At 48.5% G+C, this 71656-nt stretch overlaps 1 protein-coding gene across 2 annotated transcripts; it reads right to left on the reverse strand.

Annotated features, from left to right (window-relative positions):
• Positions 1-11710: 11710 nt before the first annotated feature.
• On the reverse strand, positions 11711-39993 carry TMPRSS13 (transmembrane serine protease 13). Of its 2 annotated transcripts, XM_046637678.1 has the most exons (14): positions 39824-39993; positions 28914-29163; positions 27780-27884; positions 25204-25242; positions 24988-25110; positions 23902-24031; positions 21981-22073; positions 20934-20977; positions 19505-19667; positions 18450-18622; positions 15602-15700; positions 14241-14383; positions 13935-14087; positions 11711-13220 (listed from the first exon to the last, which is right to left on the reverse strand). In XM_046637678.1, the coding sequence occupies exons 1-14, from the start codon at positions 39842-39844 to the stop codon at positions 13194-13196; spliced, it is 1563 nt and encodes a 520-aa protein (XP_046493634.1). In that variant the 5' UTR covers positions 39845-39993; the 3' UTR covers positions 11711-13193. The 2 variants fall into 2 exon arrangements, with proteins under 2 accessions (XP_046493634.1, XP_046493635.1); XM_046637679.1 differs by lacking the exon at positions 25204-25242.
• Between the last annotated feature and the right edge of the window lie 31663 nt (positions 39994-71656).

The following is a 71656-nucleotide window of genomic DNA, read 5'->3' on the forward strand; positions in this document are numbered from 1 at the left end:
GCAGAGCCACAGAATATTCAAGCTGGAGGAGATCTCAGAGAACATTTTGCAAATGGGGAACCCAAGACCCAGAGAGAGGAACTGACTGACTCAAAGTCACAGAGCTTGTTAGTGGCCCAGTTGGGACCCGAGTGAGGTCTCTCAAGTACTGGTCTGATCCTCTTTCCCTTGCCCCATCCGTCTCTCAGGATTTCTGTGTCCTCACTGAGGAGTGAGAAAAGACACACTTTCTTAAATGCACGGAAAATACTTTAAAATATCAACTAAGCTATGTACTTGTGAGTGCCGATTATGAATGTCCCAATTAAGGGGAAAATATCAACAGCATCCAAGGTAAGGGAAAGATCAGAAAAAGAGGTGGAACTAATCCGGGATGTCTTCCTGGAAGAGTTGACCTTTGAAGGAGGAGGATGGGGGTTTGTATGGGAGAAGAGCAAGCCGAGGTAGCGAGGGTGGAATGAGATGTGAGGGAGCGGGAGGCTGATCTACATAGCAGGTTCAGAAAGTCCCGCTGGGAAGGAACAGAGGTTTATAAGTTTCCGTCTAGGGTCTATTTTTCTCATCTGATTCCTCCACCAGCGGAAGAGAGACAGGACTGGCCGGGGCCGAAGTGGCAGGGCCTGCAACACAGACTCCCCAGCCCCAACCCCGCCCCGCTGTGCTGATAAGAAAGCTGACCAGGGCCTGGGAGAGGACCGGCCCCGGAAGATAATCAGTGAGGCCGGGGCTTCTGAACCTGGTGTTGGGATTCTGCTCTCTGCCCGCCTTTCCCCTCAAAGTGTAGCCCCGTTCAGCGTCAGAGGAGGCCTCAGAGATACCACCCTACTGAGCGTAGCTTTAGCTTCCCCTTCTTTTCTAGGGACTGCTGTGCGTGGGGCACGCAATTGAAACGTCCCCAGCTGTCCTTTGCTGAGGACTGAACAGAGAGCAGGGAATTTGCTTGTGGTAGGAGAGGTCGGGGCCAGGCAGAGGGAAGAACTTCCCCTGTGGTCAGAATGGGCAAAATGAGCATGGTTGGTAAATTTATTTCCTTGGCAAATAGTTCTTGCTCAGCGGGGAAATCGATCGTGCTGTCTGCAGTTTCCATGCCAAAGAACAGGTTCATGTGGAAAGCAGTGAGAGGGAGCAGCATGAGCACGGATAATCACTAATGAGAATCCAGCACTGTTGGTCTTGAACAAGTTACCTAACTTCTCTGAGCATCAGTTTCCTCATCCATGAAGATGGTATTAAGCACAGTCTCTATTCTACAGCCTTGTTGCAAGGATTAATAGAGAGAACTCATGTAAAAAACTACCATAATGCCTGGCAATGGCAATTGCTCAATAAATATTCGCTTCCTGACTTTCCTGCCCTAACTAAACCCACATTGACCAGTCCCGAGATAAAACTTTATCTTTAACTGACACCTGTTGTGTGCCTACCACGTGCTGGGCGTGGAACTAGGCATATCCCACACCTTCCCACACAACAACCTTGACTGCTAGGTCTTACTTTATCCCCATTTTCCTGTGACCCTCTTTATGTGAACTCCACCCTGGAGCAGACCGTTGTGACAAAAAGTCATAGTGGAGGCAGAGATGCAAGACAGCAGCAACTGTGGGGTCAGAGGAACACACCCCCTGCCTCTGACATAGGTCTTTGCAGATGGCCGGGAAACTTATGCTCCAGGAAGGATGAAAGTACCACTGACCCCGCCCCAAGCGGGGGACCCTGATCAATCCAATTCAACTCATTGAGCTGGCTCGGGTTGTGGAGCAAGAGAACTGCATGCAATTCTCTGGTGGGGAGAGGTTCAGGACGAAATACAAATGCAACAGGCAACTTGACCTGAGCATTTACCATACGCCCGGCACAGTGCGAATGGGTTCACGTGTGTCTCCTCATTTAATCCACACAGCAGCCCTGTGATGCCGATCGGAATTTTATCCTCGTTTCAGAGACGAGGAAACCGAGCCTGAAAGAACTGAAGCAACTTTCCCAAAGTCACCCGGTTGATAAGGCAGAGCCAGGACTTGAATCCGGGTGCAAAGCACGTACCCGTCTGGGGTTTCTTGGGTGGAGATGCAACCTTGGCTCACGGCTTTCAGGTGATCTGCACTCCTGGCCCCTTCTACCCCTGAGGAGATCCTGCTCCATGGGGCTCCCACCACGCATGGTCCTGTGACACAAGAACACCCTCTCACAGCCACCAGCCACCCCTAGCCCTGCCTGTGTGGGGCTGAGGCCCTGGCACCCACTCCCACCCTTTCTGTGTCTCTCTGCACACTCAGAGCCGTTAGCCAGGGAGAGGCAGGAAGTTGTTTTCTTTTTCCCAGCAATCTGTTTAGCAGGTGTTTTTCCACTCTGAACAGGCCATTTCTCTTGCTCTCCCATTGTGAACTTCCGGTTTCTGCACTGTGGAGATTAGATTTCTGTCTGTGATAAAAGAAGGGCGGCTTGTGGCTGCTCTATCCAGGGACTGGTAAGAAACAGGGGCTTAGCTGGAGACATGACTGGCCACCATCATTACATTGTCATTTAATATCTGCTAAGTGCCCCAGAGTGCCCCCCGTAGACTCTGAAGAGCTCTGAGAGGACAAGGTCAAGAAAAATGGACGAGCTCCCTGCCGTGCGGATGCCTAGATGCAAACCTCCACCTGTCAGTCAAACAGCCCAAGGACCAGCACACACAGGTGTGGTCAGACAAACACATCCCCTAGGAGTGATTCTCAAACTTGAGCAAGCCCTGCAACCACCAGGAGGACTTGTTAAAACAGACTGCCAGGTACCACCCCCAGAGGATGTTGATGCTTCTGAAATCCAGCGCACTGATCCACTCACCAACAGCACTTAGATATTCACATGTGTGCTCAAACGCATGCACACGTTCAGACTGCGTGATCAGACATAAAGTCCCGCCACCTCCTCAGCATCCTCTGGCCCCACTCTCTCCCTCACTCTGGGCTCCAGCCTCTCCAGTCTTCTTTGCATTCTTGCAGCCATGCTCCTCTTGCCTCAGGAGGAAAAAGTTGGAGAACAGTAAATGGAGGCAGAAAGGCGGGGATGCTCATGGGTTGGGAATGGCAGTAGATTCTCCTGGCAAGAGGGTTCCAACGGAGGGTGAAACAAAAGAGGAAATCTTTCTCTCTGCCTGGAAGGCGCTTCCTCCCACTCTTTGTCTTGTTTATGCCTCCTCACTTTTCAGATCTTAGTTCTAATACCTCTTTTCAAGAAAGCTTTCCTTGATTCCCCCACTCCTCCCACACACTCCCTCCCTCCACCACCATCTCCAGACCAGGGCAGAGCCTACTTATAGGTGGTCATGTCATCGTGTAATTTTTCTCCACACATTTATGCCAGGGTTTTTTTTTTAAACGTACGTTTGACTCCACAAGAGCTGGGATCCTGTTGACTTTCTTGCAATTGCATCCCAGCTAAACTTCTGCCTCATGATAGCTGCTTAGAGATATTTGTTAAATGAATAAATGAACCCTCACGCATGTGGACAGCTCACACATACGCACAGGTACTCATACAAGGTCACATTCACCTGCCTGCCTTTATCTTCCTTTGAAGCATGGAGTAGCAGACATGGACTCTGTTGGAGGGGCAGAGGTTAATTCAACTCTTCCGAAAAACAGTTTAGCGTTTTGGATAAAAATGTAAACAATTGTACTTATAGGGATTTTCTCTTAGGAGATCATTGCTTCAGAACGAAGCATGTACAAAGAAATTCATTGCAAGCAGGGTTTGTAATATCAAAATCTGGAAACCAACTACCCTATTTAGATGTCCACTGACGGGTAGATAAATGGATTCATCTACACAATGGAATATTCTACAACTGTTAAAAGATGCTGATAATATCCATCCCCTTGGGGAAGGTGTTTATCTCATGTTGTTGAGAGAAAGAAATTGAGATATAAAATAACTTGTATAATATGATCCCATTTAAACGGAATTATAGACCTATTTCTATGGATGCATAGAGAGAATTCTAGAAAGGTTTTACCAAAATGCTAATAATATTTCCCTCTGGGTAGTGAGATTTAAAGTGATTTTTACTTTCTTCTTTTCAATAATACCTACTTCATAAGATTGTTCAGAGATTAAATAGATAAAGTACGTGATGATGCAGAGGGTTTATAGCACAATGCTTGGCACAAATAAATGGTACCCTTTACATTATTTTTATGGTTTTCAGGATTCTTTGGATTTTTTTTAAATGCACCTGTAGTGAGAGCTAAATAACCAAATTACGAAAACAGTGAAGATTTAAAAAAAGACCAGGGTAGAAAGGGCCAAGGAGGGGACACCATGATAAATTATCTATAGATGTGTGTCCTCCACCCCAACCTCAACCTCTGCTCCCAGCGTTGAATCCAGTCCTTGGTACTAGTAAGTGCTTGTGACAATTTGCTGAATTCAACTGAATTTGGGCCAACTGAGGGCATCAGCCATGCTCCCCAATCCCCGGCAGGATGATGGAAGTGTTTCTAACTAGAATGAAAGCACTCACCTGGGATGCATCAAGCCCAGGAAGTTAAGAAAATGCAAGTTCGCAATCACTCTTCACTCTCCCACTCGCTGAGCTCTTCCTTAAACTGCAATTAAATTAACATCCCTCTTCTTCAACAAGACTCAACAGCACTGCATAAAACTGACTAGCCTTAGACTTCAGATGAGAGATTGTTCACTTTTTCCTGAGAGTGGGCAGTGAGGGTAAGATAAAAATATGGTTCCAACAGAATTTCTAAGAAATACCTATCCAAAATCTCTGTGTATTTCCTTTTTTGTCTTGTGGTGTGGTCTAGTGCGGCAGTCCTCGAAGTGTGGTTTGAGGACCCCCGGGGGTGCCTAGGACATTTTCAGCGGATCAGCAGGGTCAAACTATTTTCATAATAATACTATGATGTCATTTGCCTTTTTCACGTGTTGACACTTGCACCAATGGTATAAAAGCAATGGTGGCCAAAACTGCTGGCTCCTTAACACAAATCAAGACAACGACACCAAACTGTCCTTGTAGTCGTTGTGCTTTACCACCACACAGTTGCCAGTTTCACTTAAGAACATCTTTGATGAAGTGGTAGAAAAGACGAATTATTAATGATTATTAATTTTATTAAATCCCAATCCTGAATACATGTCCTTTTAATATTCCACATGAAAAACGGGAAGTGTGGATAAAGCACTTCTGCTGCATACCAAAGTAGTAAGGTTTTCTCAAGGAAAAGCACTTGTATTTCTGAGTTGCAAGCTGAACTAACCACTTTTTTCATGAAACACCATTTTTACTTGGATGAAGAGTGACAAATGATTATCCAGACTTGATAGTTGGCAATCATTTTATCAAAAATGAACAAAATGAGCTTGTCACGGCAAGGAAAACATCTGGTATTTGTTGCTAATGATAGAATTTAAACTTTCAACTGAAAATTAGAGTTTTGGAAAATTTGCATCCTTCACCATGAGCTTGACAGCTTTCCAATCCTTAAAGACTTTTCTGAAGAGATGAGTGGTGATATTAGTACGTATTATTTTTCGTATTGCAAAATGAAATTGTCAACATTTGGAAGATGTTCATAAGTGAGATCTAATATTTTTCAAATGATCAATGCATGATGTCACAAAATTAGACATGAGCAAAAGACCCATTCGGAGCGCAACACAGACCAGGAGATTTTAATGTAAACAAGTTCATTGATAGGTTTCAGATTCCACATTGCAACTAATCTTTACGAGCTACACTTGTCAAGTTTGAGTAGAGTATCAAAGAAAAATATCCACAATTATCTGAAAGGGCTATTAAAATATTCTTCCACTTGCCAGCTCTATATCTGTGGGAGATCAGATTTTCTTGATATATTTCAACCAAAACAACACATCACAACAGATTGAATACTGAAGCAAGTATGAAAATCCAGCTATTTTATTAAGCCAGATGTTAAAGAGATTTGTAAAAATGTAAAACAATGCCACTCTTCTCCTTTGTTTTTGTTTTTAAAAATATCATTATTTGAATAAAAATATTATGTTAATGTGTAATTAAATAGTTAGCTATAAATGTAGTGAAATAGGTTGAAAACTACAAAAACTAGATGAAAGAAATCAAAGATCCGAAAAAAAAGGAGAGGCATACTGTGTTCATGGTTTGAAAGACTCAATAGTTAGGTTAATTTTCTCCAGACTGATCATAGATTTAACACAATCTCAATCAAAATGCCAACAGGGGGGCCAGCCCCATGGCCGAGTGGTTAAGTTCTTGCGCTCCGCTTCAGTGACCCGGGGTTTTGCCAGTTTGGATCCTGGGCGCAGACATGGCACCACTTGTCAGGCCATGCTGAGGCGGTGTCCCACATGCCACAAATAGAAGGACCCACAACTAAAAAAATGTGCAACTATGTACTGGGGGGCTTTGGGGAGAAGGAAAAAAAAAAGATTGGCAACAGTTGTTAGCTCAGGTGCCAATCTTTAAAAAGAAAAATGCCAACAGGATTGTTTGCAAATATAGACAAGCTGATTCTAAAAGTTATATAGAAATGTCAGGAACTGGAATAGCCAAAATAATTTTGAAAAAGGACAAATTTGGAGATTCACCCTACACAACTTTAAGGCATACTATATAGCTACAGTAATTAAGTTAGGGTGGCATTGGTGAAACAATAGACATGGGCCAACGGAACAGCACGAAGACTCTAGAAATACACCCACGTCAATATGCTCAGTTGATTTTTGACAAACTGCAAAGGCAATTGGGTGGGAAAAGCAGAGTCTTTTCAACAAATGGTGCTGGAACAGCTGGGCATCCATTTGCAAACAAACAAAAAATGAACCTCAATATATGCCTCAATAGTATCCAAAAATTAACTCAAAATTGATCGTAGGTCCAAATGTAAAACATAAAACAATAAAATTCTTAAGGGAAAACATCAGAGAAAATCTTCATGAGCTTGGATTTAGCAAAGAGTTCTTAGCACAATCCAAAAGGAAAAAAATTGGTAAATTGGAATTCACCAAATGAAAAACTTTAGCTGTATAAGGGAACAGTTAGGAGAGTGAAAAGACAAGCCACAGGGAAAACCTGAAATTTACAATTTCAGGTAAAACTTACAAATCACATGTCCAACAAAGACTAGTATCTAGAATATATAAAGAACTCTCAAAACTCACTAATAAGAAACAAATAACCCAACAAAGAAATGGGCAAAAGATTCGAACAGATACTTCACCAAAGAGGTATACAGATGGCAAATAAACACATAAAAAGATGCTCCACATCATTAGTCATTAGAGAAATGCAAACTAAAACCACAATGAGACACCACAACACATCTATTGGAATGGCTACAATAAAAAATACTGACAACACCAACGACTGGTGAGGAGGTGGAGCAACTGGAACTCTTACATTGCAGGTGGGAAGGCAAAATGGTACCGCCCCTCTGAAAACAGCTTGGCCATTTCTTATAAAGTTGAACACGTGATCACCATATTACCCAGCAATCCCAACTATAGTAATTTATCCTGGAGGAATGAAAACTTAGGTTACATGAAAATCTAGACACAATTATTGAAGTCTATGCTCATCTTGATTTCTATGTGATCTCATCAGGAAGGAATGGCTTTGACGCAAACGAAAATTTACAGGCCTTTGTGCAACGTTCATAAGAGAGACAGCCCTGAGCTGTCTTCAAGGAGAAGGGCTTTGGGGGTTGAAGAGAAAGGACCGGGGAGAGTGGGATTTCTGAGCGCAGGGGTACTGAGAGCAGCGGTTTGTGAGCTACTGTCTATCTGGAGAGCCCTCAGAGGTTGCCTGTGAAGGCTGCAGTCTGAGCACCCAGCCTGCAGAGCGGTGGGCAGGCTCTCCCGAGGCTGCACTTCCAGGGGGAGAACACGACGAGGGGTGTTTTCCAGCCAGGCTGCAGCAGCTCAAAGTCAGATTCTACTCTGCTTTGAAAAAGAAAGGTGACATTTCTTGTCCCTTAGTGACATGGAGTAAATTCCTGCTGGCTCCACAGACATCAGTTGGAGTTAGTGAGGAGTCGATGGGGGACCAGGATGTGTGCCCCTCACAGGCCTGAACCATCACCTCCATTGGTTAAGCAGTCAGACACAACCAGAGCAGGGCCAGGGCCAGTGCCATCCTGGTCCCACCAGCGACAAGGGAAAGCAGGGTGAGCTCAACTCAGTGAAGCTCCATGACTTAGAGAAACCACCAGCAGGAGACATGGGTTTGCCCCAGGCGGTAGTGTCACTTCCATGGAAGGTCACTCATTGCCAGGAGACTGAGAGGAAAGTTTATGCAGAGAAATGGCAAATTTCCTAAGACCTGGAGATTTATCAAATTCCCCTCCCCTATCTCATTTGTTTGGCGAAGGGATGTAGAGTATAGGATCCGGCCCTTTTGCTGCAAATTCAACATTCATTGAGAGGTCACAATACGCCAATCACTTTGCTCTGAGTGTTTACATGCATCATCCCATCAATTGGGCAACAACATGTGACATAGATATACCCATTTTACATACAAGGAAACAGAGAGCTCAGCTTGCCCAAGACCACATAGCTACGTAAGTGGTGGGGCTGGAATTTGTACCTCCAGGTACTTCGATTCCAACTCTGGTGCTCTCTCCACCACAACACGGTGTACTTAGAAAGAATTATTCAGAGAAGATTCCCAGCTCCCTCCTTGTATGAAAAGTGAAGAAATTCTTCTGGCACTCAGGGCTGGGACAGAAAAGACATCCTGTTATGTCCACATGTCCCGCTGGTAGGAGCTGAGCTGTGGAGGATCAAAGACCAGGCCGTGCGCGCCCCTTCCCACAGGACTCATCCTTCCAAGCCTCCTGCCTGGACAGTCCAGGCTGCTTATCTCCAGAGCGTGGACCTGCATGTTCTCTGGGTGGGCCCATTATAAGACCAGGATGGAGCTTGCCACATAGGCTGGGCGACAGATTTCCAAGGAACAGGAAGCCTGAGCCAGCCTGGGCCAGTGCAGAGGAGGTAGGGAATGAGTGGCATGTACCTCTCAGAGCCACCCACCCACATTGAGGAGACATGGAGGTGTCCTGGGGTGACAGCTTCTCATGGCATGGGAGGACCTCCTGGACCATCCACTTGGGACAGGGGTGGAGGAGGCACCACGGGCCTCCTCCCAATCACGGTGTACTATTCCTGGGTTCTGGAAATTGCAGTCTAAGGCTCTGGTCGTGTGACACTCTGAGGGATGTGCCCAGCTTCTCTGGGGAGTTATCCCACCTGCCCCTCGCACAGCAGAGGCCCCAAGAAGAATGGAAAGATCCACAGAGCCAGGGGCGGACGCTGTGAGGTCACAGCTAGGGGGACTCCACTGATTTTGGAAAGCAGCTTTTTTTTTTTTGAGGAAGATTAGCCCTGAGCTAACATCTGTTGCCAATTCTCCTCTTTTTACTGAGGAAGACTGGCCCTGAGCTAACATCCGTGCCCATCTTACTCTACTTTATGTGTGGGATACCTACCACAGCATGGCGTGCCAAGTGGTGCCATGTCTGCACCCAGGGTCCGAACTGGCAAACCCTGGGCCACCAAAGCAGAACGTGTGCACTTAACCACTGTGCCACCGGGCCGGCCCAGAAAGCAGCTTTTAAAATCCAACATCCTGGATTCGAAATCCAACTCCGCCACTCAGTAGCTCTGTCATTTGGGGAAGCTTATTTCACTTCTCTCGGCCTTTGTTTCCTCATCCATAAAATAGGGACAATAACAATGCCTACTTCATGCTCATAGGAGATAACACCCACCGGGTGTTTAGCACAGCATCTGGCACACAGCAAACCTTGAGCAAATGCTAGCTATTATTACCATTATCCTCATCATTATCATTACAAGGAGCTCTCCACGTGCATCTCCCAATGTCCCAACTGCATCAGGACATCAGTTAAGCAATTACAGGAAACAATAGCCCTTGGGAATCTAACCAAACTCCAGAGGCAGCTGGATGGGCAGCTAGGCTGTAATTGGCTCCTTCTCCAAAGAGCCATCATCTGCCCCACCCCTAACACACTGACTTGGCCCTCCTGTCCTTCCCCAGAGAAACTCAGCAGTCAACAGAGTTAACAAAGCCAGAGAGTATGACTGGTCCCTGGAGATGCCTGGGACCCAGGAACCACAGGACATTGTCTCGGGCAACACCTCCCGCCACCAATGCACACACATCTCCCAGGAGATTCTGGACCTATTTGGGAAGTTCCATCACCCACCTTCCATGATTTTTGTCTCTGTAGACGTCCTGGGCCTAAGGAATGTGTTTTTCTTTTTCTGTCTAGATACTGCTTTTTCTGTACCTTACCTCTCTGCCAACACGCACACCTCTACACCTTTGCAAATCAATTTATGCCTCAGGAAGCCTGGGCAGAGGAGGGAAAGGGTCTGGTTGCTAAGGAGAAAGGGATGGAAATGGCCTTAGCCCTAGCTCTTTGCCCCAGGGTTTGGCTTCTGGGATATGACCAGCTTCCTCTGGTGGGCAGACAGCTGGTTGTCCTCCAAAACAAGTGCTCACGCCTGAATGACAACTGGCCAAGGACTGCATTTCCCAGTCCCACTTCATCTAGGTGGTTCCATGTGACACGTTGACACCCATAAAATGTGACGATGACGTGAATCACTTCTAGGTCACAGCATTTAAGAAGTGGATATGCTTTCTTCATGTCTTTCCTCTTTCCACTGGCTGGAAGCAGATAACAAAGTCACTAGGTGGAAAGAATCTGAATCCCTGAAAAATCATGTGAAAGAAAGCCTCCCACTGATTAGACACCCTTCTTGGACCGTTAGGTGGATGAGAAATAGACTTAGATTGTGGTAAGCCATGGGGGTTGGGGGAATTGTGGGATCTGTTACAGCAGTTGTGTTACTCTTGATGCTAAGACAGTAAGCCTGGCACCTGTGCCCTCCCCATACTTCTTGTACAGATAGAACAAGAAAAGAATTGGAGGAAGGGCTTCCCCTCGCACTGATATGGGAGACTAAAGCCAACAAACTTGAGGGCTCCAAAGGCCAGGCCTGGAGAATTCGGTGCCTGTGGCTAGAGGCATGAGTGTGTGCGATGGGGTGCTGGGTGCTGGGCATCCATCACTAGGAGCATAATGGTAGAGGGCAATATATTAAATGCAAGAAAAGTAAACGCAGAGCCAGAAGGGATAGATCTTTCAGAAGAGGCCAATGGGACCACCCATCCGATTCTTTTGGAAATAGTGGAGTAAGAACTGGGGCTTCTTTGTAAACATGGCTTTTGCTGAGCTGGCAAAGGCAGATGTAGAGAAAGAGGAAGGAAGGAAAAAGGCAGGCACTGGAGAGCCGTTCCCCTGGCCCGCATCTGCTTTGTGAAGGCTCACCTACTCTTTAAGACTCATTTCAAAGCTCAGCTCCTCTGTGAAGGTGACCTCTCTAGGTGTGGCTGGTGGCTTCTTCATCCATGGTCCCAGTACAGGGTCCACATTGAATCACAGCTTCCACTATACTGGGTTACGACCATGAGTTCCTGTGGACACTACCATGGTCTTTGTACCACTGAGCCTGGCAGGAGTACTTGGCAGAGTAGTCCCTGATATGGTGGGGGAATGAATAAATCAAAGAACGGATGATTAAATGAGCAGAACCCAAACTGAGGATGTCTGGGCACCTGGGTGGACAACCTCAATTTCCTACCTAGGGTACCAGTAAAACATTTAATGACAAATTTTTTAGATAACACAACTTTAATTGCTAAAGACCGTTGCTGGGGGCTGCTGTGGACATGCATGTTGCCCTCCCCGACCCCCAGCCTTGATAACATGTAGCCAGACCCCCCAGACTCTGCCCAGCCACGCTAGCCAACTCCAGCCTGCTCCTCCAGGGCAATTCTCCTACTGAGTAGCTGCCTGCCTGGGCTGGGCTGGGCTGATCTGCGTGGACCCTGCCTCTGGGAGTCATGGCATCATCAGACAGGCCCAGGGAAGGTGAGGATGATGGTACTGAGGGAGGAACGGATGCCCCTGGGGGAGGTCCGGGCCTTCAGCTGGCATGGAGGCCAGGCACACAGATGGCTTGCAGGAGCAGGGCAACTCGGATCCTTCAGAAAGCCTGTTTGGAAGGCCTGGGGACAGTGGCAGCTTTCTCTCCATGGCAGTTTTCACGTCAGTGCTATGTTTCTAGAACAACTGAGAAATTGGAAGGTGGAGGAAGCTGAGAAGAAACTCCCAGGTCCCAGGACAGCGCTGGGTATGAGGATGCGTGTCTGCCTGAATTTTCCCAGGCTCCGGGGCCCACAGACTTCTTCATGCTCTGCTCGGAACCCTTGGATGCAGCAACAGCGGTGGTTCTCTTTGAGTTTGCCCACCGGCCCCAGTGAGGATTCACTTCCCTGAGTATCTCAAAGGGGCCCCTTTATCTGGTCCCTTGAGACCAGGACATTCTGCAGGACGCTCGAGCGACGCAACCTCCATAAGTCCCTTGGAGTTCTTGTGGGACTTGATGCTAGTTCTCCTCGCTCCTGGAATTCTGGAGAATCTTTAAAAATACATCTACTTCCATTTCCTCAATATAAAAATAAAATAAAAGGAAATCCGCCCCCACCAGCCTGTGACCAAACAAGAACAGTGAGGCCTGGTCACAGCTGGCAGCACGGACAGCTGCGGCGCGGCCGCTCTCCACATCCACGGCACCCGCGGGAGGCCTGAGAGACAGCGGGATGCTCGCAATGCCCACAGAACATCTTCCCGCTAGAGATAGTCCAGGCACCCCAGTGAAAAGTGCTATCATCCCTGGACAGCAGTGGTGTCACCTGGGCTGCCAGGTGGCTGCCCATTCTGGGCTAGTTTCCAAGTCCAGGTCAGAGGAGCAGGAATTCCCAGGTGAGCTTCAGGCCCTTGCCTGGGCTCTGCCTCCTCCATCCATCACGGACACTCCTGTAGGGACCTCCGTGGTGCCCAGACTGTTATCTCCAGGTGATTTCCAGCCTGGGCTTTGGGAAGAGCTAACAGTTCTCCTGGTTTCTTAAGACCTTGGGAGAACAGCAGCACACACACACACACACACACACACACACACGCATATTCACAGAAGCAGCAGACAGTGGAGGTGGCAGTAACAAAGGTGTCTGGTGGCCTTTAGCCCAGATGATGTTGCCAATGGCCCAGTCACTTTGGCAGAGTCTTTCCAGCAGCCAGAGCTGAGTGGAAGAGTAGGACAGCTGCTTAGGATTTCCGGAAGCGCACCTCATTCTGAGGAAGAGCAGAGGGAGAAGAGGGTGAGGTCAGGCTAGGAACACAGACGCTGAAGGCGGGGGTTCAGAGCCTAAAATTCAGCCCTGCTGTCACCTGGAACTGCCCCTCGGAGAAGAGAGGTAATGAAAGGGAAAAGACAGAGGCAGTTTCTGGGAGAGCCGCCACACAGGATTTCTGGAGCAGCCTCCCCTGTCCCCACCTGAGCTCTCTCCACTCTTCCGCCCTGGCCAGGCAGAGAAGGGAAGGGCAGGCACAGCATTCCTGCTTGACGGTAGGCCCAGGGAAGGCAGGGGCCAAGCTGGGTCAGCAAGAGTGGGGGTGGGTCCTCGTCTCCTGATGCCCAGTTCCCCATGAGACCAGCTTCTGCTAAGGAGGAGAGGCCCCCTAGTCTCAGTGGCCTGTGTGACCCCACAGCTTGGCTATCACTGGGGAGAGGACAGTGATACTGGGGCCGCCACCCAGCCTAGGCCCGCCCTTTTCCGACCCTCCAAGGAAAAGGAGGAAAAGGAGGGGCAGGAACTCAGGCAGCTGGGGTTGGCCCAACATTCGACTTCTGTCCTGTCCTTGGTCTTCCGCACTTTCTGATCACCCCCAAACATGAAGGGGAGAGAGGACCTCTTCTGAGACCCTGGGGAAAGCCTGGGCCCTCTTCCAGGCACCCCACCTTTGGGAGTTCCCAGCCTGCTCGGTGGCCCCAGGCAGGGCTCTCACCTCCATCTTGCTGTATATCCAGGGAAGGACTTCTGTCACTTTGGTGTAAACACCGGGTTTGTTTCTCTGGCCACAGCCCGTGCCCCAGCTGGTGACTCCCGCCAGGTACCAGCGGTTGTTCTGCTCGCAGACCAGGGGCCCCCCGCTGTCTCCCTACAGGGGAAAGCAGGCACATCAGCAGAGGGGAGAGGTGGTTCCTGAGCAGGAAACTGTGGGCACCTGATTCTCACTCCAACCTCAAACCCCCAGCCTTCCTCCACTCGCCTGGCGTCCCAGGACTGGAGCCCCACCCAGAAGCAGCCTCACCTGGCAGGAGTCTCTGCCTCCTCGAAGGTCCCCAGCACACATCATCCTCGGGGTAAGGTAACTGTCATAGATCAAGTAGTCGTTGCACTTCTTGAAGTCGATGAGGCCGACCTGCACCTCACGGAGGAAAGGGGATGTCTTCTCTTCAGTGAAGGGGGTGGGGGAGAGAGGATGAGAGGAAGTGAGACTCTGGACAGCTTCGTGGCCTTCTAGCTGCCCCCCAGCCCCCAGGACGCAGACTCACAGCCTCCTGGGGATGGAGGGCACCCTTCTGTGGTTGGCCTCGGAACACGTGGGCACACACACCCTTGCACCAGACACAACTCACTACACATAACAAAGAAACATACACGGACACGGACGAACTCACAAGCCTGCCAGCTCCCTTATAGGCCACACAACGCTTTTCTGCATTCAGAGCTCCATCCAATGTGTCACTTAATTTGTTTTCAGTAACTGTGTGCTTGAAAGAGGGATCATTAATCCATTCACAGATGGAGAAATTTAGGGCTGAAGAAGTGACCTGCCCACAGTCACACAGCCAGTTGGTTACGGAGCCGGGGTCAGAAAAAGGCTGCTCCCAAGCCAGTCTCCCCTCCATCACGCTGAGCAAGGGGAAGGTGGCCCTGACACCTGCCACTGGCCTGGGTCCAACAGCGAGGCCAGCAGGCCGCAGTGCCCTCCTGTGGAACGTGCACAATCCTACAGAACCAATGTCAGAAAGGCCACTCTGACAGTGACAAAGTGAGGCAAACACGACCACTTCAGAATCTCGTTTAAGCATGAATGAAAACAAGGTAGGTCACTGGGCAAACCAGAAAAAACCAAACAACCCCCTCTCCCAGCCAGTGTGAGCGACTGCTGCTTCTTTACCAATTATAGCTCTAGACTCAGCCTATTCTTAACTCCTAGAGGACATTGTAAAGATACCCAACCATGGAATTATCTCTGCTTCCGGAAAGCATCCAATCCAGAGAAAGGCTGCGCTTCTTTGAACCCCCAAGTCCGGTTCTAAGTCCTTTCCAACACCCTCCTTCTGACACGCTTTGTGGTTCTCCGTGGGGTATGTCCTCCCTCAGCGCAGTGAGCAATGAACCCAACTGGTTCAACCATCTGGGTTTTCCTGGTGGTCTTGGCTGAGGGCATTGTCACATGGACTGCTCTGACACATACGCAGGTGTGTATATACACACGTTCACACCCAGGCCCATGGATCTATATACCCAAACCCTCATCTAGATAGAGCCTGACCTAATGCCCCAACACATCACCCACACACACTCCACACAGACACGCGCACATACAGGCACATGCGCACACACACGCACACGTACACACAGTCTAGCATCTCCGACTCTCACCATCTGTCTCCTTGGTCTTGCCAAAGCCTGTGATCCAGCAGGTCTCGTTGAGGCTGAAGGTCTGTCCATGCATGGGGAGGCAGGCAGGGTGGACATGAGCTGTAACAAGACCTCAAGACATCAGCGAACGGACAACACTGGACATTTCGGTGGGGAGGGGGGTGGAGGGGCAGGAGTACCAATATCCTAGGACCCCCTCCTTGCCCCCAGAGTGTTTCTGAATCTTCCAGGGCCTTGAACTGACCAGGCAAGAAACACAATCACTTTATCTTGACCCTCCAGCTTTCAGGGTGCTGCCAGAGTCCCCAGACATTCTGATTTCCGTGGGTGCCATGTAGGCAGAGGCTTGTGCCTTGGAAGCTCCCCTGTACCAAGTTGATACTGGGTGGCCGCACATCTGTCCCCACCAAGAGTAGCTCTCCCGTTGAGCCTCTTCCCTGCCTGTCGGTCAGAGCAAGGGGCAGCAGGCTAGGCCCCAGCCACGGTCGCTATGGCGTCTCAGTGCTGTGCCAGCCTGGTCTGGGGAGGGTACCCACTGGGTGCCCAGAGCCCGAGGCCCTCCGTCCAGGGGGAGACAGTCTCTCCAAGGGGGAAGAGCACATCCCTAGAGGCACAGACCACAAAAATACTGCTCACTTGCTCCCACACTCAGTAGCATTTAGAAGGTGCTGCTGTGTATCGCTTCATGAACTCCTGCTGAGGACTGGCATCCCCAGGTGGATTAGGACACTGACCACAAACTCCACTTTGCAAGAGGAAAATATTAATTGATACAGAGAATGTTTGCAGCACTCTCAATGGTTTCTCATGCTCACTGCAGCTTCCTGCACCCAGAGCCTGACACATGGGAAGCACTCCACAAACATGGAAGGAGGTAAGGGAGGCAAGAGGAAGGGAGGGAGGGAGAGAAGGAGGAGAGAGAAAGAGGGAAGGAGAGAGAGAAGGAGGGAGAATGGCTGTTAAATTCTTCGTTGGTATCTAATATTTGTCTGCTACTGAGCAAACAAACAAAAAATAAATGAAGGAATGGCATCAGTTATGAACAAAACAATGCAAAACATGATTTCTTAAAATAGTCTTTTTGAGATGGAGTCTTAAAACCATGTAACACTGTTATACATTCCACTTGCTTTTATGGGGGAATTATATTTATCCGTGAGCTTTCACAGGTTTTCCCAGTTAGTACCGTGACCTCAAAGTGCTCAGCCTGTCAAACGAGTTGAAGAAAATCTGCCCTGATTCCAAACCAAAAACCGGGGCGCATGGTCTGACCACAGGTCTACACGTCTCTGAGCTGATTCTCAGACTAGGTCTGCTCCCTGCCTGGGGGCATCAGAGTCAGGAGAGAGACTGCCATCATGGTCTGAAAAGTGTATGCAATGTTATACCAGCTTTCACTCGGTTTTACAAATTATTTACTTTGATTTGGAATTGAAATAATATTAAGGGGGTTGGGTGGTGGGAGATGAGATCCGGATGGTTAACCAAACGGGGTCTGTGTTTTACAAGGTTGGGAAGGCTTGTCCTGGTCCTGCAGACCGCCTGCCCCGCTTTATGTGTGCATGAGGGGCAGGGCAGGGGCAGCGGGGCACCTTCACCTGACAGCCCCAGGCTCCACGGACAAGGCTGGAGGAGGCTGGAGGAGGCTGGAAGAAGGCGTGGCAGAGGGCGGGGAGGTACTTGGGGGCGTGGCTATGGGTGGGCGTGGCTCTGGGCCGGCCCCACCCAACCGAGCTCTGCCGAGGTTTCCTCCTCCTCACGCCACTTGATGAGCTAACTGCTCTGACTCGTGAGGGACACCGCCTCCGTAGTCGATGTGCCAGGAAAGACCAGCTCACAGGCTCAGCGCACGGGAAAGGCTGGACTAACCAGCGAGCCTTCCAAGGCTTCCGGAAATCCCCTTCCGCCTTAGCTAGTCTGCCTCAGGGAAGCCTCCCAGCCTGCCAAGCCTGAGTAGGGGCCCCTATCTGTGCCACCACGGCTCCCCCCGGCGGCCCCCACATCACATCATTGGCATCATTGGCCTCTACTGGCTGTCTGTGTGTGTCACCTGTTTCGTTCTATTTACAATTGCAAAGGCAGAGCCCGCTATAGAGTAGACACACAGTAGGTATTTGTAAGTGAGCAAATGAGTGAATGCATGAATGAATGAAGCCTTCTTTGATCTCCTCCCAAGAACTTCAGTAGCCTTTCCTTCCTGTAGCCTCATTTGGGTCCTTAGCTCCAACCTCGTGCCAATTAGTGGTTTGAATGTGGCCTGCCTGTCGTGTGTTCTCAGCTGCGGTGCTAGCAATTTGCCAGCAGAGGGCCGGGTGGGAAGAGGATCGCTTGGGAGTCAGACAGACCTGGATCGAGTCCTGGAGCTGCCACTTATTACTCCGTGGCCTCGGGTGATTACCTCTCTCTGAAGCTCCGTTTCCTTAAATGTAAAATGAAGCTAATAATAGTACCTGCTCCACAGGATTGGCTGTGAAGAGTCAGTGAAATTGTAGGTGTGAAATTCCTACCACAGTGTCCGGCCCCTGTTCAGTCCTCAATAAACACCAGTGAAACAATTCGATCTATTTGTATTGATTAAGACCAGTAATCCAAGCCCTCGCTCTGTCAGCGTTTTCAATGTAAGATGTGTCATTTGGGGCACACTTATTTCCAACCTCTGGGCCTCCGTCTCCCCAGTTGTGAAATAGAGGTGTTCCATTACATGATCTCTAAGAGTCATTGACTTCCATAGTGCTGAATGAAGCTCTGGGACCCCGAGATGTTGTGGGACACTGCCAAGTGCAAAGGCTGGGCCCGAGGGCTGCTGGGACGAGCCGGGGTGGGGTGTGACAGGCCTTGATTCACTCACCAGACAGGGTCAGGGGCTTGGAGAGCCGCATGAGGGCGATGTCATAGTCGTCCTGCTCGTCTGTGTAGTTGCCATTGATGATGATCTGGGAGATAGAGGCTGCCTCAGGCAGCTGGTGCAGGTTATTGGTGCCCACATACACCTTCCAGCCCTCCAGGATCTTCTCCCGGGTCCTGCAAGAGCCGCAAGAGAGCACTGTCCAGTTACCCACCTGGGGGAGCCCACGGGCAGCATCTGCTATCCACAGGGAGCTGCCGCTGGATCACCAGCTTGGAGGCGGGAGGATGGATGAAATGACCTCTGGAGGGAGCACTCTATCTTAGCCTAGGGGTCTAGAACACTCCCATACCCCCCCAAAAACCATTCTGAACTGGCCGCTCTGCACCTTACAATAACAAAGAGGATGGGTAAGACCTCTGAGCATTCGCCCCACTGTCTTCTCTGCACTCCACCAAGGATCTAAGAAGGTGGACGGGACACATCTCAGTAGTGTTACCCTCAGCAGAAACGGAGCTGCAGACAGGTCAGTGACCCGCTGAAGACCCATTCCTGGGGAGCCAGGGCCCCTGAGGTCTCATCTCCAGAGCCCTTTCCTGCCCCCCAGCTCAAAGGGGCCAGCCTGGCTGGTGACTGTCAGAAGCCGACTGCAGTCCCCATTCTTCTATTCCTGGGACAGTGGTCCTGACTCCTCGGGCTCCTCTCCTGTAAGTTCCAGATACAAGAAGCAGCCACAAACCCAAAGCCTCTTTGTTTCACCCTGTTCTTCAGGGGCGGGCTCCCCAGTCCTTCTTCCTGTCTGCCCCACTCTCCCTAGGGGCCATCAACGGTATTTTCTCATTCTGGGCCTAGCTCGGAACAAGTGCCCCCAGCTCACACTCGGGGACCAAATACCTAAAGCAAATCACGGCCCTCGCTGCACCAGTGCCACCTGGCCAGTGAGGCCGGGCTCACACCAAAGCCCTCCTCCAGGGAGAGAGAGGTCAGTCTGCCATCAGCCATTCCTGGTGATCCCCAACCTCAGTTCCATCACGTTACCCGACCCCTTGGGCACTTACACAAAGAAGCAGTGGGCAGCCGTGAGCACCCACTGGGCGTCGATCAGTGTTCCCCCACAAACGTGGGTGGTGCCATAGTGCAGACTAACTTGCCAGGGCCACTTGCTCTCTGGGGCCAGCGCCCCTCCCACGATCCGCCCGGTCATGGCCCTCAGTCCACAGTCTGGGGAGAAGCAGAAGAGAAGGACTGTGAACTCCGCTTCTCTCAGAGGCACTGCCGTGATCAAGCCGCCCCAGCCTGAGGGCACCCACCCACCCACGCATGGACCCTGCTTTGCTCACTTAATCTGATGCAGCACGGTTTTATCCTGCCCAAGCAGAGCTCCCAGGTGGTGGGTTAGTTTTCTGGGGTCATCCAGTGGGAAGTTGGATCCTAGGCAGGTTCCTCTTTCCTCCCACTCATTCCTTCTTTCATTAGTTGGACAAATGCTTACTAAGTGCCCAATGCTTTGGGCACCAGGCCAGGCATTAGGGTCACAGTGGTGACTCCCAGGGCCACCGTCAGGAGCTCGGGAAAGCTGGCCGAGTCTAACATGACCCTGACCTGATACGCTCTGTGACGGGGATCTCTGTCATTTGCAAACAAAGGAGAAATAAACTTCCCATGATGCACAGGCGGGTTTGTGCTTACATGGTTCCCCTATGGGTCATTTAGTGCTGCTGGGGGCCCTGTACCCCAAGAGAACATTTCCAAACATGTTCTGAAGCAAGTCATCCCCCCAAAACCATGGACAAGGAGGGCAGCCCTTGGGGTTTGTTCAGACTTGTGTTCTTTTTTCTTTGAAGGAGGAGAGAGTGAAGAACCAGCGGTGGTCTGAGGGTATGGGCACTCGGTGCGTAGTGCTGTGGCTGCCTGCTCAGAGCAGCGCCGCCAACTGGTCATTACTGAGAACACAGCACTTGTGGACGGGGTTACAGCTTGGACTTTCTGGTCAAATACCAGCTCCTCACCTCCCAGCAGTCTGCCCTTAAGCAAGGCAGACATTTCAGCCTCTTTTCAGTGAGTGAACAAAATAATTGCACCTGCCACGTGAGAATTAAATGCAATCATGTTTATAGGCACAGTGCCTTGGGCATAGAATGTCCTGGGTAAATTTCGGCTCTGGACCTAGTTCCACATCTATGGGTACATGAGCTTTCAGCTGGCCCAGACTTGCTTTCCCAGTCCTCTGCCCCCTGCCCGGAATCCGGGAGACTTGAATGGTTTCTCCATATGAGCGAGGTTGCTAGGCTGAGCAGAGTCAGGAGAAGGAGAAATTCTACCCTGAGATTGTCCCAGTGCCTTACAGGGACCCTGGCCCTGAAGCAGGCCTGATGCTTAATCCCCTCTTCCTGGATTGAACCCTCAGGGCTAGCCATCTTCCCCAGTGGAGTCCCACCCCTCTGTCCCCACTCCGGCCCCAATCCAGGAGGAAGAGCATCTTCTTACGGGCACACTGGAGAGAGACATACCGCTGGGAAGGGCATTCAGACCTGCAGGAGACACAGAAGATGGGAAAAGGGTGCATTAGCCAGTCTCTCCAGGAAGCCTTCCCTGATTGACTCCTGCTAAGTTCCTATCCCATTCCTTTTGCACAAGAAGTGGGAGATTCTGACCTTCTCCCTCCCAGTGGGACAGATCCTTCCAGGGCTTTCTCCATCAATGGGGATAGCTCAGTGCAAACTGTCCCCACTCCTCTCCCTGCCCCCACAAGTTTTCCTGTGGCAGATTGCACACATTGGCCGGATCTGCATCCTTTGAGCTCATGACTTCATTGTCCTAGCGTCTTTCCAGAGCTAAACAGGTGGCCTAATGCTCCCCGAGAGTTCCTCGATGCTCCGCGAACAATGTAGCATGCAAACTGCCCAGCGCAAAGCAGGCATCCAGGATGCAGCTAATTCACTGCCCTCCCCTCCCCATCCCTTCTTCTCTCGGAGCCTTGTTCCTTCTCTTCTTTCCTCTCCCCAGGGAAAGTGCACTGTTAGCTGGTGGAGCTCCCCCAAACCCCTCCTCAATGGGGTTGGGACAAGGGCGGGGCTGCAGCGTACAGATAGACAGATGGCCAGGCCCAGGAGGAGGCCGATGCTTCCCAGATGGACCTCTTGTCCTTGACCACATGCACCTGGCACTCCCCTGCTGCTTCCCGCCTCCCCATTCCTGACCTCAGTGACGTTTCTCTCTCCCCACACCAAGCTCACTCTCTGCAGCAGCTTTTGGTCCAAACACCTGGCTGACTGGTGGCCCCAAGGTTTATTCATTGTCTCTGGCAACCAGGTAAACTCTTGGGGGCACCCCTGACCTCGAGGTGCTCTCTGCACCAAGAGTCAATAATAACTTTTAATTCAGGAGGCAGAGGATGAATGAGGGCTGCTTCTGAGATGCTCCTGACCTTCATGATAGACTCCTGGAGGCTGAGTGGGTCCCAAAAGACCCTGACTCAAAGCTCCCCCCATCCCCTGCTCACAGACAGGCAGCTCCTGGCCTGCCCCACTGTACCTGTAGAGGCTTTCCTGGATGGTGGAATTGTATTTGGAGACTGAGAAGCTGCTGGCAAAATCCCTGTGGCCCACCTCGGTTGTCCAGTAAGCACTGCGAGAGAGGAGAGGGGAAGAATGAGCTCCTTTGAGACAGAGGCCACCAGGGCCCCCAAGCCAGCATTAGAGTCCTAGCCAGCCCTGCTGACACAGGCCACAGGCAGCTAAGGCCCCATACGCTCAGACCCCTCCCACAGATCCCATCACGGTCCCCTACTCGCCCTACGCATTAGCCCAGGAGTTTTCAAAGCGTGGTCTTACCCCAACAGCAGCATTAGCATCGCCTGGGAATTTGTTAGAAAGGCAAATGCTCGGCCCTCTCTGAGACCTCCTGAATCAGAAACCCTGGTTCTGTATTTTTACAGGCTCTCTGGGTGATTCTGATGCACTCTCAAGTTTGAGAAACATTGGCCTAGCCGCTTTCTACCCAAACTGTGATCCACAGAGCAGCAGAAGCTGGTTAAAGATCCCATGTTACAGGTTTGCATGTGAAACTCTGAGAAGCTTTTACTCAATTTGCTGGACCTCAGACCACAATGTGCCTAAGAATCAGCTCAGGGGGTTCGTGAAGCAGGTTCTAAATCCTAATCCCAGAGATTCTGATTTTTGCGTGCATTTTAACAGGCACCCCAGGTGATTCTGATGTGGGTGATCCGTGGACCACTATCTGCGTGGCACTTTTGTGTATTTCTAGAACATGGCACACCCTTGCATGAGAGCGCTCCTTTACATGTGCTGTTTCTCCACCCAGCGCCTCCTCCATTCTCTGCTCTCCTCCGAGCATGGCCAGGCACCCTCTCCGTTGTGTGCCCACGGTGCTCCACATGCATCCTTATCATGACACATCACATTGTGCTGTCATTGCTGGTTTAAGCCTCTCTTGCCCACACCATACCAGAGGTTCTCCAAGGGCAGGGATCTTGTCTGGGGGCCACATAGTCTCTGGCACATAATAAAAGCTCAATGAAGGTTCTTTGAATAAGTGGCATTCTCTACGGAAGCCCAGGGGAGGTTCAGATTTGCATAAGGCCACACGGACATTGAATAAGGACTCAATGACAAAAGATGTCCATTGTCTTCCAAGGAGATCCCCCAGAACCCGCTTTCACAGCTCTGAACGCTGAGGCTGAGGCGCCGGTGGAAAACTGGTTCTAAGTCCTAGCCCCAAGCCCTGGTTTTCTAGAGGCTTCTTCTACAGAAAATCCACAGAGAGATCCTAAACCCTTCTCCCCACAACCTCACACATGTTGGTAAACCCCAAAACTACTTGGTTTGAAAACTCAGACCAAGAGGGAGGATGGAGATGACTATGTAGCCTGCAAATTGGGGACCCCATCAAGCAGGAAGGTCATTGTAAACCCTACACCGCGCTCCACCCACCAGCATCAGCTTCTTTGTTTAAACTCTTTAGAGCCAACAATTCATATGACTTTGCCTGGCACCCCCTGCCCATCTCATTCCCTGTTTGATGAGTTCTAGCCCAAGCCACAAACACTGCAGCTCAAAGTCCACTGAAGGGTTTGCACAGCCTGAGTTTCTAGTTCCCAGGTGTGAGAAGACGAGACCCGCCCAAATGCCTACCCACCTCACAGGGCCACTGTGACCGTTAAATGTGATAGCGGGCACAAGGGTGCCTTGATGCAAAGAAGTGTGGTTCTATTGCAGATCAAGAAATAAGTACTTTGGCCTCATGGAAACAGTTGCCCCCAGACTTGGGCTCTGAAGGCCACTGTCCCTTTGAATAACTCAAGGGTCTCCTGAACTAGTGACCTCAGCCCTGGTCCCCAAGGGTCTTTTTAATATGAGGTTCCGAGATGAGCCTGAGATGTCCTAGCAAAGAGCCTGAGACATCTCTGAAGCGGGGACCCCAGGGGGCGATTCACCTCTCGAAACCCAGCTGCCGGCAGGTCTTCGTCGAGTAGGAGTCATTCCAGCTATCGCTGCAGACGGGAAGCCACCGATGGGAGGACCCAGAGTAGACTTTCAGCAGAGACTTGTCCCAGTCGAACCTCACTGCAGGGCGAGAAAAGGGCAGCATGGGCCCTCAGCACCCAAGGAGCTCCAAGTTCTCAGAGGATGAACTGAGAAAGGCTCCCGAACACTCCTGTCCTGGGGCTCCTCGCTGAGGCCTGGGGAACATCTGGGAGCTTGGCCCGGGAGGTGACGATCATCAGCCGGTGCACAGAAGCCCAAGACACTCAGTAAGGGCAGAGCTAAGGCCAAGGGCTGGGGCAGGGCGGAGAGCTCCCCGTGCAACAGGACCCAGGGGACCATTGCCGGGAGAAGGAGCGAGCCCTGCCAGGAGCTGTCACCCTGAGAGGGCAGTGACATGCCCAAAAAAGAGAGTGACAAGGGTAATAAGTTCTGACTAAGTGTTCACTGCACTGACTCAGTCACAGATGGATGTGGTCACGGGCAAGGACACATGTAAACGCACAGGTGGAATGGATGGGATTTGGACCCACAGACACCCACATCAGGACTATGCATGGGCCACATGCATAGAATCCACTGAAGACCAGAGCTCAAGGAGATCTTTGTGCTCATCTAGGCCAGCTGTTTACAAACTGACCTTCACAAAACTGTAAGGGTGGCAAATCAGAGGTCACCTGCTAGGCAAAGAGGAGGGGCATGTGGATGGAGTTCCAGATCCCGCATCTCCCTCCAGCCAGAGCAGCTCTGCTTTGCTCAGTCTTATATTTGGGAGTTGTCAGATTTTATTTGAGAACTGCTAATCTATCTGATCCACTCTTTTTACAAACTAGAGAACTAAAGCCCAGAGAACACAGTGATTTCCCCAAGTCACACAGCACTCAAAGCCAGGTTTCAAACCCAAGTCTACTGAGACTAGAACCCAGATCCTCTGATTCTCTGTCCATTGCCTCCCGTTTGAGCTGATACGCAGTTTGCAGTCACCAGAGCGCACACAGGCACACATGCACATGCATACCCATGCCCAGCCTCCTTACCACAGCCCAGCTCGTCGCTCTTCAGCTTGCAGTCCACCACCCCATCACAGCGCACCGAGTGCTTGGGGCAGCTCTCTTCTGGCTCCTTGTACTTGATCCCTGTGTGGCCCCGCCAGAAGTAGACTGCAAAAATGAAGCAGACAGCTGGGTCACTGCCAGCTCCGGAGAGACAAGACACGAAGCAGCCCGAGGCCCTGGGAGTTCTGAGACACCGACCTGCAATCCCTCTTGGACTCTGGGGCTCTCGTCCCCCATCTGTATGGAGAGAGAAGCTGCTCAGGAATGTTCCAGAATGCTCCAGAAAGCTCTCCTTCAAGCAGGGCAGCACCAGGCAGACTCAAGCAGCCACCCAGCGAGAGAGAAAGAGAGAGAGAGGGAGCAGGGGAGGCTGTGAAGGTGGCTACTGCTTTGGGAGCTCCCCTGCCCTACATGCTGGCCAGAGTGGTGGCCAGAGAAACCACCTCCTCCAGTATCCCAGAGGCCCCTTCTCAGAGCCCCTCTGGCATCCCTTCATCTCTGTGCCCTGCAGGTCACAGCAGAGAAATTTCTATCATCATAGTCACACACATGCAACTGTTACCTGTCCTGTCTTCTCAAAGGCTGTGCTGCCATCCTCAGAAGGATTTTCTTTCTCCTCCCTCTCCCCTAAACAAGGGATGTCCCCTATGCTCAGTTCTGGCTCCATTACTTGTCTTTATGCCTTTAAATGTCTTCCTATTCAAAGAGCAACTCTAGGTGGCTGACTCCCAAATGCACAAGTTGGGCTGAAGAGACTACAGTTTTACAAACCACAAGTGAAAGTCAGCTTCATGACCTCTTCTCACATCTGTCTCTTTCCAGACTAGGAACTGCTGTCCTTCCTGCCTGGAGACACCTCCCCATGGATGCCTAAGAAACCCGAGTTCTAACTCCTCACCGCCTCTTGTCTGCAACCAACGACTCAGCCCCAGCCCCCACTTCTCCCACTGGCCCCACCGTGCTCTCGGTCACTCAAGGTGAAGGTCACCCTTGTGTGACTGCTCTTTACAAGCCCAGACACCAACCCCTCCTAATCTCTTGGGGTGGCCCCTCCTCTCCGTGCCCTGGTCTCCCCCCTCCCACGCCCTGGGCACTGAACTCCCGGAACCCTCTGCGGTCCTGCTCGGAATGCTCAGGAAGCCGCGTGTCGAGGCGTGGCCCTGACATGCAGTGGAGAGAGCTCTGGACGGGGAGTCTGGAGGCTGCGGCTCTAGGCCTGGCCCCACCACGTAGCTGCTCAGTGAATGCACAAGTCAAAGCCCCTCCCTGGCCCTGGGAGGTCTAGAGGTCAAGGGACTTCTGCAAATGCTGTGAAACCATGCTGAGAGCTAGCACTCTACTTAGGGAGCCACCCTCGGGTGCCATCTCGCCCTCCACGGGTTATTTCCTACTGCTGTCAGTGCACTACCGGGGGGCTCCCCTGGATCAGTGCCCTGTCTGGGGAAGGGAGGGAGAGCAGGGCAGTGAGTCCCTGCAGGAGGGTCACACGGATGCCAGGTGGCAGGTACGGTAGTGAGGTCTTTACATGCATCATGACAGTGATGCCACCACCTTGTCAGGCAGGTGGGGAAACTGAGGCTCGGGAAGTTAATTAACTTGCTGTGGTCGCACAACTGGTCAGAGGCAGAGCGGGGTGCTCCGGCAGATCTGTGTCTGGTGCTCAAGCCATACTCAACCAGCGCACTCCCTCCTTCCGCCCAATCCTCTTCCTCAAACAGCCCCGCCAGCCGGGTGTTTTCACCTCGCTCCTCACCACACCATGCTGCCTCTTTAACAGAATCCTTAGCCCTCAGCCTGGCATTCAAAGCTCTCTACACTGTGGCCTGGCTGTACTCAACCAAACAGACGGCCCCAGGTCCCCATATGTATATTCTCCTCTCTGGTTAGGTGGTCGCTTCCCTCTCCCCATGCTGACCTTGCCCGTCTGCCCCATCATTTCCCGCAGCTGCTCTCCCATCTTCCAGGTCCTCATCTGGCCCCACGGCCTTCATGAGCTGTTCCCTGCCTCCTGGCCCACACAGCTGTCACCTTTTCCTGATAGTCACACTCAAATGCATTTGGCCTTAATCATTTCCAGCTGTGTGCCCCAGGAGGCTGTACCCTCCCAGAGGATGGGGTGGCGTGAGATGTGTTCCCCTTTTGCTCCCCGCTCAGGTCTCCCACTGTGTGGGCTCATAGTGGACTCCTGGGCAGAGAGCCCTGGGACATGTCCTGAGAATCCTTTGCAAAGAGGGGGAGGAATATGAGGGGACCTGAACCCCTGAACACTCTCCCATTGACTAAAAATGCCTGAGGGACTTGCCGTAATCAGCGTTTTTATGTTTCGCTTTTTTTTTTTTAGTAACCAGCATTGTTAGAGTGGGATTTTGTGCCAGGCATTGTGCCTTTATCTCATTATGCCTCATAACCCAGTGACGTCTTTATGAGATTTTACTGGGCACACAGTAAGTTGAATGAGTATATGAATTTAATCCCATTGGAGGTGCAGAAACTGAGCTCAGAGTGGTTAGCTAACTTGCCTGAGGGATTTGCACAGTAAGTAGCACAGACTGGACTCAAGGCCAGGTTCCTTTGACTTCCTACATTTGTAACCCAGCTACCTCAAAGGGCCTGGGGCGCCACGGTCCAAGGCCACTTGCAGGAGTGTCCCTCTGTGGACGTGGTAGCCGGGGGAATGTATGTTCCCCGCTCCCATCTCTCTGCTGCATGCCACATGCCAGCAACCCCAGACCCCGTGCCACCCAGCCGTGACCAGAGCCTTCCCATAAACTCACATAGAAGGATGAGCGACGCCACGAGGACAATGAGGAGGAGGATACATCCGATGAGCGGCAGCCGTTTCTGGCCCTCCTGCCAGGTGAACTTGTGAAAGCTGATACCTAGAAGCGGGACAGCAGCAGGGGAGGGTCAGGCTGTTGGAGAGGAGTCCACACTGTGGAGGAGGGACAAGGAAGCAAGGCTGGCCTGTGAGGGCTTATTCAAACCCCTCTACCCCAGACGATGGCACCCCACCCCCCGCCTGATGCCAACAGCTCCCTTTTGTGGGGCATCTACCATGGGCCAGCCAGGCACCTGCATGTTATTCCATTCTCCCAGTAACCATGTGAGCTGGGTATTATTACACCCATCTTATAGATGAGGAAACTGAGGTTTGTGGAAGTTAAGTAACTTGCTCAAGGTTACTTGGCCAGTGAGTGGGAGAGCAGGGATTCAAAACAAGTGTGTCTGCTTTCGAAGGCCGCCCCATCCAAGTGCCTCACCAACTCTTGAGAGGGCAAGGTGGAATGGGCCCCAAATCTGGGATGCACCTCCGGGCCTGTTTGTATTATGGTGGTGGGGATAGTCTGAACTCTGGGACAGAAGGAGGGCAGAGTTGGGATGGGTCAAAATCCTCTTTCCTTAAGGGCAGAGCCAGTCCCCGAGGCCCATTTGGCATCTCTGACTTCCTAGTAGCTGAATCATAGAAGCCAGTTGGGAAAGCTGGGGGTGGGGAGCGCCTGCCTGGTCAGAATCTCTTCCTTTCCTCCTCCACCCGCCAGCTTCCCCGGTAGACCCGCAGGGCAGCCCAAGGCAAAGACCCCGGTCTCTAACTGGGAGCCCTTGTTCTCAACATCTGCACGCTGACCCAGACTGCGCAGCTTCCAAAGTCACACCTGCCCTGGTGGTCCAGTTTCTTATCTCCTACCCCATTTGCCCCAATTTTCCACTGTCTTCGGTTTGCATGTAATAGTTCCTCTCTGCTCCCACCTCCCGGGTCCCCCACTGCCTACCCCTGACCATTCCACCTCCTTCGCACACATCATTATCCAAGGGGTAGAGGAGGAGCAGAGAGTCCCAACTCTGAGATTTCCTCCCCACCAGGAACTGCTCCCCTGCTCCTCTTGCCTTCCCAGCAGCATCCCTCTTACCTGGGTTCTCCCCAGTGGCCCTGGCGGCGGGTGCTGACCTGGCAGGAGATGCCCGGACAGGTACAGCCCCCACTGGTGTTGCTTTAAAAAGGCATGCTCTTGTCGGAGAGGATGTTGTGGAGGGCGACCCGGCAGATGATGACCTGCCAGATGATGACCTGGAAGGTGATGCCCGGGCCGGGGACGCATGGGCTGGGGACCCCCAGGCTGGAGACGCCTGGGCTGGAGACGTCCTTGCCGGGGAAGCATTCTGAAAGCAAAGTAAAGGGTGTCCCTCAGGCTGCTCCCCTGCCGGCCCACCCAGCTGTCAGGCCTGCTGGGCTAGGAGGTGAACTCTCTAGGGCAAGTGGCTAGGCGTTAGCAGAGCCCCAGACAAGGGAGCATCTGAGAAGAGAGTTCAAGGATGGAATGAAATTCAGACAGCCTGCTGTTCCCAGCTCCTTACAGTCTGTCCCCATCACAGGGACCTACAGAGGTAGGTAGAGGCCAGTGGGCCATCTGCCCGGGGCTAGGGGGTACCAGCTTCAGCTACATGTGTCTAGGGCCCCTCAAAGAAGAGGCTGCTGGACTGGACCCTTCCTCTGAGGGTCACTCAAGGAGATGTGGTCCCCTGTGGGGGAGGTGACCACCCTTTCTGCCCTCTTCACTCCCACTCCTTCTATATCCCGCCCTTTTCTTTCGTGTGTGTGTGTGTGTGTGTGTTAGATTGTGAAACATCGGTCCTATGATGAGCTGTCATCAGAAGTGTGAAAAGCACTGCTTAAGAAAAGCCCTGACCTGCCTTGTTCCCCAACATTCTCAGTAACGCCAGAATTCTCACACACACACACACGCACGAACACACACATGCACACGCACCAGCACGTCAAGGAAACTGGAGATGCAAGATGCAGGAGGAGGAGAAGGTGTGGGCTGGGGTATGAGTCCACTCTGGGACATTAACCCCGCTCAGCTGCAGGTGGAGCGGTTTATTAATCCAGATTTGGTAGTTTAAGGTGGAGTCACAGAGGACTTCCTGTGCTTTAAGTGCTTTATATATGTTTACTCAACCCTCAGAACAAGCCTGTGAGGTAGGAGCTCTTATTGTCCCCATTTTGCACAGGGGGAAACAGAGGCAGAAAGATTAAGTCACTTGCTCAAGCTCTCATAGCTAGACAGTAGAGAGCCAGGGTGTGTGCCAGAAAGTCGGGCTCCGGAGGCCGCGCTCAACCCCCATGCTTTGCCCCGTCTCAGGGGCGATGGGTAACATGGTGCAGCAGCCGGCCATAGCAGGCGATCAACGAGTGCCAGTGCCACTGCTTCCTGAGGAGCCCCAGCCTTTGGGGACTCTAAATCGGGGAGAGGGAGCCTTGAGCAGCCTCTGCTGGCTGCCAGGCCCTGGTCTGCAGGACCCCAGTCCCTGTCACCAGATTAGGCACCCTTTCACCTCCCTCTGGCCTCTTGCAGAGGACTCCCTGACCGCCCTCATATCATCTCTGCCTCTCAAGCCCCCTCTTGAAGTTCCAGCGCAGCAGGGGAGCTGGGAACTGACCTGGCCCAGGGGCCACATTGACCGACCCTCATTACAACCTCTGCTGAGCACTGACTGGCTGCTCGGGAGGTGGGTCTCCTGGGAGGCAGCAGGAATGGAGGGGGAAGCAGGCCTGTGCTCCAGGAGGCGACAGGCTCTAGACCACTGGCGCCTCTGTTGCCATCTCTCACCTTCCACTGGGCTTAAAAGGGTTTGACATTATCACTAAGCAGACGAGTCAATAAAAGTCCTCCTCATTAGAACAGCCGGTCCAAGCCAGCACCATCATCCCTACCAGGCAGGGCTTTTTGGGTTTTGTTCTGTTTTTATTTATTTTTTAACTCCTTCTTCTAAGAGTCAGAGGTAATTGATTTGGTCCCCTCCTCGTTCTTCTGGGGGCTGTGGGATGAATTCCAGGAGGAATCTCGAGTCCCTGAACGCACTGGGTTGGTGGATGTGGATAAACACACACAAGTCCCAACGCCCCAGCCAGCTGAGCAGGGACACACTTGTGTGTGTTTGGGGACCTGAAGGGCAGCTACTGCCACTGACCCAGCTCGACCAGAGCTCAGATTTCCTTCTCACTCCCATTGTCTAGAGACTAGATTTCCAGAAAATGAAGACAGGCTAGCCCCTAGAAGCTTCAAGGGGACCAGGACCGAGGATGGTGCAAGGAGAGGTGGAGAGGACACATTGAAATATAGAATGCATCAATTGGCCTCGCTGGCTTTGGACTCAGGCAGACATGGGTTCCAATCCTAGGTCTCGCAGTGGGGCCTTAGGCAAGCCGCTTAACTTGCCTTTCTCTTAATCTGTAGTGTAGGACCAATAATCCTGAGGAGTCAGTGAGATATAATAGGAAAGCTCTGGCCCATGCCTGGCACACAGCAGCTGCAGGAAATGGTCATTCATGTCCCCTTGGCATTGGCGCACACAGCGCCAACATACTGAGATTTAACAGCTGGGGGCATGACCAAAGGGCTGAAAGGCGGTGCAAGCTCATCTTAGGGAGAAAAGAAGGTGCTGGACAAAGGCCAGACTGAGGTCCTTCAGTGAGAGGGGCGAGTCCTGGCCGTTGTAGGGCCCTGTGCTTCCCACCAGTGGTGGCTCCAGCCTGGCACCTGCTGGGGACCCTGGCATGTGGCACCTCCACTGGCGTGTCAGGCCTCCCTCTCTTATGCTCACAGCTAAGTCGTCCCCAGCCTCGGGGGGAATTCCCATAACTCAATACAATGAAATGATACTAACACACAATGTATGGTACTTTAGAGTTTCTAATAAACATCCACGTCTATGGCCTCACGAGGTCCTCCTCCATCCCTGAGAGGTTGGCATTTTTGGAAGCCCACTTTACAGGTGAGGCGGTTCGGGCTCAGAGCTCAGACTGCCCAGAATCACATAGTCAGGATTCCACCCCGAGTCTGCGTGCGGCCGAGTCCCCTGCCTTCTGGCGGCAGCAGCAAGAACGTCCCGGCGCGGTCCTCTCCCTGGAAGCTTGCACATGGCGCTCATCGGGCAGTTGTGACAGGGCCTGAGAACTGGGCCCTGGGGCCTTGCAGGGCTGGGAGCTCCAGGGGGAGTGCGGGGGTGGGGGTGGGGGTTCCCGCAGGGATCTCAGTCTTATGGAACTTTCTAGTGGGAACCACGGTCGGGCCTGTGGCCTGCCAGGACCAGGTGGAGCCTGGTGGATGGGAGCAGCCCTGTCACAGTCATCCAGTACTCTCTAAGCCAGCTGGTGACTGGGCCGGTGACTCAAACTCTCCACACCTCAGCTTCCTTATCTGTAAGGTGAGTCCACCCCCCTGGTTCATAGCAATGTAGTGACAGATGACATAGGTAAGGCAAGGACTCGGTGACCTTGGCTGTGATGGTGGGTGTTTGTTTATTTGTTTGTTACAGACGCTGAGCTTGAAATAGAAAACTCCATGTTCCAGTATGACTGCATCCGTTCCTAACTGGGTTACCTTGGGCAAGTGCGTCTCCACACGTGTAAAATGAGACTAATCTTGCCTCCTTCCCCAGACAAACCTGGAATAAATATGGAAGAGCCTGGTCTATAAATGTGCGTCACAAGAATAGAGATAACAGTCCGCTAGGCATTTTACTGATCCCATTTCAATCTCATAATTGCTCTTTGCGGTTGGTGTTGTTAGCCCCATTTTATAGATTTTGAAACTGAGGGCCAGGGTGGTTAAGAACCTGCCCAGATTCGCATCTAAGGTGAGGGACAGGGCTTGGACCCTAACCAGGTCTCCTAAGAGGTCGAGTCTTGACTGCAGTATCTGAATGCCCACTGTCACTTCCTGCATTTCTTTGGGGCTTACGATTTGCAGAGCTTTCACACCCATTATTTCATTTGATTCTCACAAGGCTGCTAGTTAGCAAGCTGGACAGGAATTATGATCCTCAGTTTACACACGAGGAAACCGGGGTTCACAGGCACTAAAGAGCATGCCCGAAGCCCCTAAACTAATTGTTGGTCTTGTAGGGACTTTGTCACAATCTTCTGATTCCCGGCCAAGAGCTCAGGCTGTCTCCACCTGAGCGGGACCCCGTGACCCTGGTCCTGCTACCCCGTCATGATAGGCAGGAACAAAGGGGCTGGGGCTGAAGGACAGAGGGCTGAGAGGCCCACACCAGGCAGAGGCCCAGAGGAAGATGGGTGGGAAGACAAGGGCAAGGCTGGAGCAGCAGGAGGGAGTTAGACCAGAGAGGGAACTGGTGGTGGGCAGGCACAGTGGGAAGCCAGGGACAGTGAGAAAGGTAGAGAGGAGGCCTCCTGAGTCTTGCTCATCCTTTTCCCTGCTGCTTACTCCATCCACAGGTGGGTCCCAAATGCCCACTATGGCCTTGGCCCACAGGAAGCAGGGAGGTCTAGGCCCTGGGGAGGTGAGCCCTGGGGTCCAGGCAGGACACCCACCTGGGTCCCTCTTCTTTGAGTCTGGAGGGAGGTAGGACGTGTAAAATGGGATTGATCTCGGGCTCAGTACCCAAGGAGCCGGAAGGAGGGATGAGTAGTTGCCAGCCAGACTCTTTAGAACTGTTGACTCCGAGCCTCAGTAACCCATATAAAGTCTTCTGGGGTTGGGATCTGTGGGGTGTGGAGATGAAGGAGAAGCTGGGAGTCGGGGTAGAAAGGGCAATATCCAAGAAAGAGCCAGAGGCCCTGGGGGCCCTGGCTTCAGCAGAACAAGCACTTTGGCGTCAGAGCTGGTGGGAGGCAGATGGAGAGTTTCTGGTTCTGCAGACTACAGCAAGAGGAGAGTCCTGGGACCCCAGTCCTGAATGAGAACTGCCCGTGTGGGGAACTGCCAACCCCAGCAGGGACAACAGGATGGAAGGGTAGCCCCAAGACCAGAGGAAAGCAGCCTGCAGAGTGAGCCCACCTGCTCCATCCCCCTGACTCTGAACCTCAACTGAAACCAAGGCCACCGGGTGCTAGGGAGAGTTCTCACTTTCAGGGACCATGGAATAGGAGATTTCACACTATCTTCGTGTACCTCCTTTGCCATTTCACTGCCTGCCACCCTAGCCTGCTGGAAGTTCTTCCTGATGTCTAACCTACTACAGTAGGAACTCATTTCCTTTCCTCAATTCTTGGAGAGCAGCTGCTGAGATTATAGCCTCCCTCCCAGAGGGCCGACCTGACCCTCAGAGCAGATGCCTTGAGCAGGTGAGGAAGAGCGAGGGGAGAAGACTTCGTTCCCAAGGTGCCCAGATACAAGGGGTAGAGCCCAGACCAGAACCAGCCCAGCTCCTAGCCTTCGCCAGTGAGCAGAAGACCCAGGAATGGAACTCAGATGATCCACTCGTGGGCCAGGGCCCCAGGCTCCCCATAGCCTGCCTGCAGACAGAGGTCCCAGCCTTCCCCAGGCAGGCGGACAGGGCAGAGCCAGAGTATGGGTGATTTGGGGCCATTTCCCTGGCCTAGTGTTGCCAGTCATTGTTTCCCGGACCTGCCTCTCCTTCTCCCGACCCTGGGTGGTCTCTGGGGTTTTCCCCGGGATAGTGCAGTGGTGAGCCCTCACTGTGTCAGGGACCAGGCATAGACCCCAAGCTGTTGCTACTGCCACTTGCCTGTGCCTCTGCAGCTCCCAGGGGTCCCTACTCAAACTTATCCAGCCTCCTCAAGATGTCTGGGGGCAGGAGGCAGCATGACTGGCGGGCAGGTGGGGCCGGGGTCCCCAGGAAGGCAGCGAGGGAGGGGCCCGGGAGCAGGCGGAAAAGAGCAGTCCCTGGCTCTGTGGCTTTTTCCAAGCACTTTCCTGGACAGGAGTCGACAAGGATTATTATTCTCCCTTGACAGACAAGGAAGTAGAGGCCCAAAACACATGTGCACTTTGCCCAAAGTTGCTCAGGTATGTCTTATAGCAGAATAGGGATGAAAACCCAAGGCCCCGTGCACCTAGTCTGCTGATCTCTATACGTAGCTTCCAGGGGTAGAGTCCCCATCCCAGGGTGAATGGGACATTTTTATGGTTTCCTGCGGCAGACTCTGCCCCGTGAGCCCTTACCTGGTGGGGGTTGGGAGTAAGTTAATAAGCCCCCAAGGGTGTCCTGTCCTTGGCCTTTCTGGGTGTCCTGCAGGCCCAGCCAGTGATGTCAGGGAAGAGAGGGAGCCACTGCTGTGCTGAGAGATGTCACAGCCTCCTCATGGATTGCTTTACAGCGATGGTTATGTGGCTGCTGCCATGGGATTGAGCCCCGGGCTTTGCAGAAAGACTATTCTCCAACCACAGGTGGCAGCCTGAGCTCTGGGCCAGATGCACTGTGGGTTGCTCAGAGTCCCCAGCAGGCAGAGAGAAGTACCCTAAAAAAGGTCTCGTGCTAGACCTAAAGGATGTCCACTTGCAGCAGCAGCGACTTCAACACATCTTCATGGCCCAAAGGCAGGTCCATCAAGGCCCCTTCAAGTCCAGCCCTAGCTGACTGGGCCTCCCTCCCCAGCCATGGGCTGGCCCTTCATAACGCCCCTAGGCCAGGGCAGGCTGGGCATATCACAGGCTGCCAGAGCCAGAAGGATCTTGAAAACCCTCTAGTCTAAACCTTATCCTCCTGAGGAGGTTATTAAGGCCCAGAAAGGCAATATGACTTGTCTAAGATCACACAGCCACCTGGGCACCCTGACCTTCTGGCTCCTGTCCTTGGGCTGCTGCCCATCACTGTGCTCTTCCACTGCCTGCCCCTTGCCAAGCTTCAATGAGAAAGGACCCTCACCAGATTTAGGCCCCTGGGGCAGCTTCTCTCTCCCAGTGACCCTGAGTATTGAGGATGTTCAAAGGGTGGGCGCAGGCAGGTCCCCAGGCCAGCACTCCAGCACTCTGGGTTAGGTAGGAAGAGGGGACCCCCAAGCCCACTGGAAGCACTGGGGGGTACCAAGAGAGATCAGGAGCTCCCTTTAACAGGACCTAAAAAGCCCCCATCCCTGTGGGGAGCCTGGGGTGCCCCTGGGCCATGGCAGGGGAGGCCTGAACCCCTTCCAGTGTGGATTGGACTGGACTGGACTGAACTGGCCTCCGTGGAACTTGTCTGGACTGGGTTGGAGTGGATCATGGCTTCTTTCCCATCCTCACTGCTCAGCCCAGGCATCATTGTACCTCCAGGTACGCGGGGGTCCCTCCCACCTCTCCTCCCTGAACCCAGAGAAACCCCACAAATACAGGCTCCCCTCAGAACATAGGCAGATCCACAGCAGCATGCAGTGTTAACCTCAGGGGCCCCATCAGCCCAGAATCAGACTGCGCTCCAGAATAAGAAGCCAGAGCCGGGAGGCCTCCCTTGCCCTGGGCATGGGAGGCACGAGGGAGTCTGGCTTCTCCTCCCAGCCAGTTGTGAGACCTTAGGGATAGTCGCATCCTTCTCTGGCCCTCAGCTCCTTAATCTATAAAATGAAAGGGTTGGACAATCAGCTGTTTCCAAAGAGAGTTCCACAGAGCCTTGGAGTTTCCATGGAGACGCCCTGGGGACCAGTTCAGTAGGTAAAGGCTCTGAGTCCTTTATCCCACTCCATACAGAGAAGATTTCACTTTTTGGTTGCATACAGTGGGCTCCACATAAGATTTCATTTGAACAAAAGAGGCTGCTGCTGCGAAGAACTTGACAATTGCTGGCCTGGGTGAGCTCTAAAGTTCCTTCTAGTTTACGATGCCTCCTATACTCATGAAAAAGCCTCAGGCATCCCGTTAGACCACGGTCAAAACACCCCCTGCTTCATTCATTCATTCATTCATTTGTTTATTCATTCATCAAATAGTTCAAAGAACACTGAGTGCCTGCTATTGCCAAGCAAATAACATTTGATTGTCCAGGAACTTTCTGCCTCAGTTTCTCCCTATGTCCTGCCCCTGCCAATACTGGAATGTGACACAGCTCAGGACTGGTACATAGTGAGGGCTCCCTGGACACGTCTGGGTATTGCTTCCCCATCAGAGCAGCCAGACTCCACCTGGTGCTGCTAAGGCCTGCGCTTGGCTGACAAAGCCCTGGGCTCTCTGTGCGGGCTTCCCTCGTGCCCCCCACCCAGCACTGCCTGCCTGGCTGGGCACAGTCCACCCCTGTTGTTGCTGTACCGAGAGGAAGCTGTTTTGCCCAGACAAGACACTTAAGCTAAGTGGCTATTGTCACATCAATGGGCCTTGCCACCCAGCACCCCGGCCTTGAGCCCCGTACACTCACTCCCACACATTCATGCTCATGTTTGCCAAGTCACAGGCCAATGCCGGGGGAGGCAGAGCGGGAAGGGCCAGGTGGAAGGCTGCTCAGCACCAATGACAACATGAAACACAGAGTTCTCAGGTGAGGGCTGTATGCCTGCAGGGGCACAGGGCAGGTGCCAGGGGTCCTGGGGGTACCTGCACTTTGGGGTCTAGGGGATAGCAGAATGACCTGAGCCTACTGGTCTGCCGTCTTGGGAACCTGCCCAGCCCTCTCTGGGGAGGGTGCTCATCCTAACCAGCCCTGGGACCTCTAGCCTTACTCAAGTCCGCAGCATCTGTGATCTCGGGCTGATTGAGAACCTGCTCCACTCTAAGGAGACCCGGTATAAGAAATTTCACTCTATAAAGGATTGTTGCTTTATCAGTGGGTTTACTTCAGACTTGCTTTAATATATGCTGCACTTGTTTAAGCATTAAGAATGTAATACCTTTTGGAAAAACACAAAATACGCACTATTTTTCAAGAACGAATGCGTGTGTCCAGTGTGACGCACCTATAATCCTAGTCTATATAATTCCAGAGACTGTCATAGAACCGGAAAGGGGCCTTAGGGGGCAATTCATCCAACCCTCTTCTCCTGTAGGTGGGGAAACTGAGACACAGAGAGCAGAAGGTATTTGTCCAAATCTTTAGAGGAGCCAGAACTAGACCATAGATGATGATGATGATGATGATGATGCTGACCATAAATCTTAACACTCTATGAATTTATCTCTACCTCTATATCTATATCTACCTATCCGTGCCAGATGTTATTCCAAAAGAGCCTTACTATGTGAGAGATACTATTCTAACACTCCTTTAAGTAGATACTATTTTTATTCCATTTTACAAATAAAGAAACTAAGGCACAAAAAGGTTAAGTGATTTGCCCAGAGTCACAGCTGACCTGGAACTTGGTTAATGTCCTGTCCACCATATAATGCAGCTTCTCTTCTGAACACAGAGCAGCTGAGAGCTTTCCCCACCCCCTTTCCAAGATCTGCCTGAAGACCCAACCAGTCACACAAGAGCTTCCTCAGGCTGAAGCCCATTGGCCTCCCTTTTCTTCACTACTGTGCGGAGCTGAAGGACAAAAACCGCAGTGCATCTCTCTGTAGGAAGCCCTCAGGGAGAAGGCACGCCATAGGGGACCGGTTTTTCGCAGTGGGCTCCTATTCGATTTCATCAATCTTAAGAAATCGGCTACAGATTAAGATGAAGAGCCCCGGGCAGCTCTCCTTGCCCACCCTGGGCTCATGGTCAGAAGGTTCTACCTTAAACAAATTTAAGAATCTTAAATAAAGAAGTAATGGTTCAATTCTTTTATTCCAAGAGAAGTTAGGAGAGTCTCCCAGGCTGAGCATGGCAACTACCACACTGTCTGCCACTTTTTCCATCAATAATGAAAAGCCTGCTCTCACCCTGTGCGCCCTCCTCCGGTGACCTCCCATGTTGGTCCCTGACTCTGAGAGATGAGCTACCTGGGCAGACATCACTTATGTCTCTCTGCCCCAGGGACTGGCCCTACCAGCCTTCGGATAACTCAACCCTTTTCACCCTTTGTGTTTAGGGACCATCAAGTTTAGGCTCAACAAGTTACTGAGGAACATGCCCCATCGTTGTGACTGTGTGTTCACCTTCCCCATGCCCTGGCCAAAACTCCCTTCTGCCCCATACGTCACCCTTACTGCTCACCAGAGGCTCCAATGAGCCCAGAGTCCTAGGGCCAAATGACCTTAGTGAAGTGGAGACATGAGCAGAGAGCAGGGGGAAGCATGGGAAAGAAAAGTCAAGAGGTGGCCAGAAGAATGACGAGAGAGATGATGGTAAAGTTTGCAGAAACATATCTGGGGTTCAGAATGGACCACAAGCTAACTATAAGCCAGAACGTAGGCTGAGCTGATCCTCCAAAACCCAGCACTGCCCCATCCTTCCCAAAGCCCCAGATTCTACCATATCAGTAAAGAACAAAAGAGAGTGGAGAGGAGCAGAAAAGCAGACCTAAGGAGAAGTTAGAGCACAGGAGGAATGTCCCTCAAGAAAAGAAAGCTGAGGCACAGCTGAACAAAATCTTTGGAAGCCTTGACATATATATAATTGGTTTTTTCACAGACAACGTTCTAGCTGCTCTCTACCACCACCAAGAGCAGAAGAAGAGGAAAGGAACCAAGGAATTGTGGTTAGACATAAGGAATCAGTTTCCAAGCATGAAGATTATTCAAGCCTGATGTTAAGAGGCCAAGGGAGGTTGAAAATTCCGCTTGAAGATCTTAAACGCACATGGACAGTCACATTTCCTAGGCTGGTTTACGAGTCTAGTGAGGGGTTAGTTTAGCCGAGACACCTGTGAAGCCCAGTTAGAACGCTAAGTCTCCACATTTCTCAACCCAGCGAAGGTGATGACCTAACAGCCTGCATGTCCCGGCCGGGGTGCTCAGAGCAGGAGCCCAGGACTCAGCTACACAGCCCTGGGGTGCTTCCTGACCAGATCCCCAATCCCATCATCTTCTCCTTCCAGGGGCCGGTCCTCGGAACCGTGATAAAAGGAGGACAAGCAATCTGAACCCCAAGTAGCTTCAAAATAGAAAAGTTACATTCAATTTCCCCTAGAACCTGAGGCGCACAGGTGCCGGGGCCCCACCTATCTTCCCAGCCCTGTCGCTGATTCCTCAGCACCGGCCCAAGGTCCGTGGACACTCACCTGCCGGCTGTCCCTTTCCATGGTCTCCCAAGGGGTGAGGCTTCCAGGCTCAGCTGATGTCGGCAGGAAGATCCATGTTGGCCCCTGTCTTCCGGGACGTGTAGAGAAAAGGGGGCTGGAGGGCTGACTGCCAGCTCCCACCAGTTGGGGCGGGGAAGCCGGTTGGGATGTGTGAGGTCATTGGAAGCACAAACAACACGGCAGAACTAGCCAGACCTGTCTCTCGCTCCTCCTTCGAGGCCACCCCAGTTACTCAGCGAATACCAGATACCGCGAGTGTAAAGCTACCTGTGCTCCTGAAACTGCCCCGACAGAGGCAGCTGTGGGGGTACAGGAATTCCAGACTCCCCATTTCAGAGGGGAACTCTGAGAGAAACGGCCCAGGGCCCATGAGGACAGTCTTAGCCCTGCCAACCTGCACCAGTAAAAGAGGTCCTCCTGAGCCCCCTGAGGTATGGCTCTGTCCCCATGGGGGCCATCAAGGCTGGGGGCCAGAGCCCACCCAGGGCAGGACAGTGTGACCCTTCCTCTCCGAGGACCACGTGTCTAACTCTCAAATCAGGGCACATGGTCTGGCAATTTTTTTTTCCCCTGAACTTTGCTTCTTTCTACAAAAACTCTTAACAAAGAAATTAAAATCAAACGACCTTTAATTATGCACATAATGAATTCCTTCTATTGAAAACAATAAAGTGTTACAAAACAACACATCAAAGCTAATTAAAATAAAACATAACTCACTGAATGGAAACCGTTCCAAGAAATATTAGGCTGACTCATGGTCACAGACCTATGCCCCATTGTGAGCCTCAGCGTCAGGAGAAACGGAGGAAGAGCTGCCAAGAAACGGGTGCTCGGGTGCTCGGCACCTCCACACCCAGCAGAGCTGCTGCCGAGAACTGCAAGAGGTGAGCTTGGGGCAGAACCCGTCTGACTCAGCATTTGGGGGCATGGAGATCATAGAACCGCAGAATTTTTGGAAATTGATGGAAGCTCAGACATCATCTAGTGACTCAATTTCCTCATTTTACAGATGAAGAAACAGAGCCAGAGAGGAATCTGCGCAAGTCACATCGCACAGACAACAGCGGCGGTCACAACAAGATGCTGGGTGTCCCACGGAGTGCTTTACATACAGGGATGCATTTAATCCTTACAACAATCCTATTCCTCCATCCATCACTCATTCATCCAACAAATATTTACTGAGTGCTTCTTATGTGCCTGGCACTGTTCTAGGTGCTGGGGACACAATGAACAAAATAGGCAAAGACCCCTGCTCTGTGGCACTAGCGTTTGGGGTGAGGGTGGGGCAGACAAAAATGAATAAATAAACAGATAGATAGATGATGATAGATAATGAGATAGATGTTATACAGATGATGATGATGATAGATAAATACATCAATGATAGATAATGATGGATAGATAGATGATACATAAATAGATGATAGAGAGAGATAATATAGCATGTCAGAATGTGAGAAGTGTTAGAGAAAAACAAAGCTGGGCAGGGGATCTGGAGGGCTGGGGAGGCAGCATTACCACATGAAACAGGGCGCTCAGGGAGGGCCTCAATCAGGTAACATTTGAGCAAAGACTTAAAGGGAGTGACTACTATTCTCCCCATTTCCATGCAAGAAAATGCAAACTTCTAGGCAGAATGGAAATTGTTGCCTCCAGTTTGGAGTGTCTTGAGAGAAATCTGATCCAGAGGCAGAAGATGGAGGAGGGAACTTCTGGAGGGCCCAGGCAGTGTCCCCGGGCTTCTCCAATCTTGGGTTATTTTCTGGTGTCACATTCCTGGCTCCCCGAGAGAACTCAGTCACAGGCCACAGCCCCTTCCTGCTCCCTCGACCAGCCTGCGCCAGCAGCGGGAGCCTCCCATGTGGTTATTCAGTCTTGAGAAGACGCTGAATTGTGTCCTCTGCTCCTTCTCATCCTCCCCTCCTAGGGCAGCGTCCAGACCCCACTCTGGCCACGGGGGAGCTGCGACGCTATTGCTGAGCCTTGGCATTCATAGCAGACCTGAGGATCCCACTCCATCCTCCAGCAGGCCACCGGCCTCCCAGGATCACCATCCACCTTGTTCCCTGAAGGTGCCACTGACCTCTGGAACGAGCTCAGGCTTGGGTTCTCCACCGGTTGTGGGGGATGAAAACCCTGACTCTAAGATAAAGGCCACTACGTGAACCTGGAGTTCTTCAGAGTCACCATGTGGAAAATGTGATAACACAACAAACCAGAGAATGTGTCTGGCACTGGGTGGGCTCTGAAGAAATGTCAGGTTTATGTCTTGCTCTGTTCCTCAGTTTCCATCAGAGACACAAGTTGGCCTGTCCCAGAGTCCTTGCTGACACGGCTACCTGATCCATGCGGAATCTCTGCCATTGATTGGTTCAGTTCAATAAGCGTTGACTGCTCAGCACCAAGCCCCACAGCAGCTGCTGGGGGTGAAGGTGGCAAAGAACAGAAAGGCAGGGAGCCTGCCCTGGGAGAACACAGCATACCTGTTCAGGCTGCGAGGTGGGGAGACAGTGAGGCATGAAATTCTTTTGCTGGTAGTTTTCTTATCTCCAGAGGGGGAGGTGTCAGGCTGGCTTTGGAGGCCTGCCCCTGCCCTTGACCTTCACAGCTGACCCAGCCTGGCTCTGCCCTTTTCTGTCTTCTTGGAAGGAAGGAAACAGCTGTTTGCACCATGCCCACCTCCCTCTGACTACCCCGTTCCTTTGCCTCATTCCCTGCCCTCCCCACTCCGGCTACCTGGCCCACGACTACTTCCACCCAGAGGCCAGCAGCAGCGGCACCCTCGACCCAGGTGTTCATTTTCCCTTCCTTTTACCTCCCACCACGTGGGAACCCCGGGCCACCAGGCTCATTCGCACCCTGGGCATTTCCCACCTCCCAGTCCCTTCCATCTGGGCTGGAGGGAGTTTTACGTAAAAAATGTGTCAGCCGTGTAAACCAGCACATGCCTCAAGGAGCCAGATGAAGAGAGTGAGGAGTGACAGAAGTCTCACTGCTATTTTGAGACTAAACTCCCAGCTCTCTGCTTTCACGGCTGCTCCAGCTGCCACTTCCCAGTGCCTCAGGAGCTCCTTCACGGGGCTACAGACAGGGAACAGAGCTCTTGGCCATTCCATTCCACCTTGTTATCGGGCTCCTCTTTCCTGAGCCCTCCGCCACCAGCCTACTCCTGAATTCCCTCCTCAGCGCCCTCCGTGGAACTCCTGAGGACCCTTGCTTCCTTGGCTCCCCACTTCTGAGCTTCTCCATCACTCAGAGCACAACAGATGGGCTTCCCTCCAGGCCTGATGGGGCAAGGACACAGACCACATTCTTAGAGGCTAGGCAGGGCAGAGAGGAGGCACCGAGCCCACCCTCAAGGGAGTAGTCACCAGGAAAGACCCCTTGGGCCAAGACACCTTCCCCTCCCCAGAGCCTGTCCACCCTTCCCTTCCCGGCAAGCCCAGTGCTTCTCTCTGAGCCCAGATCAGCAGGGCCCCTGCCCCGGACCCACACCAGGCGCTCTGTCAAGGGTGCTCCTGGATATTGTAAGGGGAGGCTAGGTAGGGGGAGGTATTTTTTTTTTCAAGCCAAGAGAAAACAGCCCATGGTCCTAAATGGAGCCCCTGGTCCCCAGCTGGCTTCTCAGCCAACCCTAAGGAAGACTTACAGGGTACTCTGCTGATGGGGCAACTCTGAGATCACTATTTCCAGCAGATATTGGGCCCCTTGGCTGGATGATGGGGGCAGAGGAGGGAGGAAGAACAGACATGTCCAGGAGGGAAACCAGAAAATGACTGTGGGCAGGAAATCTAAGGTTGGCCAAAGGGCCACCTGATGACCCCGCAGCAGGCCTGCACCTCAGAGAGCCCAGAACCCTAAACCCAGGACCAGGGTTTCCCTTAGTCATGGAGCTTGCTGCCCGTTTGTGTCTCATTCAGGACCAGCAGAGGGCAGAGAGGAACAAAGCCCTGTGCTTCCGCCCATAATCGTCATTGTTCTCACTGCGTCATCAAATCCCTGAGTGGATGGGAGAGACTAGGTTAGAAGCCTCTGGCAGAACCCTGGCGCCCTCAGCACACGCCGGCCCTACTGCCTTGAACAGTGGGCAGTGGGCAGTGAGGAAGGCTGGCCCTGCCCTCCAGGACCTCCCAGGCCAGAGCAGACAAGTCCTCTCGGGTGAACTCTCTGTGACTCCCCTGCCCAGGTGTGCCCAGATGGCTCCAGGGAGTGGAAAATACCACCATCTGGGGACAGTTCTGACTGTTTAGGTGCCACTTGTTTCCAAAGAAGGATTGGACACAGCTGCTCCTCCTCCTGATTCGCCCACACCTGTTGGCCGCAGCTCCTACTTCCCTTGTCGGGGACACAGAGTCGAACCCCACTTCCGCATGACAGCCCTTCTCACGCTCGAGAGAAACAGTTCGGTGACCCTCTGAGTCTGCACTTTTCCACCTGAACAGCCCCAGTTCCTTCACCGGCTCCCAATGTGAAACGATTTCAAGTCCCCTCACCTCCGTGGATTTCTTCCAAAACAAGGCCCACGGGCACTACAGCTCTGCTGAAGTGTGTGGAGACAGGGCCCCCACAGCTATATTTACACAGGCTGCTTCTTCAGATGAAACCAACCAATTGTTCACTGAAACTGCTCATTGGGCTGCTAATTTTTCCACAGAACCGAAGCCGTCGCAGACAGACCAGCGATGCTGACAGACAGGTGGGGCTTATGACCAGCAGAGGCAAACAGGAGAATTCCCACACAGCTGGAGTCAAATATTCACAGAGTAAGTGAGGATGAATGAGAAGCTTACTACTGTGACCACGAGACTCCCACGCTCAGACAGGAACGTCTTTACTCTCCTCTGATCCATCAGAGAAGGCTTTCTGGAGGAGGAGGTGAGATTCCAGAAGGTGCTAGAAAGACAGGCAGTCAGATAGCCTGGCACTCTGAGGCCATCGGGCGGAGATAGATAGGCCTGAGAGGAACATTCAGAGCGCTGAGTGTTGACTGCTTTGTAGAAGTCCTTAGAGATCAGACAGTTACGGCGTCACAGCTCTTCCAGCTACTCCCTCCGTGTCCTTGGGCAAGTTACCATCTCAGACCCTCAGTTTCTTCATCCATAAAATGGCAATAATGGTTCCTCTCAGATAGAGTTTTTAGGTCCATTCAGTGAAACCCTTTGTATAAAACATTTGGCACAGGACCGTGTACGGAGCTCCCACCAGTAAATAGCAGCCATTATGACATGATTATAATTTCTAAGTTTGGTCGAGCAAGTAGTGCTTTGAGCAAGTGTAGAGAGTATTAGGATAAGTGCTTTGAATCCAAAGCCCAAAGAGAAGGGTCCTTAGCTGGCAGCCAGGTGGAGAAAGCCCTGGGCTAAGACTCGGGCCTGAGCTCTTGTTCCAGCTCTGTTACTTCTAAGTAACTTCTTCCCAAGGGCACCGGAGCTCCGGTTTCTCATCTCTAAAAAGTGAGCTCCCTTTCAACTCTGGAGAGCCTGGAGGTCTCTAAGTGGAGAGATGCGGCACAAAAGAAGAGAGTCAACAAAGCGGATCAGGTGGTCTGGAGCCACTTTGCTGAAGAGCTGACAAACGGAGCATCTGACAGAGAGAAGCAGAGCCACGGTTTGAGAAGGAAGAAAATGCCCAAAGGGAAAGACAGGAACAGAGGATGGTCAGAAACCAGAGAGAAAGTAAAAACAGGTGTAATGTGCAATGAATAAAAATTACAAAGAGAAACTTTATATATACATTTTTTCATGGTTAAAAATAAAAAGAACACCAGGCAATAACAACTCAGATTTGTAAAGCACTTGCATATATATGTTATTTCACTTTATCCTCAGAACACAAGTGCACCTAGTTATTATTGCTCTCCCTTTTTGCTACAAGGAAGCAAAGACTCAAAGAAAGAAACTTGCCAGTATCAACAGCCTATAAAGGATGGAGCTAATGCTCAAATCCACATTTTCTGCCTCCACATCTATGTTCTTACCATGACATATCAGTTGTTATAAAGAGGTATACTGGGTCACTATGTTTTTTAGTTTTCTTAAATATCAATGTACTGTTTTGATAATACAGTTTAAAATGTCAAATTTGTACATTCTTGTTAGACCCTTGATCTATATTCTTTACAACTCAGAGGATTTTAAAAGAAATATTTTAATTTGATGCAATTCTTTTCCTAGCTTCATCTTGTTGGCTGTCTCAGATGTGTTCCTATCGGAGCAGATGATAAGTGAGAGGTCACTGAAGGTGAACACCTGCAGGTCCCCAGATTAATCACGTTGTGTTTGCCAAGTGTCACCGAAAGGTAGCCATTTATATTGTTTCCTCAGTGAAAGGGAAATGATAAGCATTTTGCATTTTTGCTTTTTGAATCTGAATCATTACAAAAGATACAAAGTTTTGCAGACTTTAAATCTGGTAAACATGGGAAACTTTAGATACTTGAACGTGCATCTACATTATTCCATTTTTTCTACAGGTTATTCAGAGTTTGGAAAGAAAACATGAGCCTTTCTGCTTTGTCAGCCCTCAAAAGACTTCTCAGTTTAGAACAAACTATTTTAAAGGAATATGATTTTTTGTATGCACATGGATATTAAGACTTTGAATAATCACATTTGCAAAGCACTTTCTCTATGTTTATCTCGTCTAGCCCTTAGGGCAGCCCTCCGAGGTAGACAGGACAGGTAACAGTTTTGGGAAATCTCAGAGAAGCCCCAAGTCCGGGGGCTGGTGGCTTGGCTGAGCCTGGCTGCAGCCAAAGTGGCTCCAGGTTGTGCACTTCCCAACGTTGGGGGTACACCCCAGACAGTCTCAGAGGCCCTTAACTATGATCAATATAAAAGTCATGAAGATGTGAACACTTCCATTGAACTTGCCTCCATTTCCAACCTCTAGCACATCTTAGAGACAACGCATCTTCATCAGGTCCAGCCCTGGCCTGCGACTTCCCAGAATTGGAGCCTTGACCCACAACTTCACTTTACTTCTCTCAAGCGGGATCCAACAGAGAAAAATTCGGCTCTGCCAGCCTCTTGGAGATCAAATGAAATCATGAGATGGATCTTGGGAAATTCTGAAGTACTTTAAGGACATTGGACATTATTACTATAAGCTTAAAACTCCTTGCAAACAAGTCTTCCTACAATTTGTCTTCACTCAATGCTTTTAAGCTCTGCAGTGTGCCCTTTTGAACACATCCAAATTCAGTTCAGCCTTCCAGGTTTTATAGGTTCACATTGTTTTCCTTCTCAGCCTTACTTTTCCCACACTGAGGGCTCTTGATGTTTTTGGTAGTTCCTGATGGAGCCCCCTTAATCACGGAAACACTGAGTGAAGGGCATTCCACAAGGGCAGGACAAGGTTCCTGGTTGATTTCCAAAATCCTCCCTGAAAACATCCAGATTCCATTGGTTTTTTGCGCTATGACCACCCTTTCGACCACCTACTAGTAGGCTGCATCCCACGTTGTCTGTATGAACTCCTAGATCTCTTTCTTGAATCAAAACAGAAGGCTCAGGGCCCACGACCCTAAGGCTAGTGCATGGATCATTGCTGAGATGCGTTCCCTTCCATTTAGCAAATCGAGGCCTACTCACTCAGCCCCTGAAATCTTGCTTAATTTGTACACATCTGTAAACAATTATTTACTATGCATGTATTGTGTTCTAGGGACTGCTCAGGCCACTAAAAGAGAGCAGGGACAGCCCAACATTGTCTGTCCTTATGGAGCTTACCCTTCTTTGAGGAGCCTCATTCCCCTCTATCCTCACCCACCTCATCTTAGGACTTCGCTACCAGAAAAAGAATAGCTAACGTGTATTGAACCCTCTTTACGTGCAGTGTCTTAGTTAATTGCCACACCAACCTTATGAATAGTTGGTATTTTTGTATGTGTGTGAGGAAGATTGGCCCTGGGGTAATATCTGTTGCCATTCTTCCTCTTTTTGCTTGAGGAAGATTGTTGCTGAGCTAACAGCTGTGACAATCTTCCTCTATTTTGTACGTGGGACACCACCACAGCATGGCTTGATGAGCGGTGTGTAGGTCCACGCCCGGGATCCAAACCAGTGAACCCCCAGCCGCCAAAGTGGAGCATGTGAAATTAACTGCTACATCACTGGGCCGGCCCTAATAGTTATTATTTTTATTCCCATTTTACAGATGAAGACGCAATTGAGGCTCAAAAAGGATAAAAAAATTCCCCAAGACCACACAATAACTAAGTGCTGGAAATGGAGTTTGAATCCAAATCCATTTGATTTCTGAAACTGTTTTTAATGCTACTCCATGCCCCTCTATATGGCCTCGCAATTCAATGCCAACTTCAGACATGGAAATATTAGCGTGCATTCTATCTTTCAGATAACTCGTGAGGCTCTAAATAAGGTCTGTCCATTCAGGGATTCTGCAGAGTATTACCTGACAATTTTTTGCATAGAGAAGTTTCCCATTTTCTCTATGGTTGGGTTTCTGTTCTAAGCTAGCTCCTTATCTATAAGACAATACAACATAATGGTTAAGAATTTAGACTACGTTATGGTAAAAAATAAATAAATAAAACAACACCCTAGGTTGGAATTCTGGTTATGTCACTTACAAGTTTACTATCTGAATCTCAGCTTCTTCATGTGTAAAAGAGGGAGAGTAATGACACCCATCTTGCGGTGTCCCGTGAAGTATAGGATTAAATGAGAGAACACTCAATAAAATGGTAGTATATGCTGTCATATAACTTTTCTCTTAATGACAAGTTTTTCAATAGCCTTGGATAGTGGATCTTTTCAATGCATGCAGAAGGTCTAAAACAAACGCTGCAGACTGGCTGCTCTCCAGCTGGACGTGTGTGTTGGAAAAAGTCAGTGTGCCTTCCTTACTCCCACACTACTGTCACACTCACAACACTTCCGACACTAGACGTGTGGGGTCTTCCCCCCACACCAAGCAATTCTGTGACACCAGCCGGGTGTCCTACAACTTAACTCCACTCTGACGCTATCTACCTGGAGATGGCATCAGATCCCACGGGTTAAGGGCTCGGTCCCACGAGACTGCCCCCAACCTCACATGCCAGTCACAGGCAGTAGGTCCCCAGGTGAGCCACAACTGCTGTCTGATCTGGCTACAGATTGGAGCTTTCCACGACCCCCTTCTCCTTGGGTTTGATTATTTGCTAGAACAGCTCACAGAACTCAGGGAAATACTTAGTTATGTTTACCATTTTATTAAAAGATGTGATAAAGGATACGAGTGAACAGCCAGGGGAAGAGATACATGCGGTGAGGTCTGGGAGGGTCCTGAGCACAGGCACCTCTGTCCCTGTGGAGTTGGGGTGCTTCACCCTCCCAGTATATGTGCGTGTTTACCAACCGAGAAGCTCCCTGAACCCCATACTATTGAGATTTTTATGGAGGCTTCCTCACATAGGCATGATCAGTTCTCAAGTCCATTTGCAGCCCCTCATCCCTCTCTGGAGGATGGGGGAGGGCTGAAAGTTCCAAGCTTCCAATCATGTCTTGGTCTTTCTGGTGACCAGCTCCATCCATGAGGTATCCAAGATGCCACCCAGGGCTGCCTCTTTAGAACAAAAGATGTTCCTATCGCCCAGGAAATTGCAAGCGTTTTAGGATCCCTGTGTCAGGAACCAGCGTCAAAGACTAAAAATGAGAACGAAAGATTCTCCTAGCACCCCGATTTACAAGGGTTTCAGGAGCCCTATGTTAGGGACTGGAGGCAGAGACTGATATCTATATTTCTTATTATTTCACAATGTATTTCATTCAATATGGGTAGTATTACATTTTCCTGGATAAATTACCAACATTTAAAAATCGAAGGGAGTCTGGTCTTCCTTCCGAGATTGGCCAATACTTTGCCCATAATATGCGCTCAATAAGCACTCACGAATTGATTGATGTAATTCTCTTGCATCCCTTCACAATGTGTAGCACAAATCTAAGCAATCAGTTAGTCAGTGAACTAGTCTTCATTGAATCTCTACTACGTGCCAATCACTTAACTCAATTAATAACTCAATTGCTTCCACTGATCTCCCCATCACAAAGAAAAATTAACTGTGATAGGATCCACCTCACAGGATTCCGTGAGTACGAATTCAGATGATGTGTGTAGAGCCCTCACACAGACTGAGGGCTCAGTGGATGTTCACAGTCAGATTCACAGAATCTCAGAACTGGAAGCAACCTCAGAAACCCTCTTTTCTGAATCATTCACTTAAACTTCTGATTCCAGGCTAACCCTCTGATGTCTTGTGGCAGAGAGTTTGAGAAACCAGGATTCTAAAGACCTGCTTCCGGCACTTGACCTTTGCTCTCAGGCCTCAGCCCATACCTCAGAGTCTGAAGGCAGCCCACGGCTTCCTTTGTTCAACATCAAACCGCAGGCCTTGGCACACCAAGTTCAAAGCTTCAAGGCTAACCGTAGGGTTAACCAGCCAGCCAACCTCAGCCCCAGCTAGATCCACCATGGCCCCACCTGCTCTGGGCTCCAGGGTTGGGGTAAGGAGTGAGGAAGATCAGAGAGCCCTCCTGTGCCACCACCACTCCCCTCCTCTCAGTGCTGGGTGCCCTGGCTTTCCACTCGTCTGGAAGAGCCAGTTTTCCCAGTCTGCACTGGGGCCAAGGCTGGTGTGATGCAATGCAGCCCAAGTCATCAGCCCCAAGTTCAGTTTAATTATCCACATGGGCAGATGACTCATACAGAGGGGCTAACAAGGGGTAATTACCCCGGGTGGGGTGACAGAGCCCAGCTGACTAAGAGAATACTTTGCTCTAGCTGTGGATGGCTGGAGAAAAAGTTGCCAGGAGCCCCTCCTGGGCCTGGACTCTGTCTGGCCCTCCAGGATATCCTTCCCATGAGGTGCCATGGGTGCCAGGAGATGGAATCCCAGAGGAGGACGGGGCATATGTATAAATGGTATAAGTTGCCTGCATCAATTGTGCATTTCCAGAAGAGAGTAGTGTCCAGTCCAGACGCACAGGCCCAGTGATCAGCTCATGGAGCTTGTCCTACCTGATTTGTCTCCCCTAAGAGCCAGGAGGTGATCAGAAGGAGCAGATTCATTCATTCATTCATTCATTCATTCCACCAAAAGAATTTTAACAGTTTTATCAAGATAGAATTCACATCCCATACAATTTACCCACTTAAAGTGTACTATTAAATGGCTTTCAGTATATTCACAGAGTTATGCAACCATTGCCACAATCAATTTTAGAACATTTTCATCACCCCCAAAAGAAACACCCTATTCATCAGTACTCGCTCTCTATTTCCCCCCAACTTCTCTCCCCAGCCACAGGCAACCACTAATCTACTGTCTGTCTCATTAGATCTGTCTATTCTGGACATTTCATATGGAATCATACAGCATGTGGTCTTTGACTGGATTCTTTCACTTATCATAATATTTGCAAGGCTCATTCATGCCGTAGGTCGTATCAGGGCTTCATTCATTTTTGCTGTCGGGTAATATTCCATTGTGTGGTTATACCACGTTTGATTTATCCTTTCATTGGTTGACTGGCATTTGGGTTGTTCCTACTTTTTGGCTGTTATGAATAATGCTGCTATGAACATTTATACACAAGTTTTTGTGTGGACATACATCTTCAGTTCTCTTACTTATGTGCCCCAGAATGGAATTGCTGGGTCACATGATAACTCCATGTTTAACCCTTTAAGAAACTTTTCCACAAATTTGGAGGGCCTCCTATGTGCCAGGCCTGGGTTGGGTGCTGGGAATTCTGAACAAAGCTGGTGAAAAAAATCTGAACAAATTCCAGTGAACAAGACAGATGAGTTCCTGTCCTCAGGGAGCTCCAATTCTAATAAGGAAGATAGGCAGTAAGAAAGTAAAAGTACGTAAGTGAAATCATTTCACACATGAATGAAGAGAAAACTGACGAAACAGAGCAGAATGAGGGGGTTGCTTTGATGGGGCAGTCAGGGAAGGGCCTGGAGAATGAGAAAGAGCCAGTCAGGCAGAGAACGGGAGGCAGTACTCTAGGTAGAAGGAAGAGCTCAGCAAGTTTGAAGAACAGAAAAGAGAGCCGCAGCATAGGAGCGGGACAAGCAAGGAAAAGAGCGGTCCTAGAGCCCTGCAGACACAGTTAGGTGTCTGAGTTGTATTCTAAGTGCGATGAAAAGCCGTCGTGTCCTTTTAAGTACGTGGTGGGGGGTAGTGGCATGATCTGATTCTTTTTTAAAAAGTCAGATTTAGTGAAGTATAATTTATATACAATAAACTTCACCTTTTTGAAGTATGAAGTTTGATGAGCTTTGACAAATATTACAGTTGCAGAGCCACTACTGCCATCAAAACATTAATACTTCCATCTCCCCAAAAGTCTCTCTCACCCCTTTTCTCAGTCAAACCCTCTGTTCAAACCCCCAACCCCTGACAACCACAGATTCATTTTTTGTGACTTTTCAGGATGTAATATAAATGTAATCATAAACACGCACTCCTTGGTTCATGGCTTCTCTCACTCAGTATAATGTTTTTGAGATTAACTCACGTTGGCATATAGCAATAGCTCGTTCCTTTATTATTGCTAGTGGTATTCTATTATATGGATATGGCACAATTTATTTGTCCCTTTACCTGTTGATTGACATTTGGGTTGTTTCCAGTTTGGGCCTATTGCAAATAAAGTTTCCATGAATATTCACCTACATCTTGTATGGACGTGTTTCCATTTCTCTTGAGTAAATCTCTAGGAGTGGAATTGCTGGGTCCTATGGTAAGTTTATATGTAACTTTATAAGAACTAAACTGTTTTCCAAAGTGGTTGTACCATTTTGCATCCCCCCCCCCCCACCCCCCGCCCTGCCAGCAATGTCAGAGAGCTCCAGCTGCTCCACACCCTCACCAACACTGGGTATTGGCAGTCTTGTTCAATTTCAGATTTTCTAGTGGATGGTCAGTGGTATTACAATCTGGTTTCAATTTGCATTTCTCTGATATCTAATGATGTTGGGCATCTTTTCATGTGCTTATTGGCCATTTCCATACCCTCTTTGGTGAAGAGTTTGTTCAAATCTTTTTGTTCCTCCCCTCATTCTCATCAAGTTTTTTGTCTCTATTATTGAGCTGTAAGAGTTCTCTATATACTCTGAATATGGTTTGCACTCTCTGGATATATGTTTTCAAATATTGTCTCCAATCTGTGGCTTCTTTTTCCGTTTTCTTAACAGTGTGTTAAAGAGCAGAAGTTTTTATTTTTTTATGAAATCCGATATACCTTTTTTTCCTTTATTGTTTGTGATTCTCATGACATCTAAAAATCTTTGCCTAACCCAAGGGATTTTTCTCCCATTTTCCTCTAGAATTTTTATAGTTTAGCTTTTACCTTTAGATCTATAATCCATTTCAAGTTAATGTTTTTGTGTGGGGTGAGGTAAAGGTCAAGGTCCATTTTTTCCCATTGTGAATATCCAATTGTTCCAGTACCATTTGTTGAAAAGACCATTATTTCCCCATTGAATTACCTTAGCACCTTTGTAATAACTCAATTGGCCATATATATGTGGGTCTGTTTCTATATCCACAGAGCACATTATTGTCTGAAGCAGGGAGCTACGTACCAGCCTCCGACCTGGAAACAGGAATGAAATTAGGACTTCCAGGCAGCCACATGGCCACTGGTTTGGGTGATGCCTAAGACTCACCTGGGAGGAGGCACACACTGGAAATGGTCTCCCCTGAGAAGAGGGAGAGGGAGAGACTCCTGGGGCACAGCACCCGGCTCTGGTTCCGGCAGTGGGGACATCTGAACCTGGAGATGTCTTTCAGCCTCTCTAGTAAGGAGTGAGAGAGGCTGGGGAAGGGAAGGGCCAAGACAGAGGCAGGACAGAGGAAGGGATATCATTGACCCATCCACACCTAGTGGACACAGCTGGATGGAATCAGTGTTAGAAGCCCAGGCAGGCAGAGATAGAAACACCAAAGGGCGGCAAAGGAGAGAAAGAGGGAGAGAAGAGAAAGGTACCCTGCTGTCATCAAGAGGGACAACAATGGCAACACAGGCCAGCACTTGGAGCTTGGGGATAAATTAACTAATGCATCCAGGTATAATTAACTTACCATAGATGAGAATCAGAGCACCTGAAGGGACTTTAGATCATCTAGAGCAGTGGTTCTCAATCCTGGCCTCGTGCCAGCATCACTGATCCCTGGGGCTCACCCCAACCAAACCCCTGGTAGTGAGGCCCAGTCACTGGTATTTTTAAAGAGCTTCCTTGGTAATTCTAAATAGCAGCCAGTCCTGAGAACCCCTATGCTAGTCCGACTTCTTCATCTCACAGAGGAGGAAGCTGAGAAGCAGAGTTGGGCAGAGGCTAGAAGTGGGGTGAATGACTGTCCTGGCTTGCCGGGGACCCGGGGGCTTCCCAGGATGTGGGACTTCCAGTTCTAAAACCAGGACAGTCCCAGAACATGGGACTTTCAGTGCCAAAACTGGGAAAGTCCTGGGTAAACCAGGACGAGTTGGTCATCTTAACTAAAACATTCATCTCCCTATTTTCAGTCGCTCTTTCCACCTTGATAGAATGGGTGATCAGTGAATCCTGGACACCAACTGGGTATCTTGTTATTTGATCAAACCCATCATGTGGCAGAGCTTTTGTTTCTAGCTGCCCCTCCAAACAGGACATCCCCCAGATTCAAATACAAAGCAGTCAGTCAGTGATCCTCTGAGAGGACAGAAGGCAGTGTGCAAGCACGTGGTCTCCTCTAGGTTTGCTCAGACATGTTTCCATGCTGACTTCCTGCCTCTGTAGGGTGAAGGAGGGGCTTCTTTCCTGGCTAAATTCTCCCAGGATAATCTTTCACGTTACTAGTACCTCTCCTCTGTAGCACTTATCAGAGCAGTAATTTTATGTTTGTGTGATAATTTGATTGATAGATGTCAAGATTTTAAACTCAGTGAGGTCAGGGGTCGTGTCTGTTTTGGCTCATTGTTGCATCTCAGTATCTAGCACGATATCTGGCATGTAGTAAGTACTTAACAAATGAATGCATGCATGCCTGCATGAATGAATGGATAATGAATATCATTATCTATTCCCAGGGAATGACACTGACTTGTATCCATATATCACCAGGAGATCTCAAAACCAGTAGGAGCCGTGTTAAGTCCTTGCCAAGTGGGGCCTATACTGTTATGACAAATGTAATCCGTATTGATCTGAAATACAGAGGCGCAGGAATGACCACGGGAGTGGTGACAGCCTCGCCGAGAGGCCTCTCTTTGCTATCTGCTTGCTGAGACACTGCTGCTGCTGATTACCCTCATGTCCAGTCCGTGCGCCTCCCTGACTCGGTGACCTCTGACATCTTTATTAATATCTGTGACATTCGGGACTTGCCAGGCAGGGCCTCTGTCACATTCCTAATGCCTCATTGATGATGGCCTGTGGATTGATCATCATCACCAGATCTTTACTGAACATCCTTGTGTTCCAGTCACTGCTGAGTGCTGGGGAAGCAGTGGTGGGGTTGGGCGTTGGTAAGATAACAGCGATGAATAAGACGGAATTCCTGACCTAGCAGTTTTTACCATTTAGCTGGTTGGAGAGATAAGGTATGTACTTAGAAAAAACTTATCACACCATATGGCAGTTTGTAATAAATGCACAGATGTGGTACAGTTGACAAGTGGTGCCCAATTTCAGAGGGAGAGTACAAGATAGAACTGTGAGTGGGGCTAGGCTGGAATGTCCTCCATTGTGTCATCCACATCCACCATTTTCCATACTCAGACACCAGTCTTTGGTCCTCACTCCATACTCCAATCTACTGCCCAAACTCAAAAGGGAATAGAACAGGGGTGTCTTTGAGGAAATGCTTGCAACATCCCCCTGGACCAGGTGCAATGCCTTGTGCTTTGTAGGCACTCATTAGAATGTTGATGAATGTAGAATGAATGAGTGAGTCAAGAAGACCACCCCCAACAGCACCCATCCCTTCAGATAGAATGAGGTGATACCATCTTCCTGAGTCTCATTCCACTAAACCTAGTGAAGAACACCCAACTGATGGAGTCATCCTGGTGAGTCATTTCCTGGGAAGTGGCCTGGAGAACAACCTCCCACTCGGCTCGCTTAGCCTTCCAGTACTTGGCTTAGGGCGCCACCTGGTGACATTCCCAAGAAAGGCTTTCCGGCTCACTCGGCTTCCTTTGCCGTGCTGGCCAGCCTCTGAACCTTCTAAGCAGGGAACCACGGGAAACCAGGACCCCAAGGTCCCAGTTCCTCAAAATAGCAGAATCAACCTTCTTCCAAGCCCCCTTTCTGTATTCCTCCTGTGTGGCCTTGGCCCTGAGCATCCTCTTAAGAGAAGATGTCACCCATGTGTCAGCTTCTTAGATGTCCCTAAAGCCCCCAGCTGTCTGGGGTTACCTTGTGCTTCTCAGCCCACGTACGGTGGGGACCAGGGCCACTCCTAGCACCTCCAAGGATTATGGAAGGAGACTTATGTTTCCCAGTGTCACCTCTAGATCTTCTTTCTTCTGCTGGTGTTGGAATTCTGGCTTGTTGCTCTGGGTTACGTCCTGTTCATGCTGCTCCTTTTCTGTACCGTGTACACTACCAGACATCACCTCAGTCTCTTTGCTCCCCAAAGCGCCACCCACCAAAGACTGTGCATGTCGCACACTTTACGGAAGGTGTAGAGTCAGAAGGGAGGAATCAAGTGGGGAGTCATTGGCAAATAACTCAACACTGGGCAAAAGACTGTGGGAGGGAGTGGGGGGACACTAAGGTCAACACACTGCCATTGACAGACCTAATCTTACTGTGATAAGACGGCTCCAAGACAGCTAAGCCCAGTTCTAGACCAGACTACTGCATGGAAACATAGACAAGGGCCCTGCCTCCAAGAAGCTTACATTCTATGGAGGGAAACGGGCGATAAACAACTGAACTAGTAAGTAAGTAGACGACTTCTGTAGTGATAAGCGTTATAAAGAAAATACAGTGATAGGGAGTGGCTGGTGGGAAAGAAGGAAGGCGCCTGTATAGAATGATGGCAGGGATGACTTCTCCCAGAAGGTGTCGTGCGAGCCAACACTGAACGGTGAGGAGGACACAGAGAGAGGGAGAAAAGTGAACAGTGAGGAGGAAAGGGGGAAAGGAGTCAGAGAAATGGGCCTTCACATTTGGGGTGAGGTGCCCAAAAGTGACCCCAAAACCAAGGAAACCGATGTGACTTTAAAGGACAGGAATACCAGTGTACAATGCATGTGCAAAGAGGGGTACAGTGTGGCCCTTCATTTTCAGTAAAGTGATCATACTCATGAATGTTTTTTGCAAGGGGGTTTTTACTTTCTGCTTTTGTTTCTGTTTTGGTTTTGGTGGAAATCAAGGGAAAAACTGAGATTGCCACCCATGGAGCAGAACAGAAAATACACGTCTGAAAACAGAAGCCCAGAGGTGAAGGCGAGCATGAGGTCACAGGGCCCCGGAAATTCCTCCTGAGCAGGGCTTCCGACCTCACCAGGCCCGGTACTTGGTGCTCAGGTGCATCGTAGCTGATTTTTAGGACATAATTCCCACTGTTTATTGCATAATTACAGCACTTTACTCTCGATATCTCGTCTCATCCTTGCACGGAGGCACCACGGTCATTTCCACATTATAGAGGAAGCTAGGGCCCAGAGAGTTTACGTAACTTGCTGAAGATTACGTAACAGATTCGTGGAAGAGGCAGGATCCAAATTCTGGCCTGACTCTAACCCTGGGCCCTGAACCACACTCTAGATATGACGTACATGAGTGAATTTAAAAACAAGCGTTCTCCTGCCCGCTCGCCCGACATTCAGACACATGCAGACACAAGCGATTCCTCATGCCTTTGAATCCCCCAGAGCAGTTGGTGTGTTGAAATTTGAAAGAAATCTCGACTCCATGGAGCAGTAGTTCTCACCCAGAGCACATCGGCTGTGTCTGGAGACAATTTTGGTTGTCACAACTGGTGGTGGTGGAGGGGGTGCTACTGACATCTGGGGGGTAGAGGCCAGGATGTTGCTAAACATCCTGCAATGCACGAGATGGGCCCCACAACAAAGAATTAACCAGAACAAGGTGTCACTAGTGCTGAGGTTGAGGAACTCTGATGTAGACGATGTCACCAAGGAAAGCAGCTAGCTGGCCAGCATGACATTATCTTGATGATTTAACCTCAGTCAGGGGTCAACTTCTCAACTCGTAGAACCCAGAACCTAGATTTTGTAAATTCGCTGAGATGATAAGGTCCTGAAGAAATGATTCACATCGAGCGAAAAAAGCCTAAGAACTAGATTTTTGAAGCAGGTGGACCCCCAAACAAAACAAGCAAGAACTCTCCCCCTTATTCATGGATGCTATTGCTCTGTACCCTAGAAAAGCCAAAGGAAGAAAGTGAAAAGAAACCACGACTCCATTCAAAGCCCTGGAGTATCTGACCTCCTGCCCAGGCAGGTGGGGCAGGAAGAGCACCGGGCGGGAACCCACAGCTTGGCACCACTTGTCCAGGGCTGCTGCAGTGGCCCCTGGGATCAGATACCAGATGCAGCCCTTCTAGAAAGATCCAGACCTGAAGATAGTCTGAGATCCACAGGGACGAAACCAAAGGGAAAGAGCCCGGGAACGAGGCCAAACACCAGCCAGGTGAGACCAGTAAATCCTCCAAAGCTGTGCTCACTAATTTACCACAAAGAAACCCAAGAGTCGCCCAGCCTAGAATTTTCTCACGAGCTTAGAAATGAATTCCTCCCCAGAAGCAAACCTTCAGAAAGACAACTGTCCATTTAATTTGGAGGGACTCCGGACAGGGGAATGAACTTAATAGGCTCTTTAGCCTTGGAAGGTGCCTTCCTCACCCCAGGACTGACCAAGCCAGACCCTTCTAGAAAGATTCCAGTACAGAATACACACAACTTTCAAGCTCTGCTTCTCAGTCTCGGGGAGACCTGGATTCCACACTGCCAACCTCCCTCCTCAAGTGACACATGATTCCTCCTGTTGACACATTGACCAGGTTGTGGTTGAGTCTTTCTGTAGACTGAAGACAGCAAGTCTCTTGATTTGACCTTGGATGTGTTGATTTTCCAGTTCAGCTCTCAAAAGTCTCTCTTGTGTCCTTCATTTACCAGTGCTGTTTCATGGGGGCTGCTGTCGCCTTCACTCTGGCTCTGTGCTGGACCACCTGCCACTTGCTACACCGTCAGAGCTCCCTGAGTGTGGACGTTGCCTTCCCACTAAGTCTAGGGTTCGCAAGGCAAGTTTAACAGCACAAAGTCTCGATGGGGGCCCAGTCAAGACTGAGTCCCAGCTGTACCACACACTGGCTGCGTGACCCTGGGCAACAGAATTAACTTCTCCATTTCTCAGTTCCCTCATCTATAAATCAGGTCTACGAGTGACAATCTCATGGGGCTGACAATGAGGATTAAATGAGGTAATGCTAGCATGGTGCCTGGCACATGGCGAGCTCTCAGTAAATGTTAGCTGTCCTCGCTGTTGTCACTTCGCACAGGGCCTGGCAAGGGTAGCCGGGGCCTTACCCCATGCTTCCTGCAAAATATGTGCCCCGCACACATTTGTGACTCACGGAATTGGTGCAGCACTCCTCGTTCACTACTTGTTTCATGCACACGTGCTTGTCTGACGAGTGCAGATTAGAGACGCTAGGAGGACAGAGAAGAGAGCCGAGAGGCCAGGCAGAGCCCGAGGCCCAGATGTCAATCCTGCCTCTGCCACTTCCTAGCTCTGTGACCCTGGCAGTTTCCTTAACCTCTCAGTTTCTTTATCTGAAAAGTGGGGCAATGGCAAATCCTACCTTGTTGACCAGCACCATCCAACAGATCCGTAACACAAGCCACAAATGCAAGCGACACACATATAGTTCTCAAAAATTTAGTACCCACATTATAAAGAGTAAAAAGAAACAGATGAAATTGATCTTCATATCTTTTATTTAACCCAAGATCTCCAAAAGATTATCTTTTCAACATGTAATCAATTAAAAAAATTAAGGAGAGTGGGGCCAGCCCATGGCTGAGTGGTTCTGTTCACATGCTCTGCTCCAGCAGCCCAGGGTTTCGCTGGTTCGAATCCTAGGCGTGGACATGGCACCGTTCATCAAGCCATGTTGAGGCAGCATCCCACATGCTGCAACTAGAAGGACCCACAACTAAAATATGCAACTATGTACTCAGGGACTTTGGGGAGAAGAAGGAGAAAGAAAAAAAAAAGAAGATTGGCAACAGATGTTAGCTCGGGCGCCAAGCTTTAAGAAAAAAAAAATTGAGATATTTTATGTTCTTTTTTTAACACCTAGTCTTTGAAATCCAGTATGTGCTTTATATATATATAGCATATCTCAAGTGAGACTAGCCTGATTTCAAGTGCTCAGTAGCTGCGTGAGGGGAATAGCTGCCACGTTGGCTAGCACAGCTCCAGGATGTTATAAAAATTCAATGAGTTACATGTGTGGAAGACAAACAACAACAAACACACAGATACAGAGAACAGATCGGCGGTCCCCAGAGGGGAAGAGGGTAGGCAGAGGGCGAAAGCGGTAAAGGGGCACATTCGTACAATGACGGATGGAAACCAGACTTTCGGTGATGAACATGAGGTAGCCTAGGCAGAGGTTGAAATAGAGTGACGCACACCTGAAATTTACATAATGTTATAAACCAATGTTACCTCTATAAAAATAAATAAAAAATGATAATTTTAAAAAGTTAAATGAGTTAATGGAGGCAAATTAATTGGTCCCAAGTAAGTGCATGATAAACAGTATTACTTTACCACGTGAAACGGACAGCACACAGGTGGCACTCATAATAAGTATGTGTCAAAGTATTTTTTAATGCTCATCTTTTTACATTATGAGCATAACATGCAGTATAGTGTAGAAGCTAAGCATGTAGCCTCTGAAGTCAAACTGCCTGGGTTGGATCCTACCTCTGCCACTTACAAGCTGTGTCGCCTTGGGCAGATTACTTAACATCTCTGTGCCTCAGTTTACTCATCTGTAAAAGGGAGGTAAAAACAGTAGCTCCATCACAGGGTGGTTGTGAGGATGACAAGAGTTAATTCACGTAAGCGACTAGAACAGCGTCTGGAACGTGGTAAACACACAATAAATGTTAGGTAATATCATTCCGTGTTTGTTAAAGAAAATCTGAAAATACAGAAAAGTTGGAGGGAAAATTAATCAATTAACGCCCAGAGTCTTTTCCACCCCAAACAACCGCAGCTGATACTTTTCTTCAGTGGTTTCCTGATGAAACATGGGGCCCCACCCAGTTCCTCTCTTGGTAAGTTATAGAATGCCTCTCCCTTACTCCCCACTCCACCTCCTGGTTCTGCTTTTGAAATCTCTGGCCCCAGAAGCCAAGCAAAGTCAAAGAACATTCCCGTGAACGTGAAGAAGAAGGAAACAAACAGACTTAGGCTTCGAAGCAGAGCTCCTCAGTTCTGTCACCAGCTGGCAGTCTCACAAGGAATTGGCATGGCGGCTCGCTGCCACCAAATGTCGGTTGAGATGGGACTGTTGATCTGATCGTATCACAACACAGAGCAGCTTCGTGTGTCAGAGATGTGACATCACTGCATGTGACAGGCCCAGGGCCCTCCTTCAATCATGCTGGACAGTCCTGGTGCACTTGGTGACCCAAATACAGGCAGAGAGCATCCGTCTCTGATTGCAGCCCCCCCCCACATAAGTATGCTTATGAGAATCACCTGGTGAAATTGTTAAACTACAGGTTCGACTAGCTTCGACGGTCAGAAAGTCTGATTTAATAGCTCTGGGGATCCCCAGGAATCCGCATGTTTATATAGGCTGCAGGGAATTCTAACGCTGATGCTCTGGAACCTTCTCTGAGAAATTCTGTAATGTAAGGGCGATAATTCTCTTTGCAGCTCACTGGCGTCAGACACAAAGACTGAGCTAGAGATGGTGATAGAGCAGAAGCGAGAGCGAGCGAGAGAGAAAGGAGAAGAGAGCCCTGTGCCCCTCCCTGTGTGTCTGACCCACGGTCCCCTGGTTCGAAGTTCAGTATCTGCCTTCTGCCCTAGCTCAGGCAGCACCATTCACTGTTTTTAAAACTGGTGTGCCTGAAATATCACATCCCAGTGATAATGGAGAGAAATGTTATGTCTGGAGTCAAATCTTGACTGCAAATTATTAACTGTGTGACTTCAGACAAGTTTCTTCCTTCTTTGAATCTCAGTTTATTCCTCTTTACAAACAGAGATAACGAAACCAACTCCTCAGGATTGCTCTGGCTGTTAAATTAGACGATGTGTGTGAGCAGACTTAGGGCAGCCCCTCCTGCACAGTAGATGCTCATTTTCTTTATCCAACTGCTATTTATTGGGTACCACTATAAGGGTGAATAGGAGGGGCTGCCCTTCTGCAGGGTGCCCTCCGAGTACTGGAGGAGGTAAGCATCGGCCCCCCTGTGAGACAGAAGGAAAACCAAAGAGGCAGGGCCGGCTTCCCAGAAATATGAGTCTCCTTTACCCCAGATGATAATTTGCTACCCATCCAGAAGCTGGGGAGTGGCCCCATGAGACCAGTTGTCCCTTCACTGAGGTTGGCCATGGAAAGGACAGCGTCATAACCCTCCGCTGGATGTCCCAAGTAAAGCTAGTGTTGAGCAAAGCTCAAATCTGCTAAGTGAGCCAGGGAGTGCAGGCGGGTCAGGGTGCAAAACCCTGGCCTTAACGCACAGCAAAGACCTTTAGTATGTTTATGCCCTAATGACCCCAGTTCTTGAAATTTCCTCTAAGGAAATGATTTTAAAAAGAGGAAAACTTTACACACAAAAATGATAACGCAAAAGCTATAAAATAAATTGCATGCCCTTTAGCCTAGTAATTTCATTTCTAGAAATCTATCCTAAGGAAATAATCCTAGAGCCACACGAAGTTTGTGTTGTATGAGGTTGTTCATTACAGTGTTTTAAATGAGGATTTTTAGTCTAATGCAAAACAAGAGAGGAATTGGCTAGGTAGATTATGGTATTTCCAGAAATAATTTTCAAAACTTTGAACAACCAGTACAAATAAGGGTTCTGAGGTTCCCTGCTGTGCCAGCGGTTAACCTTTTAGTTGCCAGATTGTGAAAATGTTGGGAAGGATTTCCAGGGCAGCCTGGAAGGGATGACAGATTGGGTGTTACACCAATGGTTATCCTATTATTTACTGAGCTGAAAATTCTAATAGGACTCAGAGGAGAATTATGCAGTCATTAAAAATGATTGTGGTTATATGTATACACATTTGCCAAAACTCACCAAATTATATATTTAAGATCTGTGGATTTTACTCTGTGTAATTCTATCACAATTTTTAAATTACTGTGGTATAGAGTAGTGGTTAAAAGGCTGTATTCTAAACTCAAATAGATCTGGGTTGGAAATACCAGCTCCACCAATATCCAGAGAAATTGTTTAATCTTTCTAAGCCTCAACTTCCTGTCTAAGAAGTGAGGATAATGACAGTTTCTATCATAGCAGTGTTGTGAGGATTAAGCAAGGCAATTAATGAAAAATACATAACAACTGCTCAACACTTAGTAAGTGCTCAATAAAAGTTAGCCATCATTTGATATTCTGGAAAAATATACGTGATATATATCATATCACATATCACATACATATACCTATATCATACACATCATACACATATACATATGTATATCATAATACATGTATACATGTAACATGAAATATAAAAATCAAATACAAAATTACATCTGCAGTGTGGTTAAAATCATATATTTTTAAAGAATGTTTAACCTATGCATAAAACAAACATAGGGATAGAGTGATGTCATCGAGATGGTGACATAGGTTGTTCCCGACTTCACTCTCCCTCACAAGAAGAACAACTAACAACTATTCACAGATGGGACACCACTGTGAAAATCCTAGAGCACGGGGGTGACGTTGAAGCACTCCCTGCTCCACAGAGACAGAGGTGGACCACATAAGAAGGCCAGTGCAGCACCACACTGAGAGTATTGTATCCCTGTCTGTCCAGGGAGCTTAGTGCACAGGTCTGAAGTGGTTCCCAAACAAAGAGCCTGGTTGGCCTTGGGCCCTGTTCTGCAGCCCCAACTGGGCAAAGAAGCTAATTTATGGCCCTGCCCAAAGCTGAATAGTCTCCAGCCCCACCTGACCAAGAAGCTAACCAGAGCTCTTGGGGATCTGTGTAACTCATCCTGCAACTCAGATTGTGGCAGCACTTGAGCAGAGAACCTAACCAATGGCCCTACCCACCTGCAGAGAGAGGACAGTGGCTTGTCAGGCCAGGGAACTTGGTGCATAGTTCTGCGTAATTTGATCTCCAAACAAGAGCCTTGCCAGCCTTGGGACCTGTACAGCCACCCTGCCCAGACAGGGAAACTAGTTTGTAGCCCCACCCATTGCTGAATACAGCATTCAGCCCACCTGACCAGAGCACATGGGAAGCTGCATAGCCCATCCTACAGCCCTGCTTACAGTGGCACTTGAACAGAGAGCACAGTCCATGGCTTTCATCATCTGCAGAGCAAAACTGGCGACCTTGTCTGGCCAGGATGTTCAGTGTACCATCTTGCCTGATTCAGGTCCCCAAACAACAAGCTGTGTGGGCCTTGGGTCCATTCTGCTGCCCCACCAAAGCAGAGAAACTAATTCATAGCCCTGCCTACTGCTGAGTATAGTACCCAATCCTAAATGTCTAGGAAGCCTGACCAGAGAACCCAGACAACTGTAGAACTCATCCTACAGCCTCACCTGGGCACACCTGTAAAGTCTGGAAGAGAAGATTGCTTACTAAAATGTATAAATAGAATGTAAGAAATCAAGGATCGTGAAAAATCAGGTAACCATGACACCACCAAAGGAAACTAATAAATCTCCAAAAACTGACCCTAAAGAATTAAAGATCTATGAATTGTCAGACAAAGAACTCAGAATAATCCTCTTAAAGAAGTTTAGTGAACTACGAGAACACCCAGACAACTAAACAAAATTAGTAAAACGATGCACGAACAAAGTAAGTTCAACAAAGAAATAGATACCATAAAAAAAACACAGAAATCCTAGAGCTGAAAGATATAATGACTGAACTGAAGAATTCAATAGAGAGCTTCAACAGCAGACTCAGCTGTGCAGAAGAAAGAATCGATGACCTAGAAAGGAAGACATCTGAAATTATCCAGTCAGAGGCGCAAAAAGAAAAAAGAATGAAAAAGAGTGAGGAAAGCCTAAGGGACTTACAGAACACCATCAAAAGAAACAATATCTGCATTATATGAATCCCAGAAGGGAGAGAAAGAGAAAGGGATAGAAAGTATATTTAAAGCAATAATGGCTAAAAACTTCCTAAACCTGGGGATAAAAATGGACAACCAGATCCATGAGGCCCAAAGGACCCCAAAGAGGTTGAACCTGAATAGGGCTACACCCAGACACATTTAATTAAATTATCAAAAGGCAAAGGCAAAGAAAGAATTTTGAAGGCAGCAAAAGACAAGCAACAAGTCACATACAAGGGAATTCCCATAAGACTATAGGTGCATTTCTCAATAGAAACTTTTCAGGCCAGGAGTGAACGGGATGATATATTCAAAAGATTGAAAGGAAAAAACTGTCGACCAAGAATACTATACCCAGTGAAGCTGTCCTTCAGAAATGAAGGAGAGAGAAATACTAGAACTGCCTTATAAGAAATACTAAAAGGAGTTCTTTAAGTGAAGTAAAAGGACACTAATTAACATTGTAAAAACATATGAAGGTAGTGTAAAATTCACTGGTAATGGTGAATAGATAGTAAAAGTCAGATTCTCTAATATGGCAATGGTGGTCCATAATTCACTTACAACTCTAGTTTAAAAGTTAAAAAACAGATGTATTAAAAATAACCATAACTGTAATAATCTGTGATTGGCTATACAATATAAAAATGTGTAAACTGTAACATCAATAACCTAAAATGTGAAGAAGAGGAGGAGTAAAAGTGTAAAGTTTAGGAATGCTATCAAAGTTAAGTTGTTATCAGCTTAAAATAGGGTGTTATAATTTTAAGACATTTTGTGTTAGCTTTGTGGTAACCACAAGGGAAAAGCATATGGTAGTTACACAAAAGAACATGATAAAGAAGTCAAAGCATACTGATACCAAAAGTCATCGAATCACAAAGTAGACAGTAGGATAAGAAGCCAGAAACAATGGATCTACAAAAGGCAGAAAATAATTAACAAAATGGCAGTAGCAAATCCTCACCTATCGATAATTACTTTAAACATAAATGGATTAAATTCTCCAATCAAAAGGCAGAGAATGGCTGAATAAATTAAAAAAACAAGATCCAACGCTATACTGCCTACAAGACACTCACTTTAGCTTTAAAGATACACATAGACTGAGAGTGAAGAGATGGAAAAAGATATTTCCAGTAAATGGTAACCAAAAAAATCAGGGATGGCTATACTTATATCAGAGAAAATAGACTTTAAACTAAAATGACACAAAGAGACAAAGAAGATCCTTATATAATGACAAAATGGTCAAGCCATCTAGAAAATATAACAATTGTAAATATTTATGCACCCAACATCAGAGCACCTGAATACATAAAGCGAATACTAACAGAACTAAAAGGAGAAATAAACAGCAATATAATAATAATTGGGGACGTTAATACCCCACTGTCGACAATGGATAGATGATCCAGACAGAGAATCAATAGGGAAACAGTAGATTTGAACAACACCATAGACCAAATGGACCTAACAGCCATATACAGAACATTCTAACCAGCAATAGCAGAATACACATTCTTCTCAAGTGCACACAGAGCATTTTCTAGGATGGATCATATGTTAGGCCACAAAACAAGTCTTAGCAAATTCAAGAAGACTGAAATCATACCAAGTATCTTCTCTGACTACAATGGCATGAAACTAGAAATCTATAACAATAGGAAAACTGGAAAACTCACAAGTACATGGAAATTAAACAACACTCTCCTTGACAACCAATGGATCAAAATGGAAATTACAGGGGAAATTAAAAAGTATCTTGAGACAAATGAAAATGAAAACACAAAATAACAAAACTTATGGAATGCAGCTAAAGCAGTTATAAGAGGGAAGTTTGTAGCTATAAACACATACATCAAGAAATAGAGGGCCAGCCCCAGTGGCCTAGTGGTTAAGTTTGGTGTGCTCCACTTTGGCAGCCTGTGTTCAGTTCCTAGGCATGGACCTACACCATTCATCTGTCAGGGGCCACACTGTTGCAGCAACTCACATACTAAAAGAGGAAGATTGATAATAGAGGTTAGCTAAAGGTGAATCTTCTTCAGGAAAAAAAAAGAAAGAAAGATCTCAAATGAACATCCTAACTTTATGCCTCAGGGAACTAAAAAAAAAAACAACAACAAGCTAAGCCCAAATTTAGCAGAAGGAAGGAAATAATAAAGATTAGAGAAGAAAAAAATGAAATAGAGAAACAATAGCAAACAATAGAAAAGATTAACCAAACTAAGAGGTGGTTATTTGAAAAGATAAGCAAAATTGACAAACTTTTAGCAGATTAACCAAGGGGAAAAACAGAGAGGATTCAAATCAACAAAAGTGTAAACGAAAAAGGAGACATTCAACTGATACCACAGAAATGGATCCACACAAAGGATCATAAGAGACTACTGTGAACAACTATACACCAACAAACAGGACAACCTAAAAGAAATGGATAAATTCTTAGAAACATACAACCTACCAAGACTGAATCAGGAAGAAATAGAAAATCTGAGCAGACCAATTACTAACAGGGTGATTGAATCAGTAATCAAAAATCTCTCATTGAAGAAAAGCCCAGGTCCAGATGGCTTTGCTGGTGAATTTTACCAAATATTTAAAGAAGAATTAACACCAAACCTTCTCAAACTCTTCCCAAAAATCAAAGAGGAAAGAACACCCTCAAACTCATTTTACAAGGCCAGCTTCACCCTGAAAACACAGCCTGACAAAAACAGTATAAGAAAAGAAACCTACAGGCCAATACCCCTAATGAATATAGATGCAAAAATTCTCAATAAAATACTAGCAAACTGAATTCAGCGGCACATTAAAAGGATCATTCACTACGATCAAGCAAGAATTATCCCTGGGATGCAAGGATAGTTCAACACATGCAAATCAATAAATGTGATACGTCATGTTAATAGAATGAGAGAAAAAAATCATGTGATCATCTCAATAGACACAGAGAAAGCATTTGACAAAATTCAACCTCCATTCACAATAGAACTCTCAAAAAATTAAGTGTATAAGGAATGTGCCTCATCATAATAAAGGCCATGTATGACAAGCCCACAGCTAATATCATACTTAATGGTGAAAGGTTGAAAACTTTTCCTCTAAAATCAGGAATAAGACAAGGATACCCACTCTCACCATTTCTATTCTATTCTCTTCTATTCACTACTCACTTCTATTCTAGTCCTAGGCAGAATAATCAGGCAAGAAACAGAAATAAAAGGCATCAGAACTGGAAAAGAAGAAGTAAAATTGTCTCTGTTTGCAGATGATATGATTTCACATATAAAAAAACCCTAAAGAATCCACAAAAACCTGCTAGATCTGATCAACAAATTCAGTAAAGCTGCAAGATAAAAAATTAACATACAAAAGTCAGTAGCATTTCTATACACTAATGATGAATAATCTGAAAAAGAAATAAAGAGAACAATCCCATTTTCATTAGCATCAAAACCAATAAAATACTTAAGAATAAATTTAACCAAGGGGAGGAAAGATGTCTACACTGAAAACTACAAGATATTGATGAAAGAAATTGAAGAAGGAACAAATAAATGGAAAGATATCCTGTGTTTATTGGTTGGAAGAGTTAATATTGTTAAAATGCCCATACTACCCAAAGCCGTCTATGATTCAATGCAATCCCTATCAAAATTTCAGTGGTATTTTTTACAGAAGTTTAAAAAACAATCCTAAAATTTATGTGGAACCACAGAAACAAACTTGAATAACCAAAGCAATCTTGAGAAAGAAGAACAAAGCAGAAGGCATCACAGTTCCTGATTTCAAACTATTTCATAAAGCCACATAATCGAAACAGTATGGTACTGGGATAAAAACAGAGACATAGACCAATGGAACAGAATTAAGAGCCCAGAAATAAACCCATGCATATACAGTCAACCAATATTTGACAAGGGAGCCAAGAATATTCAATGGAAGACAGTCTCTTCAATAAATGGTACTGGGAAAATTGGCTATTCACATGTAAAAGAACGAAACTAGACCTCTGTCTTATACCACTCACAAAAATTAACTCAAAATGGATTAAAGACTTAAATGTGAGACCTGAAACCATAAAATTCCTAGAAGAAAACATAGGAAAAAAGCTCCTTGGCATGAGTCTTAGCAACAATTTTTTGGATATGACACCTAAAACACAAGCAACAAAATCAAAACTAAACAAATGTGATTACAGCAAGCTAAAAAGCTTCTGCACAGCCAAAGAAACAATTTTAAAAAGTGAAAAGGCAACTTATGGAATGGGAGAAAAATATTTGCAAATCAAATATTTGATAAGAGGTTAATATCCAAAATATGTAAAGAACTCATACAACTCAATAGCAAAAAAAAACAAACAATCCAATTAAAAAATGGGCAAAAGACCTGAATAGACATTTTTCCAAAGAAGACATTCCAATAGCCAACAAGAACATGAAAAGTTGCTCAACATCACTAATCTTTATAGAAATGCAAATCAAAGCCATGAGATATCACCACATGCTCATTAAAATGGCCATGATCAAAAAGACAAGAGATAACAAATGCTGGTGAGGATATGGAGAAAAGGGAACCCTTGTGCACCATTGGTGGGATTATAAACTGGTACAGCCACTATGGAAAACAACATGGAGGATCCTCAAAAAGTTAAAAATAGAACTACCATATGAAACAGTAATTCCACTTCTGGCTATACATCTGAAAGAAACAAAATCACTATGTTGAAGAGATATTTGTACCCTCATGTTCATTGCAACATTATTTACAATAGCTAAGACATGGGAATAACCTAAGTGTCCATCAATGTATGAATGGATAAAGAAGTTGTGAGATATATATATATATATGTTTATACGTATTATACAATGGAATACTATTTAGCCACACAAAAGAAGGAAATCCTGCCATTGTGACAATGTCTATAGACCTTGAGGGCATTATGCTAAGTGAAATAAGTCAGAGAGAGAAAGATAAATACTGTACAATCTCACTTATATGTGGAATCTAAAACAACAAAATCGAAAAAACAACCAAACTCATAGAAAAAGAGATCAGATTTGTGGTTACCAGGGGTGACAGGTGGGGGAATGGGAATTGGATGGAGGTGGTCAAAAGGTACAAACTTCCAGTTACGAGATAAATAACTACTGGAGATGAAATGTACAACACGATGACTACAGTTAACACTGCTGGACGGTATATCTGAAAGTTGCTAAGAGAGTAGATCCTAAAAGTTCTCATCACAAGGAAAAAAACCAGTTTTTTCTTTTTTCTTTTGGTATCTATACAAGATGATTGATGATGTTAATTAAGCTTATTGCGGCAGCCACTTTTCAATATATATGTCAAGTCATTGTGCTGTGCACCTTAAACTTATACAGTGCTGTATGTCAACTATATCTCGATAAAACTGAAAGAAAAAATAAAAATATTTTTTAAAGACAGGGAGAAAATATGCCAATATATTAGCAGCAGTAATTATATCATGGAACTATGGGTGGTATATTTTTCCTTCTTTGTAAACTTTTCTGCACCTCCAAATTTTCTTTAATAAATATTAACTACCTTGTAATGAAGAAAAACATTTTTTATTTTAAATATAATATCGTTGCAAAATCCCATTGTTTGGGAGATAGGAGTGATTCCAAATGCTAGGGTTTGATATTGCTGCCTGTCCCTAGGGTCCTCGGAAAGGGCTGAACCTTCAGAACTGAGATAGTCAAGGAGTCAGCTGTAGGGAACCAGGGCATACACAATCTAGGCAATAGAGCACGCAGATAGAGCAGATACAGGACATGAGAATTCTGAACAAAAGATGAGCGTCGGAGTGAATGCAGAATTCTTAAGGAGGTCAACAAACCCCAAGCAGGATATACACCAAGAAAACCATACCTGGGTCCATTGTAGTAAAACTGCTGAAGACAAACACAAATAGAAAATCTTGAAAGATGCTAGGAAAAAAAGACATGTAATCTTCAATGGAAGAAGAATAAGACATGTAATGGCTGACTTTTTGTTATAGGTGGAATTGTGCCCACCCCCCCAAATTCACATGTTCAAGTCCTAACCCCTAATACCTGAGACTATGGCAGCCTTTAAAGAGGTAATTAAGTTAAAATGAGATCATAGGGCAGGCCCTAATCCAACATGACTTGTGTCCTGATAAGAAGAGGAAGTTTGGATACAGACATGTACCAAGGGAAGCCCATGTGAAGACACAGGGAGAAGGCAGCTGTCTACACAGCAAGGAGAGAGGCCTAAGAAGAAACCAACGCTGTTGACACCTGGATCTTGGACTTAGCCTCCAGGTCTGTGAGAAAATAAATTTCCATTGTTTTAAGCTACCAAGTCTTTGGCATTTTGTTATGGCAGCCCTAGCAAACGAATATAATTTTTAACCAAAACAGTAGAAACCAGAAGACAGTCGAAGGATATCTTTAAACTGTTGACGGAAAATCACTAACAACCTAGAATCCTAT

The sequence above is a fragment of the Equus quagga genome, chromosome 14, assembly GCF_021613505.1.
Source record: "Equus quagga isolate Etosha38 chromosome 14, UCLA_HA_Equagga_1.0, whole genome shotgun sequence".
Lineage (NCBI taxonomy): Eukaryota > Metazoa > Chordata > Mammalia > Perissodactyla > Equidae > Equus > Equus quagga.

Bases quoted from the DNA above. Each gene is read 5' to 3' on its own strand.
- TMPRSS13 (XM_046637678.1), bottom strand. From the start codon at position 39,844: ATGGAAAGGGACAGCCGGCAG. The intron at 19,668-20,933 runs GTAAGAAGATGC...GCTTCTCCCCAG, and splicing joins TGTCTCTCTCCAGTGTGCCC to ACTGTGGACTGAGGGCCATG. The intron at 18,623-19,504 runs GTAAGTGCCCAA...CGGCTCTTGCAG, and splicing joins GCTGCCCACTGCTTCTTTGT to GACCCGGGAGAAGATCCTGG.